The 71,426-nt window shown below is 45.7% G+C and overlaps 1 protein-coding gene across 1 annotated transcript; it reads left to right on the forward strand.

The window, feature by feature from the left end:
* The first annotated feature begins 20,622 nt into the window (after nucleotides 1–20,622).
* On the forward strand, nucleotides 20,623–54,143 carry BARX2 (BARX homeobox 2). The gene is made up of 4 exons (XM_027655431.1): nucleotides 20,623–20,851; nucleotides 48,718–49,015; nucleotides 52,016–52,100; nucleotides 52,854–54,143. The coding sequence occupies exons 1-4, from the start codon at nucleotides 20,623–20,625 to the stop codon at nucleotides 53,106–53,108; spliced, it is 867 nt and encodes a 288-aa protein (XP_027511232.1). The 3' UTR covers nucleotides 53,109–54,143.
* Nucleotides 54,144–71,426: the final 17,283 nt, after the last annotated feature.

The following is a 71,426-nucleotide window of genomic DNA, read 5'->3' on the forward strand; positions in this document are numbered from 1 at the left end:
TGTTTGTTGCTGGGGGGGGGAGGAGAACTGCCCTGTTCCTGCTCAGGAATTCTGTGCAGTACATCTGAACACCTGAGTCACTCTGCATATGCACACTGGCTGTGAGCTGCATGGTTAATGGCTCCAGAGTTCCCTGCCAGGCTCAGTCCTGCTCTGCAGGCGCTGTAGGGATGAGCTTAATATACCCAATGGATAAGTTCAGGAGTCCTGGACACAGAGCTGCCTCATCAAAGCTGCTGCAGGATACCCAGAAACCTGGGAAAGTGTATGTGTTCTTCATTCCTGCTCGGATAAAATCTGCTGGAAGGAAAAACAACAGCAAAACCAACAAAAAATCCTGTGTATCTGACAACCCTACAAAAAACCAAGTTGGTTTGGGGGTTTTGTTTGACTTTTTTGGGGTTGGTTTCTTATTTTCTTCATCACTGTTAAGCACTGAAGTGTGGCATCCAAATGACAGGGGTTTTAAGCTACATGAAAGATTGTCTGAAAGGTTCTCCCCAGTTAACTGGCACTATCCTCTGGAAAGTTTTCACCAGTTGTAATGGACCTAAACCGTTTTCTGTTATCATTGAGCAAAGATCTAGGTCTGTTTTCCAGCTCGATGGTTTAGGGGGGCTTATTTTCATATGAACTGGCTTTATTTCCAGAGAATGAAGATAATTGTAAGGGGAAATGCCTTCCTGAAGGTGTAGGAATGTGTATGGGACACCAGGAGGACTCAGCACCTGAACACATAAACTTCCTTGGGAAGAGCCTGTTGCTGTTTTCCTGCATATGTCCAGCAACTGGTACTGCTGGACCACAACTGGGGCTCTGAGATGCTCCTGAGGATGATAAAAATCTCCCACACATCATTGAATGAGTCAAGGAAAACTCCAACAAATATACTGTTCAAACTTTTCTATTCTGTTGGTGCAGGTTGGGATTTCTGGCTTCGACAGCAGGACAGGGGAGGAAGTCAGGGCAAATTCCATTGGAAAACCTGCTTCCCTTGAGCTGTCGTGTAGTATGAGATATTGCAAATGCTGTGGCAGGTAGAGACGTGCATTTTTCTCAGTTACTGCTACAGCCCAGAAATGCAAATGTTTTTTATGCTACAACTGTTTTGACTCAGAAGAATTATTCTCTTTCCTGGGCTCTGATCACCCCTCAACCAAGGTGTGCTGCTGGGCAGAGGCAGAGGGAGGATGGCTGGGTGCCCATCTTTGGGGGTGAGAGACTATTTTATTAAATCTTCCCGGACAGGGCGTTTCAATTTCTGGGGCTCCAGGGCTGAAACAGGCTCTGCTCCTCGAGGTGCCAGGAGGGATCTGCCAGGCTGGGAGGGGAATGGCACAGCCATTGCCAAGGGCTGAGCTCCAGGACTCAACTCACGCCGTGATTTCCCCACTGAGGTGTCAGAGACACAGAAATCCAGTGGGGAGACGCTGGTGGGTCACGGGAGGCACCGAGAGACGCGGCTGCACAGGGCAAGGCAGGAAATAAATTGGTTTTGCACAGCTGAGTTATCACACGTTGACTTACTAAAGGTGAGCTATAAAACTTGCAGAGTCTGGTTTACAATTTGCAGGATCTGGTTTACTATTTTATCCATGAAACCACTCTTTTAATATTCAGCTCCTGCTCATGGGATTGAAGGGGTGGGGAAAACCATCTGCAACATGATTAGCAGTGTCAGTACAAAAGAGATCCTTTAACAAGGTGTTATGGCAGTCTGTTGTCTTCCTCTGCATCAGCCAGCCCCTCCACCCCAGTGTCTTTATTTTCCCTGCTTAGTCAGCAGGTTCTAAAGCAGATTGAAAGCGAGGATGAAAGCAAACAGCCTAAAAATGCTGACTTCTCAAAGTGCTGCACCCTGTCATTCAGGCACCCAGGGACAGAAGTACTACCAACATCTTCCTCACAGCAGGCTTTAATCTCCCTCTGTGGAGAGGGAAAATAATTTACAAGCAGTGATGCTAAAATTAAAAGCTTAGAAGAAATAATTCCTCATTCAACCTAAAGTCGGTGGTGTACAGAACAAAGAGGAAAAAAGCAAACCCAGTCTAGTTTCCCCTTTTCTGAATATATTACTTTTTTAAAGCCTGGATGAATCAGCCTGGTGTATTAAACTCTCAGGGTGGTGGAGGGAGTGCAAACTGCAACCTGGTTTTTGTGAGTCCCTCTGCTCAGCAGCCTTTGCTCACAGGTTGTATCTCTTACATTTTTATACTCCTGGGCAGAACAACCTTAGTCAGCCCTTTACAGCCAGACTGGGAACAGGTCCTGAGTGATGGCTTCTGGCACTGCTTTCTCCAAGAGTCCCATTGGCATTCCCACTGACAAGACCATACTGCTCCTACTATTTCCCTTTCCATTGGCTGCTCCAGCCCCTTTCCCTGATCCCAGAGCAGTCTGGCAGCTCAGTGGGGTGTCCAGGACTAGAGAGGGGGTCTAAGGCTGGACTGGCTTTCCAGGAGTGCTTGGAGTCTGTACCTGAACATGGGACACTCAGCTCCTGTTGATTTATTCCACGTGAAACTCTTTCCAACTGCAGAGAAAGTAAAAGGACTTGGTTAATGTTGATTTAACGCCCAAATTTTTCATGCCTTTAAACAGGCACTTTCTATATAACACAGCTCCCTCATTTTCCCAGAGTTATTTAATTTTAATTGAAAACTCAAGGCCTCTGCACAGGTAATACAATACTATTCAACAAAGGAGCTTTATCAAAGCAAAACAGAACAATATTGTGGGTTTTTTTGTTTTATTGGCTTTTGTTTTGCCAGCTGGCTGAGGCACCAGGTAGTTGTGATTCTGCCTTTCCTTGCCCTTCACCCTGTGGGTCAGCACTGTCTGTGAGCCACTGAAGGATGTGTAAAGAATACTCTCTCACCTCTCTGCCTTCTGTCCAAGCTTGTCTTTGATCCATCCTACCTGAACAGGATAAAAGAATCCATATTCAGTGTGTAACCTACAGCTGAAGCCAGAAAAAGAGCCCAGTAAAAACCCAAAGAGAAACAAACCCCTCCTGCTTTGGAATTCAGTGATGTTTCTTACCTTCACCACTGTTTGAAGGACTGAAGCTTTTAAAACCTTGATTAGAGAAGACACTAATGGCATCTGATTCATCCAATAATGTGTCTTTAAACTGCTTTGCTCTTTTCAACACAAAATGTTGGGGGTCCTATACAAAGGAAGGTCAGAATTCTTCCCTGCTTCAAAGGAAACTGAGACACAGGCAGGATGGATGACTGAATCAAGATCACATTGTGAGTTCTCAGACACCTACAAGAAGGCGTCTGAGCTAATTCTGAGCTAATTGATGCAATCTAAAATTCACATTGTTTTCCATAATTGTCCTGTTCTGGGAAGTCCAGCCTACATGACTTTATAGGAGGAGAGTGTTTGATTTTTTCCCCTTTCCGTGGGGAAGATGAGTCTGAGAGATCCTGTGGATCTTTGGAGATGTCAGAGAACACTTTTTTTGTAAGAGTAAAGACTTGTCTCACTGCTTCCCCTCTGTTTGACTGTGACCTGTGAGAGACTCTGCTTGGGAGCTCCAGAGGAAGGAGGACATGAGACCCTGACACATGGCCCAGGGTGCTGTAAATCATTGTTCTGGGCCTCTGGAAAAGCACAGGGAAACTGTCAGGAGTGGAGAGAGGGCCGGTGTGCAAGGAAGGGAAGAGGGAGCTAAAATGGTGGGGGAGAATGAGAAGGAAGAGGGCAACAAAAATATGTGAACACAAGAGGTTCAAAGACATTCTTTGGCTTCTTCTGCCTCTGGGCCTGCACTGGCTCAGCCGGGGCTGGGGCCAGGAAGGCCCCTCTTAATCTGCATTTCCTTTTCCTCTTTTGCTGGGAATGGGAGTCCTGTGTAAGTGACCCTGCTCTCCTCCTCTCCCTCTCCATTTCCTTTCCCAGCAGTGTCTCTCTGGGATACGTGGCCATCTGGCTGTTTATTGCAGCATGAGCTGAACCCTTAGATGTATCCTTTGGAATGTGATCCTGGTTTAGTGATTTCCCTGCTATCCCTTTGCATTTTCTGTAGGTCTCACTCCCACCCCCGGAGCCACTGCTGTGTGAGTGCAGTCCTGCTGTATCCCACAGACTTCCATGGCTCCTCTTTTCCCCAGAACTTCTCAACATTCTTGTTTGGTTTCTATTATTTTTATTCCATTTTTTCTCACATTTCACTGCTTCCTGTCAGTCCAGGGAGCACCATTCCGCTCTGAAACAGTGACTGGCTGCAGGCATCAGCCTCCCTCCTGCTCTAATCCCATCCATCCTGGGTCAAGACTCTGACCTCAGAGGCATTGCTGGAGGTGGAAAGGGAAGATGCAAACATGATTCCAGAGGAAGTTCAGCTTTAAAAGCTTTTACAGTTCAGCACTGGGATAATCAGCAAGAATCCTCACCCTCTGTGCTCTGAGTAGAACGCACAGTCCAGTCTACTTAACTCCTTCAGTGCCAGGAGCAAGCAAAGGTGTTGGCAGAGAGACAGGGGAACAAAAAGGAGCATCTTCCATGACAAATCCAGCTATTCTGTGTTGGTAAGAGAGCACAAGGTACCAAGAATATAAAGGTGAAATAGAAGTCTGTCCTGGGTACTTTCGTACTGCTTTCTTCTTCCAGGATATATCACAAGAGAATGTTAAATATACAGCTGCTGCAAAGAGATTTCTGAATGGATTTCTCATGAAAAAATGGATTGATTTTAAAGTTTGGCACAGGGATAATCAGCAAGAATCTATTGGAAAGAAATCTTCTGGATCTATTGGAATGGAATCTTCCCTTGTGCCTGGTGGTGAGATAAACTGTGACTGAACCTTTCTCTCCTCTTGCAGATTTGTTCTCTCAGGCACATGTGTGACCTTTGGGGTGTCCTGTGCAGGGCTAAGAGTTGGACTTGGTGATCCTTGTGGGTCCCTTCCAACTCAGAATATTCTATGACTCTATTAGAGGGTTGTTGTTTCAGGCTCTTTGAGTATTCAAAGCTTTTCCTTTTCATGCCTCTTGCTGTTACAGTGAACTTGCCATAGTTGTTTCCTCGTGCTGGACACATCAGGGCAGGGCTGAAGATGCTGATGCTTCCTGTGCCATCCCAAGTGTTACATGTGACAAGCAGCATCCAGGGCTGTGTGCAGGGATCTGTGCCGAGGATCTGGAGGGCCACTGACAGCTCCCTAGTGCCAAAGGATATGGACTCAGGAGAATTAAACAACTGTGTATCATTGCAGCTCCTGACAGCTTCCAGCTGCTGCTGGAAGTGATTCCAGATGTGTTCTTTGGAACCTTTGGGTGTTGAGAGCATCCCTGCTTTGGGAGGGGGAGAGCTGTGTCCTCTTCCCGGGGGGCAGGTGGCAGCGCTGTCCTTGTCCTTTAGCCCTGAGAGGGGACATCAGCAGCACTCAGAAATGCCCCCAAAGGCATTTCCCTGTCCCCACAGTGGCTCTGTCCTCTCAAGAGCTCCCAGCTGTGCCCAAGGACCGTGTGTCTATCCCCTGTAAACCCTTTTCATTCCTCATGCACAGTGACCTTTGGGGTCCGCTGTCCCCGCAGGTGTCAGCGGGAGCCCCAAAGGGACCCTGGTGGTCGCCTCGTCTGACAGCCCAGGGCAGGGAACTTCCCTTGCTTTGCCCCCTCTCCTTGGTTATCCCGGCCTGACACCTCCCCCTGCTGTTCCCGGGCTGTTCTGCACTCCAGCGGCATCCCGGCACTCCAGGGGTGTCCCGGCTCTCCCTCACCGCGGGACATCTGGGACCTCCAGAGCTGAGCTCACACCCTCGGAGGTGGCAGGGGAGCAGAGGTGGCACAGTGGGTGACACTCCATGGAACAGGAGGGTTGATTTAAACGGGGATCGTGGGCTTGGCATCCTGGATGAGCTCTCTGTGGAAGGCAGAGGGATTCAGGTCTGGGAACGCCAGGCTCAGGAGCTGAAGGCCATGCTGGTGCTGCCTGCAGGCACTTCTCTCCATTTGCCCACCTCCCACCTCCCTCCCAGGGCTGGAGTTGAAGTAATTTGCTAAGCTTGGCGTGTTTGGTTTTTTTAGTGATAGTTTCAGCACTTAGTCCCAGTTTCATTAAAGTCCTTCTTTTGTCCTTCCCAACTTGAACACTTCTAGGCTGGACTGGTTTATATTTTAGTGTTCTTAAAGTAACAAATGTAATGATATGATTATGGAAGAATACAAGGAGGAAGATGCCCCATCCCTGGAAGTGTCCAAGGCCAGGCTGGACAGGGCTTGGAGCAACCTGGGCTAGTGGAAGGTGTCCTTGCCCGTGGCAGGGGGTGGAATGAGATGGAACATTTTAAAATATCTCTCCAATGACTAATGTATGCTTTTACAGATAATTAATCCTGCTCTCCGTAAAAGTTCGCAAACTAATTACTTTTTTTTAAAAAAAATCACTTTTATAAATGCACTAAAAAAGCAAAATAATTAGTAAAAGTTGTAACATTAGAAATCAAATGCCAAACAGTCTTATTAAATCTGCAGTGAGATGCTAAAGCTGAATGCATTCAAATGAGATGCAAATTTACAGTAGCACATCTGAGCATACTGCTGAATTCTCTGTTTCAGGTGCCATCAAATGAAGGCTCTGGAGTTGCTTTTCTGAAGATGCTGTTTCACCCCAAAATAACTGACCAGGGCTGTCCAAGGACACCTGCACTGAGCCATTGGATAACTTTGTGACGTGCTTTGACTGTAGGAATGTGCTGCTGTTGCTTGGTAGGAGGGTGACTGGAATAGTGGGATGAGAAGGCTGGGCTGGGGTTCGGGTTCTATGGGTTATCCTTCTGTCCATGGGAGGAAGTGGGTGGTAGTGGTTAAGAGGAGACTGGGCAGCCCTGTCTACAGACATTTGTCCAGGAACACAGTTATACTGGTGTAACATGAGGGTGCCAGTTCAGTTCCAGTGAAGTTGGCTCTGATAGCTTCATTTTTGGCTGGAAACTGCCCCATCCACCCAAACCCTAAATCAGCCTGTGCCCATCCAAGGCTTGACAGTGCTTTGGGGAAAATCCTACTTAGGCTGAAGGAAATCAAACAGAGCTGAGGGACACTGTGTGGACTGAGTTGGAATGAAGACTTCTAGTGTCTTCCCTTCTTCCTGGGACATGTGGATGTGGTTCATGGGGCTGTTCCTGTCTGTGGGGAAGAATTATCCAGAAATATGGATATGCAGGATAGTTCTGATATTCCTGATAGGCAGGAACCGAATATAAGGCTGGTAGTGACTTAGGAACAGAATAAGAGAGGCACCTAGATTTAGGCAAGATGGTTTCTATAACAAGCATAAAAGACTCATCCCAGGCTCATTCCCTAATCTTGTGTTCCCCATTTTCTGTGGCCTGTAACAGGTCTATATCCAACACTTACTGTGGCCTGTTGCACCTCAAGAGTTTCCATAACTTCTGTGAGCAGAAGGATGAGACTTTGGCTATGATTGTACTTGGTCCAGCTGGTGAACCTGTCCTTGGCTTGCCAGGAGACAAGGAAAGTGCTCTATTTGGATGAGCAGAGATCCTGCAGGGAAGAACTATGACACAAGACATCTGGTTGCATTTGGAGTGCTGCCCTGAAAATCACTCTTATTTCCCTGGACAAATCTCATCCTTCATCTTTGCCTCCAATTCCCCACGTGTGAAGAAAAGGATAGTGTTGCCTGGTCTGTGGATGTTGGAAGAATGAATCCAGAAGTACTTGCAGGGCACTCAAATTCTGTGGTAACAAGCTCAGGGAAAAAACAACCAATAATGAAAATGATGAATAACACAGGCCAAGCTAAACCATTCCTTGGCCGCAGTCCAGCTCAGTTTGAATGACTCATGGTCTCGTGCAGAGTAAAACAACACCCCAATTTCTGACAGAACAATAGTTTGATGTTGCATCATGCACTGAGTGCTCACAGACATGCACAAGAGAGGCAGTTTTGTGTTTTATACACATATGCTTTGCAGCCTTTGGAAAGATTTAAGGGGAGTTTGTTCCACCTCTGCAGCAAAGCCAGTGTTTCTTCCTGGAGATTAGTAATTAGATCCTGTGGCAGCACTTAAATATTTTGATGATGGGTCCTTTAAGAGCATCTTAGATTAGATAGTCAGATAGGAATGCAGGATAATAAACTGAGCAGACAAGGCCATGTGCTGAGTTACTCGTTATCTCTTCAATCCACTCTGAATTGTGTGAATATGCCAGACTAAAGAGGGTGAAAAGCAAAGTGGGCTTCTTGAAAATAATCCTACTTTTTGCTCCCCATAATTGATTATATAAATGTGTTACTGTAGAATGATCCAGAAGAAAGGACAAAGTCATTTTACCCTGTCTTTTGCTGGCTTCCCTAAAAACCTGCAGCTTTGAATAGATCCAACGATACCCTGAAAGTCTGAGTGATGTTCAATTCAAATCTTTATTAATGGGCCCTCCATGAAATACCAGCTCCGACAGGCTGCGTTTCAGTGGATTTTAGCTGGAGCTCTGCTGCCTCCAAACCCAGGATTGGGCACTTGGAGAGGGGAACCTGATCCCAGAAAGGCCCTGCGGGATGCCATTCACAGTTATGATTAGAAATGTCCCAGGAATGTGTGGGGAAGGAGGAGTGCACAGACAGTGCCAGCGTGGTCTCCAGCTCTCTCCAGAGGAGCCAGATGGCACTGTCTCTTTTTCCCAGTGATTCTGATTCGATAAGGTCTCTTTTTCCATGTGCTCAGGGGTAACAGCTCCCTCAGTCTGGCTGCAGACCTGGGAGAGGGGGAACATCTGACTCAGATCTTTGCTGGGGATTCTTTCAGGATTTGCTGCCGACCCCATTCCCCAGCCCTGGCATTCCAGCCTCCTGCAGTGCTCCAGCAGGCAGGGAACAACACGGGGACACCACCCAGGACCTACTGAGGACCTTTCAGCCTCAGAGCCAAATTTCCACTCCCATCTATTTCCAGGCTCTGTAACTGGCCTCTGGCAACTACTGAGTCTCTACAAGAGGTTTCCTCTTCTCTTGCCAGTGCAATAAATGTAAAGCTTTGAGATCATTGTACAAAAACCTAACACCACTGCAGCACTAGTATATGTCATTCCTGGCTAAGTCAGCCAAAAGTTACCGGCTGAGTATTATTTCTTTGACTATTTGTCATTATCTCCAAATAGGCTTTGATTAGTTTTTTCCTTGACATACAGACTTTGTGATTTGTCTGACATACTTAGCTCTGAGCTCACAAGGAACCCTATCTCAGCCTTGGATTAATTGAATATATATATATATATATATATATATTTAGTTTAAATCTCGTTCTTAAAAGGCGCTTGCAACAGCAAATTCTGCCAGAAGGTGGAACTGAAGCTCCATCTCCCAGCAGCTGCTCCGGCACAACTGGCAGGAATGCACTTAAAAGCTTTGGATTCAGTTATCCTTTCCCTCTTTCTCTCGAGGCAGCTGCGGAAAGAGCTCTTGCTAGCATTCCGAGTGGATTAATTATTCTATTAGATCAGTTTTACCGAAACCCAATGATATAAAAATCCCATCGGGTCTGAAGAGACTTTAAGCACTCATTTAAAATCATGAAGTTTTTATTATTATAGACACTGCTTGAAAGAAGCATCTGGTGCTTTTTTTTTAGTTTAATCTTTTGGTCATTTAGTTTCTCAGCCATCAGAGTTTATCTGACAGAGATGTGATCCTATTTCTAGTACCATAACTCAGGAAACTGGTACTTTTAGAAGTATCAGCACATTTTGCAATGAATTATTGCGTCAAACACTCACTGGCACCTTAAGTGAGGGCCCATTCCAGAGGCATGGATCAAGATGCAGGCCCTGCGTGAAAGTTATTCCTCTCCAGTGCACTCACACTTCTCCAGAGAGCTGTCAAAGCAGACAACAGCAACAAAAAAAAGGTGTGTTGCAATTTTTCTGGGATCACAGTGCTGGCAAGTGGCAGAGCAGGAATTGCATCTGTCCCTTGAAACAGAGTTGTTTGCAGACAGCACTGTGCCTTCCCAGGGCACAGCAATTATCAGTTATTAATTGTTCACAGAGCAACAGCTCCATTATCTGTCCCTCCTGGTTTTCGCTTCTCCATCCCCTCCCTTCACCCACAATCTCAAACCACAACCAATTCTGTACTTCTTTTTTGGGGCAGAGAAGTGCTCAGAGACTCCCAGCCTTAAATGTAATGGAAACATTTGCTAATGAATGAGCCCTCGTTATGCACATTACAAGGAAACACTTAATTGACAGTGGCCACCGGATAACAGGGTTTAATTAATAAATCTATGTGGCGTCATACACACCACAGGAAGGGATTACAGGGGTTAAAGTGTCTGTCTGGTGGACTTTTATGGAAGAGTTGTGTTGCCTGTCTTTTAACACGAATCACCCGCATGTCTGTGACCCAGCACTTGCCCAGGGGACAGGCTCTTGGTTCTGAGAACACAGCAGCCCTGTCTGGGGCTTTGGGCATGGCTGGGATGGCATCTGAGGCCGAGGCAGACCAAAGGCACACTTGTTTTCCTGCCCCTCCAGCCAGCATCTGGGTTTCTGTGGTGCCGTCTGTCCCAACACACCCACCCCCCTGTGTTGGACTCACAGGCTGCTCAAACTCAGCATTTCAGGTCATTAATGCCTCAGACAGGCTGTGAGCACCCACCTCCCCAGCGTGGGCAGGCCCCATGCAGGGTGTGCAAACCAGGGACCTGATGGATATGGATAACTGTGAAAAACTAGGGAAGCTCTGCTGACCTTCCTCTGCTAATACAGGGACTCCAGACCCAGCGGGAGACAAGGCTCTGTAGGTCCCCCTGCGGTCTGTCATGGAAGACAGATTGCTGTCACTCTGACCTGGAAGCTGCTCTCCAAGTTTGCAGTGTGGTGTGAAAAGGTCAGAAGAGTCCAGGACTTCTGATCAGTCTGGGTTTTGACACTGGAAGGTGTCCCTGCCCATGGCAGGGCATGAAACGAGATGAGCTTTAAGCTCCCTTCCAACCCAAACCATCCTGGGATTCCATGATTGTCATTCTCTTCTGTTTGCATGTACTTAGAACAGTTATAAAATCTTATTCTAGAGCTGAAAGTGTTTGTAACACACAGTGGGGTAACATTCCCGAACACCCCCAGCCCAGCCCTTTGCCCACTCTGCAGATTGCTTGGGTGCAAGTCACCAAGACCTCAAACCCCCCCTCAGAGGAGAAAGAAAGCAGCAGCTGCCGTGCATCTTCACTCAAGAGACCTGGATCTCCCATGTAAAGTTGGCTGAGCCCTGTGGAAGCAAACAGAACCAGCCCAGTTTATCCCAGCCCACAATCCTCTGGTACTGATGTGTGCAAAGTGACAGCTGGGCACGAGATGAACAAACCTGCTCATTGCCTGAAGTGGGGCCTCAGATCCAGAGAGCCCTTTGGAACATGACAGAGTTGTTTGTTCTCCTGTACACAGGAGCATCTTGGAGAAATGTGGCCATACCAGTTCTGCTTAAAACAATTAGGAACAGAGAAAACCCTTTAACCTGTTCTTTGCCTTTCCCAGCAATCATTTCTGTCTTGCCAGTACGTCTCCAGTCACTGTCCTTTGCCTGACTCAGGATGTCATTGTCATGCTTTTAGTATATATATGAAATAAAAATGTAAAACTCACTGTAAGTTTAAAGGGTCAACTTTTCTCACGGATGCTTCTCTAACTCAGAGCAGGTCTTTATTGTTAACCAGTTACTTATTCAACCAAGAAAACAGTTGGACCATGGAGACCTAATTAGCTGGTAATTATTCTCAAGCTTTGCCTCATCTGGATCACAAGACAGATCCTTATCCTGTATCAGTGGAGCCCCATTGCAGGCAATGGAAGAGGGTTCATCTGTTAAACTGGATCCTGTCCACAATCCCGATATTCTGGAAGACCTTGGGAGTTTTCCCACTCAGGCCTGCAGAAACATAGCAGCTAAAGGCAAGGGCTGAGTGGAAGACTGAAGTGCAGGCAGCGCCACAGACGGCTGGGAATTGCAGGTCAAAGCAGCAGCACAAAAAAGAATGGGACTGGAGACTCCAGACCAGAGACTGGAGTGAGACCCCTCCACGCAGGGACAGTCATTCCTCCTCTCCTTCCTGCTAAGAGCTCCATTTGCTTCTTTTTTCTCCCCCGATGGCCAAGTGCCCTCACTCCCCCTCACTGTCCTACAGCTCCCCCAGCTGCTCTGGTGATGGGCAAAGCCCGGGCTGGAAAACATCCCTCTGGAATGGGCCAGCAGCTGCTCTCAGCTGGTTGATATCCATGAAGTTGGTCCCTTGCTTTCCTCTGCCCAGATCATCAAGGCCAGCTCTGCTTGCTGCTAAACCATGCCCTTGGCTTTGGGGTGGTTTCACATCCAACATACCAGGATCCAGCCTTACCCAGACCAAGCTCTGCCACCTCCCTGCCAGGCCCTCAGCCAGTGCTGCTCCTGCCAGGGATTGTCAGCCCCAACCTCCTCACCCCAACTGCCCATCCATGTCTACCCAGAAGTTTTTCCTGAAATAATTGCAGCAGAGATGTTCTATATCTCCTTTATACATTATTCATTATTCTACTCTAAAACATAAGGGAATAAATCCTATTTCTGTTAATCCAGGAGCAAACATGTCACTGCAATTACTTTATTACTATTAATCACTAACAGGCTATGAAGGAGTCGTAATAAGTGGAAATGTATTTTACTGTGAAAAATTTTATTATTAAAATCTTTTTATTTATTCTCTAGCTACTTCTGACTAATTTCTTTCTGGTTTCTTAACAGGAGACTTTCTATAAGCCTTGACTCTTCTTCCATGTCTTACTGTATATACCTATTTTAATATTAGTATTCTCCTAGACTTTAGAGCTACAATTGTGGTAAACAATATTTTTTTTTTAATACACAAAGCACAGGGTAAGATACAGAGAAGAATTAAGACTAAAAAGACCTGACCCTTCAAAGCTCATAAGGAGCTTTCCTACCTACAACAAGGATCCATGGCTGATGAAAATAAAATTTCATGTGAGTTAGTAAGACTTCAGAAACTAAGTCTTAGAACATTCTTCTTTCTATGCTTAGGCTCTCTTCCTTTCTTAGAAAAGGGGGAAGATGAGCTCCCCTTCTGTTTATTTAGCAGAGATCTCATTTTCTTCTTCTCCTTGTAGCAGAGAGACTTCCACAGTAAAGCAGGAAGCGCTGACTAAGTAAGGAAAATGTTGCCTCAACTCTGGTAAAGTAATAAGAAGAAAACAATAGGAAATGAGAGCGTAAAATAGAGCAGAGCTATGAAGAATTAAAATGTAAAATATTAGTGTAGTAAGTAGGAGCATCTCTGGAGTACGAAGAAACATTGATGGAAGTTGGAGACAGACAGGGAGCAGGGACAGACTCTCGGGCTGAGTCTGTGTTAAAGATGCTCTGCAATTGCTGCTGTTCTGTCCAGCAAGATGGAGAGTGGAACTTTATCTGCCCCAACAAAACTTTGAAACAGGTGGAAGGCAAATGAGAACAGTTCTTTCTTGCAAACAGACATGATCAGGATCTGTGCAGTGAGTTAAGCCCTGAATGAAGGACACTGCACCTCTGACCAGGGAGCAGCTGAGACCAGCCTTGAGGCTCCTGAGCTCCCTGGCAGCAGGGATTAAAACCTTCCAGAAATGCCAGTGGAAAAGGGCTGGAGAGAGCAGGCAAGGAAATAGGTAATGGTGAGAAGACAAACAGCTCAGGGTCAAGCATAAAGCTGAGACTGTGGGCAGAAAAATGGGACAACTGAGTTAAGGAATTTGGAGGTGCTCCTTAAATGCAAGGGGACTGGACTCACTGGACACATGCATTAGTTGTTTGATGTCCTGCCTCCCCTTGCACTGATAAAACAGTGAAAAATCTGGGGCTTAACTGTTGGCACCAGGGTCTTAACAGCTCTGTGTGTTTGAATGTCCTAATTACACTGGATGGCAGCGGAATTAGAGCCGATTCCCCCCGTTCCTCACGGGAACCAGCTGGTCTGTCTGATCCCTGGGCTGGGCTCAAGGCCTGTCCCTGCCTGGCGCTGGGAGCACCCAAAAAGCTCTGTCTGAGAACACACTGCAGCCCAGAGAGGGGAAGGGAGGCAGAGCTGTGGGGCGAGCAGTGGCACAGCCTGAAGGATTGCAGGTTCCTGTGGTGCCTTGGCTGGTGTTGAGCAATCAGAATTTGACAGATTTGCTTCCAGAACGTGTGGTGCAGTCAGGTCATTCTGCAGGACCAAATCTTTTAGTCCAAGGCTGCTCTGAGAGTTTCAGTGCTACAAGTAGTTTTGGGTGATGAACCTGAGCGCTCCCCAAGCATCCCAGAGTCTCCCATGCAGAGCTCCTGAACCCCTGGAGCTCTGGGCTGGTTCCCAGCTGATGTTGAAATACCCAAGAGGCAACAAATCCTTCTGGGAATGGCACTGCTCTTCAGCTCTGGCCATGGAATGGATTCCAGAGCTGTTCCACAGGTAGGAACTTCATGTGAAATTGTGCAGGTCGAGGAAGGACACTGAGCATCACGGGCAGCCAAATTAGGCACTTTTAATAGGAGGGAGACTCTCCTGTGTCTCAAGCCCCAGCCCCTCTCTTGGCTGGCTCCATGCACACAGCAGCCCTTTGTGTGAGCAGCCTCCTCAGGAGAGTAAATTTGCCCAGGACCTCTGAGAGGGACTTTTCACTGTAGCTGAGGTTTTGATCTTTCCTTGTTTAGAAGGAATTAATCTATTTATGGGCATGATCAGGCTCTGCCTCTGTCCTTCCCTCAGCATTAGGCAATGAAAGTTCTGGCCTTACCTGTGAACCCCAGAGACCCAGGAATGCTACAGCTAATTCTGGTATGTTTTGTTATTTATTGACTCCCAGAACTCCTGTCTCTCCTTGTTTGTCCTTGTATTAATCAAGTACAAGTCTATCTATAGCAGGGAACTGCACAGCACAGCCCCTGAGTAAATGAAGAGCAAGTCCTGTTCCAGCATACTGGGGTAACTGGGCTTCTGGTTGGCAGATCCTGACTCTCTGCAGCCTTTTGGGAGGGGATCCTGTAGGACACACAGTTCCTGGGCTCTCTCTGGGACTGGTGGTCTTGGTTTCTCTTGAATGGCTGTGCAAAGATCTATCTACAGGTTTGGATTTGGGTCCTGCAGAGCCCAGAGTGATGAAGGCTGTCTAGAAACCATTAATAAAGCTCAGTCCTTGATGGCATCAATAAGCCCTCTGGGCTTCTTGCAGGCTGAGATAGTGGCAGATTGTCAAAATTACTTCAGGTCCTGGAACACCACCCATTCCAGGATGAATAGGTTTCTTGTGTACAACTCACATGATCCTGGTGTTTTTCTGGTGTCTCTATGGAGACTGGAGACATTCTTCTGATCTGTTGGTTTGGGATCTTTGCTGCTTGCAGGTAAATTGTCTTGTAGCAAAAACGAAAGTAGAGATAATCCCCTGAATAATGAATAAAGCATCAGTCACAGAACACCAAAACATCCTGGCTGTTTTATAGAAGGAGTTAGAAATATTTTGATTTTTCCTTTTTAACATGCTACCATCCAGCTTGGCAGAGATTTAGCAAGACTTGTGCAAAAAATAATTTGCCTTAGGCAAAGCTGGATGAAGCAGTGAGCATTCACATGTGGATCCTCACCCAAATGAGGCTGGAGCAGGGATGAAAGAGTGAAGCAGTGTTAGATTTGGGAAGTCTTCCCTGCCAATAATTGGGGGTGCTTTTTGAAAGATGTTCCAGTTCCAAACACTTTTTCTCATGAGATCAGAAACTTCCCCTCACTGTTGGCTCCAGTTCCTCTAGGAAAGTGGGTTAAATGAGATTTTTGTTACCTTGGCCATATTAAAATAGTTGTCTCTGTTTTCATTGGCATCCTGAGGACAGCACTGTGGGGAGGATGAGGATGGTTTGGTGCTTCCTTGCCCTTAGGGGTGGGTTGTCACAACAGTGTGGAATTCACTGGAGAAATGGATGCATGGGGAAAATACTATTTATTGTCCCATGGATATTTGGGAGGAATAGTAGGGGACCAGGTGATTCTGTCTTGCCCAGACTGGCCTCTCAGGTGGTGTGATTAGGACAGGAGCAGAAACAGTTGCCTTCTGGGATGTTCTGCAGGATTTTTTTTTTCCTCCTCAGCAGTGGCCTGGCCATGACTGGTACAATCTGCCACCTCTGCTCCACAGCGAGTGCCCCTGTTGTGTTTTACTGTTCAGGGTGACATAAAATGCTCTTTGCATTCCTGGTTGCCACTCCCAAACTCCTTAGCCCTAGTTTATGAGCCCAGATCCTACCAGCCATAGCCTGGAAAAACAAATCCCACTTGCTGAAGGATGGCAAAACCTCAGGTGTGCATGGTGTCTGTGCAACACCCAGAGAACCAGAGCACCCCATAAATATCTCCTGCTTTTCCAGAGGCTTTCCAGGAGATGGGGAGGAGACCCTGCTCAGAGGTGTCTTTGAAAAAGCATTCCTGTCAGGGGAACAGAGAGGACCAAGGGCTCATTAAACCCACATAAAGTGGGTTTACCTTCTATGTGGGATGTTTTACACTCTTACAGGCTTCAAAACAGTCTTCCTGGCATGGGGCAGATACTACAAATTCACTTTATTTATGTGAGGCAGATGCTGAGATCTTTTACTCAAAGGGATTTTTATGCACTGAGACCTTTCACACTGAGAGGACAAAGCCTCTGGATCCCCTGTAGCGAAACACTGGCCCAAATTGTGCCTCCCTCTTTCTAGCCACACATTGGATTTTTCTATTCTGGATCAAGTATCCAACCCAATATCACGCCGAAAAAGGCATACACTGGAGATCAGAGCACTGGTCTTTAGCAGGATTGGTTATGTCTGTACATATCTGTTTCCAGAGGTGGTTGGATTTCACTGGAAAAGGGACTTTTCTAGTGATTAAACCTGGTAATGTCAGGGGCTTGGAAAGGTATCTTTGCCCTTTTGATATGGAAAAAGGAATTCAGAACAAGAGCCAATGCACTTTAAGGCTTTGGCACTTTAGTTTGTCCTGCCCATTCTGTCAAAAAGGGTTTGCATTTTAAATTCGTGTTTGAATGTGGAAACCAGTGAGCTGAAAACCTACTACACAGAATTCCTTTCCTTAGGGAAACGATCCCAGGGTACTTGGCAATGTATAAATACAGAAGCAAGAAATCACAACCAGCTAACTCTGCCCTGAGCAGAGCCAGGTACTTGGGTACTACCTAAATAACAACTTCAGTAATACAGGAGCAGCTTAATTCCCCTTGCCTTAATCACTGTCTTACGATACTGTTTGTGCTGGGACTAAACAAGACAGCTCTAAGGTTCTTAATCCTTTTGCCGGGGTGCCCTGCGCTGGGGCTCCAGCGCTGCTCACAAAGGGCCTGGGAGCACCAACTGTCACAGAATTAAATCGTCTCCAGAAGCGCAAGTTCAGAGCGTCTCCTGCCGTGCCTTTCCCGACTGAACACGACTGCCCTCCTGGAGGACCTGCTTCCAACCCTGGTGCCGGGCTGCCCTCCCTGCTCCTCTTCAGGAACAGCCCTTGTTGACTGCAAGCACAGTTCTATTTTCCTCTTCAATTCTGGTTGAAAAACCGCTTCAGTCAGTGAATTGCGGGATCTTGTCCCCTGGGGTAATTCCCCGGTGGAAAAGGCAGCGATCCCGGTCTCTGCTGTCCCCCCGCACTGGCGCCGTGCAGGTGCCGGGCTCACGCACCCAAACTGCGCCAGGGCTCTGCCCTCAAACCTCCCCGAACGCGTCTTTCCCTTCCCAGCCTCCCGGCCGGCCCCATTCCCCGACCCCAGAGACACCTCCGGGAGAAGCACTTCCCAGCAGGGCTGTCCTGCCTGGGAAGAGTCCTGGGGCTCCAACAGCTGCTCGGGGTTTGAGTCCCCTTGGCAGATGTTCGCTATTCCAGCCACTTCATTAATTTTGGAAACAAAACCCCTGATTATTCACGACCAAAGCACCCCCTTTTTGATTGACAGCCAGCGTGTGTTTCAGACAACATAACCCACGTATTGCTCTGGCCACTTGCTTTTTAAAAAATCATAAAAGAAATCAAGTTTCGCGCTGATCCCACCTGCCAGTTCACCCCCCTGGCTCAGGTGAGGGCACTGCGTGCCCGGGGCACGGCAGAGGTGCCAGCCCCTCGTCTCTGGATATTCAGCTCTTCAGATGGGAGAAGGAAACGTTTAAAGACAAGCAGAGACTCTTGTCCTGGGATCAGTTTGTGTGTGAGATCAACGAGCCCACATTTTGCTTCCCTTCTTGATTTCTGATCTAGTCAGGATCTTGGGATACTCTCGGATTCCCGGTGTTGTGCTCTCAGTTCAGGAAACATTGCTGTGCTGTCGAGTTTTGCACAGGCAGTGAATGCAGGATGGATTTGGGAGGGGGTGGAGGGGCTGCAGCTCCTTCCCGGACACTGAGGGAAAGCTTTGCTGCAGCTCCGGGGTTTAAATCAATGGCTTGCTCAGGATGTTGCTTCCGAAATATTCTTTGCAATAATGTGCAGGAAGCACTAATTGCTGAAGGTAACGTTGCTGGTAATTATTTTGTCTCCTAAAAGAAATAATAAAGTGTCTGGAAAAGGCAAAGAAAGCAGCTCTTAAAATGGTTTACGTGTGAACGAAGAGGTGAGTTTTCATAAAGTACATTCATAACAAAGTCAGTTCATCTCCTTAAATATCCATAGTTGGTTTAGGAATTAAAGCAACTGTTTAAGTAATTTAAAAAGAATTATACCATCAGGGAGGGAAGAAGTCCTTGAACCCTTTAGTTATTATCATACTAGTGAAATTCCTGGTACCAAGATGGCTTTAGTTTCTCAAAATAAAAAGAAACAAAACCATTTCCAGCCAATTTATTTTAAATCGGAATGTCCTCCCAGTGATTTAATGAGCAAAATATTTTTCTTTAGCTTTGTTTTATTATCATTTACTGTGCCGTGGTTTTTGTTTTTGTTTTTTAAGTAATAAAGTTTTAAGAAAATAAGTTCAACAGACATATCAAAAGTCTGATATTTCCTTGCATTTGCCTTCCAGTTTTGACAGCGTGTGGACAACACAAATATCTTATTTTGATTTTGGGGCTCTCCAACTCAGCAAATGTATCTTTGAAATGAAAGGCAAATGGTACTTTCAATTGAAAGAGAAATATTGCTTTCACAAAAGAGGTCAAAGATAGTTTTGTAGTTTTTTGAGGGCTTTTAAAAAATACAGTTGAAAAAACAGAAGTTGCCCAAATCGTTGAGGAGAGTTTGAGATGGTTGTTGCCTTCTGCAAAGACAGGTTGAGTTTTCTACGAGTAAAATAGGGGTTTGCTGCCATTTGGATCACCGGAGCGTGAGAGCTGAGGGTGGCTGATGACTTTTTGCAGATTATATTTAAATCCTTGTATGAAGCCTACAAATAATAATTTTTTGGGGGGTGACAGATCTCCATAATGAGCCTCTCTTTTCCCATGTAAAGCCTGCGAGCCGGCTGTGGCTTCTGAAAAACCTGCAGTTCATCGGGAGGATTCCACCGATTCCCCGGTACAGGGTGTCCTGGTGATTCCTGGGCTCAACCAGGTGTCCGAGGCCACGGAACTGAGAAATAAAACTCAGAGCTCAGCCTGGGAGGGAAATTTTCAGTGGGGAAACCTCTGCCCTCAGAGGAAGGGGCTCAAAGCTCAGCTTGGCGAAAAATCCAGCTGAACTAAGCAGGGATCCGCCAGAATATCCTCTCGGACTCGGGGACCGAGTAACGCCACTTCGGAGAAAAACATCTTCTATATATTAGGTATATATTATATATATACCTATAGGTGCAAGGCACCTACAAACAGGATTTTTTTTCTCTCTCTGCCGCTCTCCAGCACTTCGCGGCCGGGGAATGGGTTTGATGCCGGTCCGGGGAAGTTGTCGGGGCCGTGGATGCGGCATTTTAGGTTTTTTTAAGTAATTACAGTCTAGAGGACGGGGAGCGGAGGAAGAAGAAAGGAGGAAAAAAAAATCCAGCCCCAATCTGGAACCTTTCCAGGTTTTGCAGTAAGAAGAAAAAAAAAAAAAAAAAAAAGAAAAAAAAAGCCAAGCCAAGCCACACACCCCGGTATCTTAAAATAGCGAGCAGGGAGGGGAGAGGAGCGGCGGATCCTCCCAGCCCGGCGCGGGGTGACAATGGGGCTCGGCGGGGAGCAGCGGGAGCCCTGATTGACAGCCCGAGCCTCCTAAAAAGGCCGCGCGGCCATGGCAGAGATGCTTCTCGGAGCCTTTATATAGCGGGGAGAGCGCGGAGCGGCCGCGGAGGGACCGGCGGGGACACCGCGGGGACACACCGCGGGGAGACACCGCGGGGAGACAGGGGACACAGCGAGAACACCGAGGGGACAGAGAGGAGACACAGAGGGAGACAGAGGGGACAGAGCGGGGACACAGAGGGGACAGAGCGGGGAGACAGAGTGGACGGAGTGGGGACACAGAGGGGACAGAGCGGGGAGACAGAGGGGACACAGAGGGAGACAGAGTGGACGGAGTGGGGACACAGCGGGGACAGAGCGGGGGCACAGAGGGGACACAGGGGGACACCGCGGGGTCCGCTCGGGCCGCCGGCCGCCCATGCGAGCCGGGCGCGGCCCCGACAGCCCCGCGCAGGGGTCCCGCCATGCACGGCCACCCCCAGCCCCATTCCCAGCCCCCTCCCGAATCCCAGCCGCATCCCCAGCCGCGGCTCCCCGCGCCCGGCCGGCCCAAGGCAGGCAGGAGGCGCTACAAGACCTTCATGATCGACGAGATCCTCTCCAAGGAGACCTGCGACTACTTCGAGAAACTTTCGCTCTACTCCGTGTGCCCGTCGCTGCTGGTCCGGCCCAAGCCGCTGCACTCCTGCGCCGGTAAGCCCGACCCCGGGGGGCCGGGGGGTCCCCGAGCGATGCCCGGGGCTCGGAGCGGTCGGGGGGGGCTCGAGCGAGCGGCTCCTGAATCTCCCACCGCATCCCAGCGCTGCCCTGGATGAACCCCGGCTTTCCCATCCCAACCCCACAGAAGGGATTGCTCCCACTCCCGCTGTTTGCCAGCGCGGGATAGTTCTTAGTTACCATCTCCTACTACCGTTGGTTACTATCGGTTGTTAGTTACCATCTTGTACAAACAGTCACCCGTTAGTTACTCTCCGTGGGCAGCGGTGGGTTCAGCCGAATCGCCCTCGGGGTGGTCACAAATCGACAAACAGCTAAAGACCAGGAGTTAAAGAGCTCCACAGGAGAAGAAATCGCCCTTCACCTCGTGCTCATTGAAACCTCCGGTGATTATTTCATTGCGTCTATGGGAGTGCAAAGAAATTAAGAGAAATACTGGGAAAAGGAGGAAAAAAATGCTCTAGAGGTACAGCTTTTCTACCCTAAATTCTCATGTCTTTGAAAGAGCTTAAGCTGTTTTTAACAGCAAAGATAGGAAAATAATTCTGATGATTTTGCAAACAGAGACACCACAAATAAATACACCAAGTGGGTCTGCCCTGTACAGACAACACAAGGAGTGACTGGGTCTTGACCATGCACGTTATAAAATTTCCCAAGCAGACTGGTCTAATGTGAGCCTTTAAAAATCCACATTAAAAGTAAAAATAGCAGTCTTAGAATGCATTTCAGATTCTAATAAATAAATAAATAAATAAAATAAATAGATAGATAGATAAATAATAATAATAATAATAATAATAATAATAAAATCCCTCTGTCTGGTGAAGCAGGAAGTTTTACAGGTTTCTGTCCTTCTCATAAGGCCACTCTTCCAGTGGTGACACCTGATGTGTTCAGAGAAATGAGACGATGAAACTGCAATCTAAAAATACAGTCTTCAAAAAATCTTATCTATTGACAAATATTCGTAAAGGACTAATTGCCAGTAAAAATAATATCTATTTCAAGGTCATAGAATTCTAGTTTTCCTTTTTCTCTTTCCTGGGAAAGCTCATTTTGTATCTGTATTAAGTTCTGTTCAAAAGCTCAATGCCTGCACTTTGACTTAGGTTTGTTGGTTTGGTTTGTGGGTTTTTATTGCTTGGCTGAATATAAATAAGAAGGATCTTTTCAGCTCTTAGCAGAGCTGTGCTAATAGAAAACTTGCTGTTGGGGTGTATTAAGAGTTTGACGAGTAGAGTAAATCCTTGGTCCAAGCACAAATCTTCCTCCAACCACAATATTTATTTTGTAAATACAAGTTATTAAAGATCCAGAAGGGATTAGGGGGCTGGATCAGAATTAAGGCTCATGATGACCAGCTTTGGGGAAGAAGAAGTTACCTGAATAGTGTGATCCTCACTCAACATTTCCTTCTCCTGATGGGTTTGCCCGTGAGGTCCCTTCCCTTCCCGAACGAATCGCTGACATGTTTTTATATAGGAACTGGTTGTTAATCAAGATATTGCTGACAAGGGAATTTTTCAGAGCTGATCCCTTGCTACTGCACAGACAGGGAAATTCAGAGCTTGGCCAAAATAGGCATGAAGGTCCCAAAGGGGTTCAGTGTGTAACACGCAGAGACCCTGATTCCGCCCACAGACCTCAATCCACCAGGATAAGGAAAGAGGTTTTCCTCTCCTTCTCTACAGAAGGACAGAGAATTAGACAATAAAGTCTCTTTAGCACCCAAAAGGAATATTATCAATGTCCAGAAGCTGTATGAATAACTCAGCATCAAAAAATACAGCCTGGGTGTCACCTAAGGGCTCCTCGGGATTTTGGATGGGTGAGGTGCTTCCCAGCAGCTGGTTTGACTCTCACCAGCCCCATGGGAAAAAAAGAGAAAAATTTTAAATACATTGTTCTGGGTCAAGTATATCAAGTGTTGTCTGTGCAAGAGGAGTTTATATTAATGAAATAATCATTAATATCCTCGGATGATTCGGCAGTGGATTCGGAGTGATGCTGCTGTGCCTCCTGTGCTTACTCTTCAATTAAAGCCCTATTTCTCTTTGTGCCTGGGATCTTTAATGAATTTGCCTCAAGGTTGTGTTTCTGGCCCAAGCTCTGGCCTGTCCCTGTGTCAGCCTGGTTGTGAGTATCTTGCTTTTAATGGAATAAGCTTCATGGACTTGCAGTGCTCGGGAAGTGAAATACAGAGAGAGACTGGAGGATTAAAACTAAAGAATAAACTGTTACAAAAGTCCATGGTTCCAAACTGTCAGATCCTAAGGTTTATAGGCACAATTAAAGGATTATGTGTATTAGGTAATGGGAATTTTTTTGAATTATAGAAGACAGGAAATTATTGACTAAGAAACGGACAGTACCACAAAGGAGAACTAAATGTGAAAGACCTTGAACAATATCCAATACAAATCTGTAAATAAAATTTAAAAAACAAACGAACACAAAAAATAACCCAAAGACACACACACAGAGAAAATAAACAAAACAACCCCAAACCACCTGGGGACTAAAGGCTGCAGAAATACAGCACTATGGCATTTAACTTACTGCCCGCCTTTGCTTTGCCTCTGGAGTTAATCAGGACGGAGTGAGCACTTAGCCTCTTCAAGATATAAAAAACTTAATCTTAACCCAAACCTAAACCACAGAAATTTGCCTTACTGTAAGGTAAGCTGAGACCTGGGAGGGTTTGAAGCAGTGATGAGTAACAAGTTTCTCCAGCTGAACCCCTTTTCAGCGGCTTTTTGTTGAGTCGGGAGTCAGGTTTTGTAGCTGTTTTCATGGGCTAAAGAGTTAATATTTCTTTCATCTTGGGTGAAGTCAGGGAAGGCTGATCTGCCTTTATAATTTATTTGGAGCTGAAAGATAGAAGCTGTTGTACGTATGCAGTCTGTGTGTTCAACAACAGCCCTCATTAAGTGACGAGAGATCGGAAAACTTCGGTGACCCGGTGGAAAATGGGGCTCCTTCAGTTGTGACGGAATGTTGGATATTTGAGCGAGTGCAGCTGAATTGGGAAAAAACAGATCGGCCAAGTAGAGGGAGAAGGGGGGTGGAAGGAGCGTTTGGGACTTTTTCTGGGCATGGTGAGGTCACAGATTGACAGTTTAGTTGTAAGGAGCATTCGGGAGGTCTAATGTGAAGCCATCAATGTCACTGGGGAGATTCCTATTGCAGAGAGCCTGGAATAACCCCCAACACAAATTTTTCTTTGGAAAGAAAACTTTTTCCCTGTGAAAGGGTTCCATCATCATCTTAAAATTTGGTGTTTGAAATTGTGGCATTTACTGAGCAAATAAACAAGGCTGTACCCACACCAAATCTGCACCAAAATGCTGGTCTGTGTTCAGAGCCACTAAAAAAATTTAAAATAAATATTAGAAATATTTTTGGATGGTGGGTAATACTACTTTCACTTGTGACTTTTTGAGTTGTGAGAACTGAGGGAAAATACAATTTTGTTTCATGGTATTTATATTTTTATTGGCTTTTCATATTCTGTCATAGCTAATTAATTTGTATAAGTAATGACACAGAGTTAATATACTTGGTTTGTTACACTGATTGCTGAAGGTTTAGCAGACTTCTATAAGAACCACTTTTCAAATTGTCTTTATATAATTTTTCAATTTTGCATTTTAAAATATCCACTGTAGAGTCTGTTCCAATTCTGGTTTGTCTCCTGTATTTTTCATAATCTTGGGTAAACCATACATTTAAAATCCAGTTGCCATATTTGTAGTTTTGTGCATGACAAAGAATTCAAGGACTTTGTCATCATGTGATGTTACAAGGTAAAATTGGAAATGCTCCCTATTTATAAAAGGAACTAAAATAGTTTAAAAATTAAATCCAAGGTGGTCGTGGCTGTGGTGTGGAGGGGAATTGCGTGAGATCCCTGGTCAGGGTGGAATTTGTGACACTGTGTATTAATAATCAACAATATTGCTCTTGGATGGTGTTTTTTAAGCTCTCCAAACAAACTGATATATCTGGATTGCAAAGCCTTGCATTGCTCTCAGTTACAGACTCTGCAGTTATTTCAGCAAAGTCAGTCGTACAAATTATTCATTGTCTGCTGGGTGTTCATTTGTACCAGACCCTATTCTACAGCTCATAAAAAAACCCCAAATTTGAATGTATCTTAGTGGTTATAATTTAAATCCTAATGAGCGTCAGTGTAATTTATGTCTGTCCTAAGCCAAGGTTTTTCCTGGTGCCTGTCTCAGATGGGGCTGTGCTGGTTTCTCTTTAATTGCTATACCTGAACACCACCTTGGAAGGCACAAATACCTCAGTATATTGTGAGAGAATTAGCTACTGAACATAAAGATATTTACCCCTGTGGAAGGGGAGTTGTGTCCAAGGGGATTCTACTGCTCCATGTACATTTAAAAGCACCACAACTCTGGAAGTGGAACTTTCATCTTCTCCTCTTGTTTACGTAGTTTTGAAAATTTACTACTCTTCTTGCTGTGCAACAAGTTGCCTTTAAAGAACACTAATAATTATTACCACTTGCTTTCCCTGAAATTATTATTGGGATTTTTGGCTTGGTGGATTTTTTTGTTTGGGGCTTTTTTTGAGGCCAAGACGTTGCTCGGTGTTTGTGCGATTGGGGTTTCAATGTCGGCAGGTGTCTAAAATTGTTCAAAACTTGAATTCTTCACTTCCAGTTCTGTGTCTGTCTTATGCTGTTTTATATTAGGATGATATTAGGAACTGCTTTTCTTTTTTTTTTTGAACTGTCATTTTCCTTGTGTCCATGGTATTTTCTGGATTAAACTGAACGATACGCGCCAGGGCCTGCAGGGACTCATTGTTCGGGAGACAAAGTGTGACCTTTGATGTTTCTGGTTCCTCACTCAGCCTTTTTAGGGAACCACAGTGAGAAAGTAGATTTACTTTACATTCCCTCAGCCTGGAATCTTGAACTAGGGCTGGATTGTTGTCCCCCAATACACAGTGGCATCCCAGTCAATATTACAAGGTGTTGGAAAGAGTTTTGCTCTTACCCGATGTGAAGTGGGTGCTCAGGAGACCTAAATGTGTGCCTGTGATGTCTCATTAATCCATGGAAAATCTCTATCCTAAAATGTTGAGGGAAGCAGGTCAAAATGAATATGTGTTTTTATACAGGATTGGTAGGGGCAGACTTAAATTGCAAAGCTGGAAGTGTCTCCCTTTGGAAATCTGCTCTGCTGCAGGGCTGCCTGGGGTTTTTGCTGATTATTTGTGCAGACATATGAGGAAAAACAAGATATTTTGAAAACTGCCTGCATTTATTTGGTTTAGCTTACAAAGATCTGTATAGTTCTGTAGTTGATAGCAAAAAATAATGGCAAAATGAGAAAGGAAATCTGTTAATCCTGGAAAATACAAAGTGCTGCTTGTGTAGATGTCTGGGATTCCATATTAGTGAAGCTATTGAGTATTTTTAATAAATGTAAGAGAGTTCAGAGATGATATTGCTGCAGAGAGATTACAGAAGATGCCATCACATTCATGCTGGTGTCTTGGAGCGCTCTTGGAAAACTCAGAAAAGTCAGGATTCGCTGTCAGGAAAAAGCCCATGTGAGGAGCAAATGGAACAAGCATATGGAGTGAAGGGGGATTTCTCTGTAACTGCTGCAGATTGGGAATAAAATGAAATTTTAAAGAGCTCAGTGTTTTTCAGGGTGGCCACAGTGGTTTTTGCATGTTTTGCTGTCTTCAGCAGAAAACATAGTTCAGAAATGCCCAAAAGTGGCATGTGGGGGAGAATAATGGGCTTGATGATGCTAAATAGATACTTGGAGAAATCTCTGCTAATTTTCTCTGTTGGATTATATCCAATATTAGAGGTGGTATTTCAGAAGCAAAGCCAGATCAGAGTCTGCAAACTGAGCAGGGAAATCTGGCTCTAAAGAGGTTTCAATGCTAAATATTAAGAAAATTGGAATCAAGACTGATTTTGCTGTCTGTATCTCAGCACGCTTAATAGAGAATATTATAGCGAATAAAAGAAATCAGTGAAAGGCAAAGCTACAGAGAATAAAACAAAGTTCACACCCCAGTGATTGCAATAAAACCTCCTGTGGCAAATAATCAACGTTGTGGTTGTGGTTGGGCACGAACAGCATTGTGGAGGAATGTTCTAATAGGGGGTATTAATGAACGTGGGATTCTACTGGGAAAATTGACACCTACACCTCATTTTCTAAAGCCTCTGGAGCACAATTTGAATCCATCTGCTCAGTGAGGGAGGTTTTCTAAAAGGTATCCTTGGTTTGGCCACTGCTCGTGGAGTCTGTGCAATGCAGATTAGTGCCTTTATTATTATTTTGATGACTTTGATTCAACTTGCTGCTGTAAAATGAAGGAAAAGACAGTCTCATCCGGTAGAACCAGTGACCTCCAGCATTGCTGCCCTCAGGACAAACTGGGTATGAACAAGGCTAAAAATCCTCCCTGGAGAAGGTGGGGAAGGAATTGAGACTGTTCAGAGCTGATGTGTTGTGTGAAGCTTCCAGTCCTCCCCAGGCTCAGGGAACAGATCCATCAGAGCAGTAGCTAAGGAGACTTGTTGTTTTTCCTTCTGTTTACTTGTGCTGAGCAGTATCTTCGTTTTACACGGGGAAGGACAGCTCCCTGGATCCCAGCCTTGGCAGTGTGAGATCAGCATTGATCCACCCTCAGAGAGGATTTGCTGCTGACAGGGCTGTTGGGAGCAGGTCTGGGAGGTGGAGGGGAATTTCTGCCTTCCAAACTCTCACTTCCATGCTCTTGGTTCGGGTTCGTAGGGAAGGACTGCACCAGTGGATGGCAGAGCTGATCCCCGGGAACTGATCTTCCCATCAGGAGCTGATCTCTGGAGGCACTTGCTCAGTGCTCTCACGAGACTTGTTTCTCAATCCACTGTTGGCAGTTCCTGGGCTTAGAGAGGCTCTGCTGCTCCGATAATCCTCATTTCTCCATTCTGATGATCATTCCTCCCGCTCGCTCCCTTGGTCCCTTGTCTGGTCAGAAGTAACTGTGCAGCCCTGCTGGGAGGAACTGGAAACTTAGGATTTGCATCTGCAGACCCTGCACAAAATCTCATCCCATCCAGGTGAAAATAGGAGTAGTCAGAAAAATGGATGTTTTGGTTTGTTGGTAGATTGAAAAAATAGTCATCACTTGTCCATTTTAGTTGAGAGTAAAGGAAAAAGTTACAGATTTTGTTTGGCAAGGTAAAGGTTTAAAAAGTGTGTGTGTGTAAAACCAGATCAGAGAATACTTGATCTGGAATAAAATATTGAAAAATTATCTTCTAAAGGCTGAAACAAAACTGTATATCTCCTGCCTTTTTATGAGACATTTGGCAAAGCAATGAAGTTAGTTTTGGTATTGCTAAATTTTCTTTCTTTTTATTTTTATTTTTCTTTTTTGAGGAAAGAAAACCATTTTCAGTTAGTTCTGTGTAAGCATTCTGGATGGCAGAACCCAGGACATGTTAACATGAGCTTCATTTGCTAGGAAGTAACAGTTCCTTGGAAAATCTGGAACCTATTTTGTGATCTCAGCTGTATTTGTGTAAGTCAAGTCAAGACAAGGCCTGTAACAGGATGGGATCACAAGGACAAGCTCATGAGAGCTGGGCAGTAGAATTCCAATGTTATCCATTATTTCTTGAGTTCGCAGGACTGTGGGAGAATCCATCTGAAAGGCCCAGTGAGTGATGTGAAATTCCCAAAACTGCATTTTAATGACACCTTAAAAAATAGAACCCTCTGGTGTTAGGACCTGGCTAATACAGTAAATACTTAACATTTTCCATTTTCCAATATTTTCCCACCTTTATGTTTTGACTGATTCTTGGCCAGAAGTCAGCTCAGAACACGGAGTCACCAGTTGCAGGTACTTTGAACAGGTGTTTGGGAACAACTGAGACCCATTTGAGTGGCTGAAGGGAAGGGTAAAAAACACCCTTTCTGCAAAATATTCTCCATCTGCCCCAACGTGGACTCCTGCACTGATAGTCAAACCTCACTGGACTGCAGTGAACACATCCCGAATATTTAAGCTCTAAAACCAAAACCTGTAAGAACCCTGCCCTTGATAGACAAAACCTCTGCTTTGCTGTTCTTTTTTCTGTTTAAAAAAATCACACTTTTTTTTCTGTTTTCTGACAGAAGGAGAAAACCAGTTTTCCTCAATTTCCTATATAACAAAATTACAACTCTGTTTGGAGATGTGATGACAGAAAATTTGTGCATATATGGTCTTTTTGCCAGAGCAACAACTTTCAGTGATCTTAAAATGTGCTTGGATGTGCATGTTCAGGTCTTATCCTGTAAATTCTTTGACAGGCCAGTGGTTTTTATTCATGTAGTTGATTTTCTGACTCCAACAGGACTGCTTATGCAGAGAAGGGCTTGAACTGGATTTATATTTGCCCTGTATCTTGGATCATCTTACTACTCATTTTGTGGATTTTCTCCAAAATCAGAGAGTTTTCCATGTAGTTACCAACTCGTCTTTAAACACTTGGCCACCATTTGGCTTTGGACATTCTGTTCTTTGGATATTCTAATAATAATTTTGCAAGTCCCTGGGTAGTTAATGCTACTTTTCCTGCAGTGCAAACTATTATTATTTTTTTTAAGCTGAGTTTCACCTTACAGGGATTGAATTTCATCTGAATTCAATTTTAATAGACATCTTGAAAACTAATGTTGAAGCAACGAGTAGCTTGGAGTGTACAGGTACCTCTTGCCACATCTTGTGTAGAGCTGCCTACGTTGATCCATTAAAAGCCAGAACACTCTTGTGTAAGCATGGAGGGTTGAAGCCTTAATAAAAGCATCTCCTTTTCTTTTAGAAGACAGAGAAGTGTGTGTGATGCTTAAGTAGGGTATTCTATGACAGATTAGCTTGTCATCTTTATAGCAAAATTAGCAGTGGTGTACTTTATTATGGAAAACATCTCCTTCCATGTCGTGCTTAACATGATCCATCTTATGGAAGGCCCAGTGCTCTGGGTGGGGTTTATTCCTGGGGCTCAAAGAGCAAAAAGATGAAAAGTTCCCCTGAAATAGAAACCAGTAATATAATCATTGAAACAGTAAAATGGGGTTTTTTTGGCCACAAAACAATTGTGTAAGTTTTGAATACATTTCACTTCATCCTTCTGCCTGTTTTGTTCCAAACCTCCTCCTGACAGCTTTGCTAACAGTTAATTTTGTTCCTGTGGTGACTAAAGGCTGGAGGAGCTGATATTTGGAGGTTGCTGTGACAGCAGAGGACGGTACCACTTTGGGGCTCTCTGTGTTCTTTGCTTCCCTCAAGCAGAGCTGCTTTAGGTGGCTGCTCACAGGCAAGTTCTCCACTGAGGGACAGGAGGCTGTGCCAGAAGTTAAAAGGGTTCGTTTCACCTTGTTGCAATAAATTATAGAGCAATCATAAATGATAGGAAGGAGCTTGATGAAGTGGGTGAGGAACAATTGATGGATTATTTTAGTTAAAATTACTTAAAGCCCAGTCCAACTCCCACTGAAGTCAATTAAATCACAGCTGGATCAGGGCCAAAATGAGTCAAATTCAATTATGCCTTAACTGTAAACATTTGAAAGCACATTACTGTAAGGTAGTTCAGCACTTAAATTACATTAAAACAAAAGCATTTCTGAAACCCCAGTTGATTTTGTTGTATTTGTACAGCTCTGGTGAAACCCTTTTTCTGGGGGCTGGGACACAGGGACCTTTTTGAGTGGTGCCTGATCCCCACAGCACCTGCCTGTGGTGGAGAGATGGCTCAGACATTGATACTGGAGACGGATTTCTGTCCCGCACTGACTCGCTGGGGGAGCGACTGCATCACAAGAGGCAGCAAAGATGACTGAGAGGAGCTTGTAGAAATCCTGGTGCTGTTTCATCTAATTGTCAGGATTTAGGGAGCTTACTTGTGTAAGTATCAGCTCATAAATTAATGGAACTCTCACACGAGCTAATCTCAAAGCTCTGCTGCTGATGGGTGTTCATCTGTGTCTCAGCTGAGCAAAGTACCGCATCCAAAATACTAGTTACAAAGAAAGAACCTACATGATAAAAAAATGGAATTATAAATAATTCAATTTGTCAAGTTCAACCACATATGGTGGTGTTTTCACAAAACTGAGCAGATTATCTTTTAAATAGTGATTCACAAGCCTCATTAAAGACAATTTCTATATTTTTTAATAAATTTGGGATTGATCCTTTTTGTTCTGTCCTCAGGATTTCTCTCCCTGTTCCTTTTCCAGCAGGGCCAAGGCTCCGAGTTGCAGGTTTAGGATTTCCTGGCTGGCATTTGTCTCCTGGGGTTTAACTCCACATCCCAAGTGTCATCCCATCAAAACCTTGGGATGTGGGAGCCTATGTGGACAGCAGGGAATAGCTGTTCACTGGGGTCATTCCCATCTCCGAGTGAACTAAATTCATCCCCACAGATAGACGAGCTCCCAGTCCATGCCAAGCTCTTCTGGAGGGTTGGGATCAGTCTGGTTTCATTTCTGCCTTTGTAGCAGTTGTGTTAAAGTAATCGTTTTTTTCTGAATAAATTTGAAATCAGGCTACTGCTTAATTTTGAATGGCCTCATCAGGGGGAACTACACACAAAATGGATGAAGACCATAATGTAAGGCAGAGGATAGAAATGTAGGTGCCACAAAAACCCTGTGGCTTTACTGGCTTGCCCAGGAACTGGTTCTCCAACATGAAAGAAGCTACTCCATGTCTGGATAGTTATATTTGTGTCCTTAAGAGAAATTTCTGAACTTTACAATTAAAGTCTTCAAAAACCCTAACTGAAGTATCTCCCACATGACAGTCCAATAGTGCTTGCTGTGGTAATTCAGAGAAGAATTTATACACCGCCTACATGTGTTAAAATGACAGATAGGCCTGATCCTGGTTTTAATGATAGGACATCTCTCTGACTCTGTGAGAGGTCTTTGTGGGGGATGGAAGTGCTGGACATTTGCAGAGCAGTGAGAGGACAGAAAATGGGACACGAGTGGGAATTAAAAAACTCAGTTTGGCTGCTCGCCCAGCTGCACAGGAGTGCTGGGGTGTCTTAGAGCTGTACCTGGCTCAGTGGACTGGGTTTTAGTCTCAAAATTCAGTTTGGTAAATTATTTCCTTTCCTTTTTTTTCTGTTTTTGCAGGCATTTGGCTTTTTTTTTTTTTTTAATCCTTTTCTCTTTTCCATGTTTTTCTATTAATAGCAGGATCAATTAATAGCTTCCACTGACACATTCTAAAGAGCTTGCAACTATGAAATAGCAATTTGTCCTTTGGAGAAGAGGAAAAGTGATACCCACCCAGCAGCTTGAATCAGGAAAAAGGGACAGAACCATGATAAACATTGGTACAGGATTTCCATGGCACATTCTCAACTCAGAAAAAATACTGCCCATTTTCTTCCCTGTCAGTGAACAAGAACACCACCAATGAGACTCTTTGATAGCAATAGGTGACTGTGGCTTTAATATGTTTGAAAAAGCTGATTTCTGTGATCCATGCCTTATGTCTCCCTTCTTAATATTAAGATTAGTCATGTTACAACTTGCAAAAATGCATTAAAGTGGGTTGACAGCTATTTAAAACCCCAGCTTTGCTGTTCTCTGCTTCCAGATACTGCCCAGCACAGCTTTGGCATGAGGGCTTTGACTCATCAACTCCCCAGTGAGCTCCAATTTGGTATTGCCTTTCACAAACCAAACCCAGTCATAATGCGCTTTCCTGCTGTATTTATCTCTGAGTGTATACCTGCAAAGTGAAAATGGTACTTTCCTGGAGTAAATTATGGGATAGAAAATCCTTTTGGCAGTGAAGGTTGCCCAGAACACTTTCATACATCACAGCGCCTTGACAGCAACTTCACTGGAAGAAAAACATCTCCTTCAGGGGAATTACCTTGGGAAAACTCCCAGTATTTCCTAGGAAGCAGAGCTGGTGGTGAATTTCTGAGTACCTCTGGTGTGGTTTTCAAGGCATCCTGTGCAGTTGGACTCTGTGACCCTTGTGGGTCCTTTTTAAGTCAGAATATTGTGTGATTTTGACTCCTTGCTGAGCATTTGCTGGGGCACATCCCACTTGCCTATGAGATATTCACTGAGCATTTCTTACATATGGAGTAAGTTATCATAGAATTGCTGCTGCCAGCCAGTGCTGCTTTGTTAATTAACTGAAAAATCCCTCCAGAAACGAAGTGTTCATTTCCACTACCTGGTGCATGGCTTTAGTGTAACTTAAAAATGCAGCGGACTCTTAATCTGTCTTCTCAAAATGTTTGTTTTCCCCAAAGCCAATCATGGCTCATTTGCCTCCAGTAATTGATACCAACATTGGAAATATTTGTCCAGTTGTCAAGAAACTTAATTGAAGTGTTTGACAAATTACTGTGTCTGGTTAAACTGGGGTCAGTTTTCACACTGGGAGAAAATTCAAGTGCACACCTTATCTAGTTTGTCTCCATAAGAATTGTCTTCATTCAGAAGTCTCATTTGTTACAACTCTCAGTAAATAGCAAGGCTTTGGTATTTTCATGTTGCACATGATGGCAAAACGTTGCTTTTCTCAGCACCTCTTGATTTCCCTCCTGTCCCCACTCATTTACTCCTTGAAGTCAACAGAAGTTTTGGGTGTGTAGAAAAAGAAAAGGAATTGCATCAGACTGCAAATATATCAGCATTTTCTGCTGAACATTCATTTACTGGCAACCTGGGACATGCCGTGGATCTCTGACTGGAGCCGGGATTCTGCAGAGCCCATTGAAGAGCTGGGAGCTTTGCAGGTGTTTTGGCCATCCCTACTTGGTTTTGTCCTTGACTTAATGTATGCCACGAAACTGTTACATGCTCACTGAATTCCTCATCCTTCCCATTTTTTAAAGAAAAGAAGTGTTTCATTACACACTTACATGAAAATCCTTTGCTAAGAAATACAAGAGAAGCCCAAAGTAATGTGGGCGTGGGGACTCTGCATGTTTAACATGAGGATTAATTAAGTACAAATAAAATTCTTCAGCTTATTCCCAGCACAGTGAAGTCTGTAGGAGGGAAAAGACTTCCCCACAAATCACATAAACTAAGTGTTAAGACAAAGCTGTTTTGATTACTTTGTAGGGATTTCAACTCATTCATCACCAAATTTTATGCATACTTTGACTCTTTACTGTATTTTTACACTCTGTCCATGCCCTGTGGGGTTTTCAGATTTGCTCTTTCACTGCCTTCCTCCCTTTGAGCTTCTTCTCCCTCAGCACAAACTGCACCTGAGAACGTTTGAGTTCAGGCCGAACTTTCGAACCCGTGACGTCAAGTTGGTTTGGAATTAGGCAGAACCAGTTTGCCCATCCCTTGCTGTAGAAGGGTTAAGCCTCTAAACTATTGAGAGCCAGGGCAGGGAATTATGAAAGGAGCCCCTGTTTTATAAGCATTTGTGTTGCCAGTGCTTGAATGCCGTAATAATTGGTTTGTGCAGTGATTAATGACTGTGTTTTACACGCTGACGATGGATGATGTGTCTCATTGGAGGAGCCATTTATTTTTATTCAGACTCCTCACCCAAGCAGTGTTGGAAATGAGATGTTAATGTCTTGATGGGAGTGTGTTTTGTTCTCAACAATTGCATGGAAGGTGACCCACAGAGAGGAGAAAATAATTAATACGATGCCTTTTTCTTGCCTCTTTTTAATGTGTGCAAAGACAACTCACATAATTATTTTTTTACATGGGACTTTTCCTTTCGAGATTCTTGTTTTGTTCCCTCCAAACTGGGAACAAGTAGGAAGGTGCTGACATTCCGAAACTATAAATTTCAAAGGGGTAAAATACTCAAGTGACTTAAATTCCATTGGTCTTTGTTTTCTTTTTGTATTTTTAATAAAGGACTAAAATAATTTGAAATCTTTAGGTATTTTGAGCCAATTCTTGTATTGGATTATAAGTTTCTGATCTTGCTTTAGTTTCAGCTGCACATTTCCCTGCACTATGTCATTGTGTACATGTAAAGGAGGTGGTGGTTGAGTGGTTTTTTTTAGAAATGGTTGGAATGCACAGACCAGACACAGAATTCATCATTTAATTAACAAACAATACATTTATATCTGTATGGATTCAACATTGCACCCATCTAATGTCAAGATTGTCAGTTCTGTAAAATGGCTTAAAGAAAGGAGGAAAAGGATTTAAAAAGCACTTTTTAATTAATTTGAGTAAATCTAGTTCAAGACAGTGAAATGAGTTGCAGTGTCCAAGAAAATCTTTCTTAAGTTCTGCATAAACTGAAAATCCTTCTCAGTAGATCTCCTGGGATGGAATCAGAGCCAGCTCTGGGCATGGCATCAATACTTCAACAGAGAGTAAAACATGAGGAGGATGTTCACAAAAATGTTCAAATTGAAACTGTTTTTTTCATATGGGCTTCACCAAACCTGAATTAAAGGTTCTCAGAATTTGAAAGATCCCTCCAAATTATCACACCATTGTTGAGCAAAGCAAGCCAATTCAGGGAGATGGGTCAGAAGTGTTGGTTGTTTTGCATCATAGAGCAGTAAATGCCAATAATTGCCTAAATTCTCTGGACAGCTTAATATTACAGGTGGGGTACAGCCCCTCTTTCAAAGCTTAATGAAAATACTGGGAATGTACAGATTCTGTCTGCTAGAGTTTCATCCCAACAGCGCCCCATAAGAGTCTGGGAATGGTGATATTTGGGAAACATAAAAAAATATTCCCTGCAGACTCATTTAGAGCAGCAGTATCATGTTAAAATTGGCGGCCACAGCCGATCTTGGGCATAATATTTTTCTTGGGTCTGGAGAAATTGAGTTGAAAAAGAGCTATTTTGGTTTGAAAAACCAGGCGCTGCATCTGTGCCTGGTATTGGAGGGGTTCCCGTGGAAACATTGAGGGTTGCACAAGAATAGGACACAGGCATGGCTTCCAAATTAGCATATATATTAATGGCACATTAAGCGATTTCGTAATCCTGTGACACAAAGGAGAGTTCTCAACACAGGCCTCATGCAATCTATTAATGGGCAATGTCTGCAGCATGACAAAAACACCTCTGCCCCCTTCGTGGCTGCTCTTGGAGTCCTTTCCAGCCCAGACAAAGTGCTTTGCTGAGTGTTATCTCCCTCATTTTGTATGTGGGGAGAACAGAAATCCAGTGGGATTCAGGGATTTGGCTGAGATGGAACATTAAGGCAGTGACAGGGTTGGAAACACTGTGCCCAATGTCCACTTTCCCCAAAATCTACACCAAGCGAGCAAATCTTTGTTCTTTTGGTGCTTTAAGGGACAGGGTAAAGTTGGTGGGAATGTGACAATATTCCCATCAGCCTGGAGCTGTTTCTAGCGCAAGTGGGAGCTGCACACCCACTCACTGGGGGAGGTCAGAAAGGGCTGCATTGTTTTTTTGCCTGTTGACTTCTCTGATTGGTATTTAAATGAGATTATGGAGGCCCAACATACCTGTGGAACAATGGTGACTCTGCATTCCACAGTGACAGGGCCATGGAGATTTACAGGGAAATAGATGTGCTGATGGGTGAGAACCAAGGCTTGGACTCCAAACCCTCCAAATCTTAGATTGAGGGAGGTGTTCCCACCTGGATCCCTAAATCAGAGTGTTTCTATGGCACGTTTCCAGTTCTAGATTGGAGCTGTCAGGAACAGTTGCACTTTAACATTTCTGCCCATAATGGCATTACTTCACAGTTAAAGCTGGCAGAATTTGGGCACTGTTGAAACCTAATTCCATCCCTTATGATTAATTAGGGCCTGATGTTGGACATGAGCGGGGGCTTGTATTTGGAGCTTGTATTTGGAATCTCAGAATGTTTTGGGTTGGAAGGGACCTTAAGGCTTATCCAGTCCTACCTGCTGCCACGGGCAGGGACACCTTCCACTAGCCCAGGTTGCTCCAAGCCCTGTCCAACCTTGCCTTGGACACTTCCAGGGATGGGGCAGCCACAGCTTCTCTGGGCAAGAGGAGCTAAGGACACCTAGAGCTCACCAGCTGGAAATTCTGGCTCATCCTTCTCTCAGAGCTGTGGTGACTGGGAGAACTTCGTCATTGCTTTGCTGACACCGACGTGGTTTTACACCTCCAAAGCACTTTGCAACTCCCAGATGGACATTTTTCTCATAGAACTGCTGATTTTGGATGTGTCCTTTTAGGGACTGCCCATTCTTGATACATTTTCCCAGCCTGCTTTTTGAGATTGGATGAATTTCAGTAAGAGTGAAACTTGCCTTGTGTTTCAGCTGAAAAAGACCAAAACACCACCAACGCTGAAATGAATGACCTGAGCCTTGGCTACTACAAATCAAGCTGGAACAGACAGTGCACCCTGACTTAGAGTGGGCTGAGTGGCTGTTTGGAGTCCTCTAGGTCCTTCTCCACCAAGAAATGGGTTGTTCTGGTTGTTGAGCTTTCACCCTGTGCTCTGTTCACAGTGACAGGACCCGTGTGATGTGCTGCCTGACAGGCTCTTTCCACAGTGTCTATAGGACTGAGCACAGCTTTCCTTGTCCTCACTCACTCACTCCTGGGCCATAGGGCAGGCTAATTAAACACAGTTTGCCTGGAGATGGGGGTGTAACACTTGGGAGTATCCAGTTCCCGGTGTCCATATGGAGCAGTTACGGCTACAGGTGTGTGTGTGGGGGTGAAACCATGACTGAGGGGTCTTGCAACATCTCCAGCTCATGACTGACTGTACACAATATAAGTAGACCTGAAGTCAAGGATGCTGCTTCGGGGTTGAAGTTGCCAACACCGATTTTTATGTTCCAGAATAGTTGGCAGAAAAGCTTCTATAAGCTGGAAATTCAGCTGTATTTTTTCCTCCATCCAAAAATTGAAAGCTTAGCTGTCCTTTTTGGGTTAAGGTTGAATAGAGGGGGTGACATGGGTGTGCTGTTACTTGATGTGAAGGGAGTAAAAATAGCCATGCCCTGTGCTGGTGGAAGCTGTGACATAGTCTTTGTCGGCTTATTCAACCGAAGAGATCAGGTTTTGAAGGAAATGCTGTTCCAAGGTGCTCTAGATTCTGATAATGGGGCTTGAGCTTCCTGGAATAACTCTGTGATGTGCTTTATGCTCAGCTTTGTTCCCCGTCTCTCCTCCTTACCCAGTCACAAGCGCTGGGTTATGATCACTGATCTAATTGGCAACCACAAAGGACGGGCAGGCTGTGAACAAAACCTGCTCATATATCATTTGCATCCTTCTAAATTGCATTGTTTGTGCAGCTGTTTGGCCAAATTGGCCACAGAGTTTATTTTTGTCCATAGAGAAAACAGAGATGAGTTTTCTCTCTGCTAGGGCAGATGCAAGATCAAAGAATCATATATGCAGCTCAGAGACACCAACCTCTCTGCTAAATGTGTCCTGATGGGGGCAAGATTATTAATAAAGGAACCCTTGAGATGATAAGCCACAGTTATTAGAAGCAGAGGCTTTGCCAAGATGTGACAGGTCCCTTTCAGGTTAACCGTGGGACTTGCTGAAGCCTCCCTTTCATTTCAGCCAGGAGGAAAAGAGGGGGATGTCTGTGTATTTTAAACACTGATCTACTATTCTCCTGAGAAGAAAAAAGCATTTTCCAAAAGATCCATCAGGCAAAATTTACACAGTGTTGGGAAACAATTGCACTTTCTTCCTTCCCATGTGTCACTCAGCAGCGTGTTTTAGAGCTCAGAGAAGGAAGAGGTGGTGATATTTATGGGCAGCTCTCTGCTGGAGCCACACAAGGGTGGGCTTGAGAAACCTGAAGAGTGCTTTTGTGTGCACAGCCAGTCAGCTGGCCATGGCTGGTGTTTGCTTATGGATGTTGTGATAATAATTAACAGAGCAGGAAGTGAGGGGCTGATTGATTTATGTGCTCATGGCATTGTGCCTTTGAACTTGGACAGAAACTGTGAAATCCTGAGAGGAGGCAGATTTATTTCTCAGATGTGTGAGGATGCAAGAATGGCCATAATGTGTGAGCCCCAAGCCCATATAGACTCGGAGCTTGGGTGGTGGCCAGGCAGGGATGGTCAGGGAGCCACAGAAAGCACAGAACGTGACTTACCCTTCCATTAGACTCCACCCTCTCAGTTCTGATGAGCTGTTTCTTGATCCAAGTCCAAATCTTGCTCCTTGACCAGTGACACCTTCTGGACAGAGGATTGGATTTGGCCTCCTGTGTTGCTCCCCAGTGCCCCTGATGTCTGGTCATGTATGTCATCAGGGAAGACAGAACCTTGCTTCACCGTAAGCTGAGACACCCTGAGAGTTGTGTCATCCCAGCGCCGTGTTCCTCCTCCCCCCCAGGAGCCAAGACCAGACTCCCTGTAAAGCCATTCTGTAATCCTTTGGCTACTCTGCTTGTTCAGTGTGGGTCCAACTGGTGATGAGCTTTAGAGCTGAGCCTTATCCTTGGGAATGGAAGGAACTCTTGGCTGACGTGTTTTAATGTGACTCAATCCAACAGAAGGAGCTTCAGGCTAATGGAGTCCAAGTGTTCCTTGGTACAGATCTGGTGGCTCCTGTCCCAGGAACTCCCCTGCCCTCCTGAGTGCTGTCATTTATGGGGATGTCCTGGTGGTTATTTCCCTGGGACTGGTGTGGTCTTGTCTTAGAACTCCCTTGGAGTCCCACTAGTGAGGGTCTGGAATGGAGATTCATTTCCAAACACACCATCCCTTGGGAGATGTTTTCAGCTCTGATGGCCTTGGGCCCATATATCCCAGTAGGAGATATTAGGGCAGATCTGCTTGTGTTCAGTGCACCTCCTTTCCCACTGAGTAGGATTTAAAGGAATCATCAGCTAAAGAGGAGGAATCCCAGACAGATTCCCTCTGTGTAGCCTCAGACAAAGAACAGGACCTCTGTGACCCACCCTTAGTTTGGCTGGAGGGTGTGGGTTTGAGTCAAAGGGGGCACCCACCCAAAAGGCAGGTTGTTATTTGAGTACATGGAGCAGAATAATTCAGAATAGAGCAGTGGTGTGTGTTCTGATTCATTCTGCACTGATGAAGCCACATTTGCTGCAAAGGATTTCTGGAGTGCTGGCCAAATAGATTCTTTAAATGCTTCTTTAAAACAAAATAAATCTTCTTTATGTATACATTTTCCTCTTCACTGAGGATCTGACAAGGTCCTGGCACACTCCCCTGTTTGACAGACAGCCTGGAAGAAAGGCTGTGTGTGCAAGGAGAGCAACCCATGGCACCCAGGTGGAGCTGGCTTATCTCCTTCCGGAAACTGGGAAGAAACTCGGCAGCTGAGCATTGCTGGGATACCAGGGAACTATGGCACAGTGACAGCCCCAGGACAGCAGCGCAGCCAGGCCTTCTCATCTCCTCCCCCTCTGACGACCCTGAACAAAGGCAGCTGGTCAGAACGGTGATCACCAGCCCTGCCAGGAGAGCCCTAGTGCCATCTCTCAGGGATCTGCCAGCCCTGGAGGCACTGATGCTGTAGCAGAGTTTTGGAGTGTGGTTTTAGCATAGATGCTTGCCCCCTATGCAGCCCTGTGTAAGGCAGGGTGTTCCACATCTGCCCTGGCAGCAGGGAATGGGATGAGTCTGAGTCAGGGAGGCTCTCGGGCTCCTCAGTTGTTCAAGGCCAATTACTTACTGTGGTACAGGGCCTTAAACATATAAAAACCCCCAATATGAATATTAAATGTCATTATTAAGTCAGGATAATTACATTACTAGTTGGGTTTTGTGGAGGCCTGTGGCACACACACCTCACACCCTCCAAACTTACTCATTACTGTTAGGTGGAAGTTGATACATTGCTAATGGGGACAAGCTTGAAGAGGAAAACCTGGATCTCACAGCTCCAAGGCCTGAGGAAATTTCCTTTGTGGTTTTGAAATTGGGCTGAACTCAACCACAGCTCAAAGTGCTCTAGAGCCTGGAGAAGGGCAGCTGGAGCTGTGTCCAGCTCCATCATCCCCAGGGAGCTGTTCTGGAAGTTGCATGGGGAGAGATGCTTTGGGGAAGAGCATCTTTTAATTTAATTTTTGCAGATACCAGTGGTTTTGTTTGAAACTGAATGAGCTGAAAACCTACTCTCTCAAAAAACTGATTGGAGAAGGGATTGTTCTCTTAGGGAAGGTAAAACAGGACTCCTGGATGAGTCCAAATTTTCTCCCACCTGAGAAGCTTATGTCAAAATGTACCATTTGATCAGATGTCACTTATTTCTGCCACTCACACTTGGCTCATACAGAAGGTGCAGGTCCTGAAAGAACTGGCCTTCAGTCAGAATGCCTGTAGAAAGGATTGTTTTAGCTGTGCTAAAATTAGCTGCACTCATTTTCTTTTTTTTGTTTGTTTTCTGTGTTCCCTCTGTGGACACAAACAGGTGAAATCCTGGCTCCACAGCAGCTCATGGGCATTTTGCCGTGGCCACCAGTTGGGTCTGGATTCTTCCACGATGGGGAGAAACCAGTTGCTACCCAGCAGACTTTTTGCTGCGTTGTAGATTTGCATTTAATTTTTGCAAGACTCTTGGTCCTTGTCAGGCTAATGGGGTTCATTGCAGTGCAAATAGAACGTGGTGTGAACTGTACCTGCAGTCTTTGGTTGAGGAGCAATTAAACTTTCCTCCAAGGAACCTCTCTGATGCTATTTTGGAGCCCCAACAGCGTCTGTTTGTGTTCCAGCTCTGCACTTAAGATTTCAGGGTTGAGAGCTCTGCTTTCCTGTGGCCTCCGTGACATGATTCCCATGGAAATTTTTTCTCTGTGCATTTGGACTGAGTCTTGAGACTATTTTTGGAAGCTCTCAAAATGTCCCAGAAGTGCCCTTCACCTCTGCTCTTGTGTAAAGACTGGTTCCAGCTTAGCTACAACTGTTTTTCACGTGTAACCAAAGAAAAAGAGAACAAGTAGAAAAAGAAACAAACCCAAAGACAATTCTCCTTTCTCAAAACAGGGTTAATTCTCAGTGACTGAGCTCTGAGTGCTGGAGAAGAGGAATTGCAATAAAGAGCATTTTCAAGCACTCCCAGTTCCAAGATTCCTATTTAATATGCAATAATCACAGAAAAATCTGATTATAGAGTTGAGAAATTGGCACCTGTAAAGCCTCTCAGGATCTCCTGCAGGTTTTCCAGCTATTCCAATATTAAAAGAGGTGTAGGAAGTGTAAAAGAGTATCTGAGGGTTGTCTTACAGTAAGACTGGAAAGAATGAGAAGACAATCAATGTCTGTACTGGTCAATACAAGGGTTCCTTACAAATTACCTGCCACCACATCTCTGGCCAAGCTTTTTTTGCAAGGGTACTGAAAACATTGAAGTCCATACATAGGTATCACCCCTGGGCTGGAGGCTCAGTTGCCTTGTGGTGACAACTTTAGGAAGACTTTGTGACTGTGCCTGGACCTCCAGCCCATTCCAAGATGACACGAGGCGTGTCCAGTCCTGGAAGTCGCTCTGTGTCTGTGTGTTCCCAGGGCAAACACCCAGGCCCATGTGTAGTGTATGGAAGCTGTGGAGCTGCCAACACAGTGCTCACAGCCTCTCTGGCCCACCCCTGCCCAGAAATCCTGGACTCAGGTCCCATTCTGGAGACAGCTGAGAGATCTGTGTTCCCACCACACACAGGGCAGACATCACCCTTCAAACCTGGCATTCAAGTGTTAATGGCAGTGCTCCAGACTGGATCTTGGGTTGTTCACAAGGAGTCTGGTAGATCTGGTTATTACCCTCCTAAGCACTTGTTCCTAAGGGGATATGAATTTACCTGGTATATGCACAGCCCTCTGCTGTTCTCGTTCCTTGTACCTCTCTGTCCTTACCAGGGTGCTTGGTGGAGCACAGCATTGGTCCTGGGAGGAACGTGATGCAAACTGATTCTAATAGTTAATAGAGAAGAGACCCTCATGTCTGGGAACTGTTCAGTGCCTGAGCCTGGTGCAGATGGAGCAGAGAAGGTTTAAATCCAATGTCACCACAAACAGATGGGCTGGGGTCACACCTGAGCACAGCAAGGGCTTTGCTGCCCTCAGTGTGGTTTCTGATGGACGAGAGAGGTGCTGCAGGTCCATGTGGTGCCTGCTGGCTGAGGAAGCTCAGCAGAGGAGCACAGCCCTTGTGCAAGAGTCCTGTCAGGTCCCTGGTCAGCCTTTGGCAGCTCTGGCAACCCCCAGTGAAGGCCAAGGAGCCCACTCTGACCCAGAGAATGTCCCATGTCCTGGGCACACAGTGGGCACCTGGCTGTTGTCTTCAGCCACTTGGCTCCTGGGCCACATTGAGTTTCTGGGCTGTACCGGTTCCCTGCTCAGCCCTGGCTCCGCTGGTAAAATCCAGCCAAGATCCATGAGAGTGGTATGGCTGGCAAATCCAAGCTTTTGGGGCTCTGTGGTGGAAAAAGGAGATGTAACACCCTCCCCACTAAAGAAACTGTGTGTGGTTCAACTAATTCTCAACATTTCCTTGCTTCCTTTGCTTTCTTTGCTTCACTCAGGGCTTGCTCCTCCCTGTCAGGAGGCTGCCCGTTCCTTCAGCAAAACGCAGCTCTTTGCTAAATGAACTCAACTCCTTCTTGGTTTCCTTTTGTTTGACACTCAGGAGATGATGGATTTATAGACCTTCCTGAGTCGTAAGTTCATTTTCTTTTATTATTTGCCTTTCAGTGCAGCCCATTCTGACTGAGATTTCATTCTGCCTCCAAGCAGGGTTGACCTGCCAAGAGGAGCTGATCCATAAATCTTTCCTTCCTTTTGCTTCCTTTCTTTCCAAAACAGCATTAGCTGAGTTTGCCTGGGAGGAAAACTGTTCTGCCATTGCCGGCAGTCAAACAGTGCAACTAATTAGTGCTTTCCCTTTTCCCTTCCCTTTAGTCTGTGTCTGCTGGGGTTGAAATTAATCCAGGGAGGAGGAGGAGGAGGGAGGGAAAAAGAAGGGGAGAAGATTTGTTTGAAGTACTTATTTTTAATTAAAACTTTTGCAAGGTGATTTGATGTAGTGGTGGTGATACACACTGTGTCATATCTAGTGGTGAGAAGGAATTTAAAGAAAGCAGGTGAGTAGAGATGGCTTCAGGTTGGTCATCTGGTCTAGCACCTTCTGGATGCTGCTGCTGAAAAGTAAAACAAGTGAGAAAAAAAATCTTTGGATACATTAAATCCCAATATATTTATAGGACAAATATTTTAAATATAATTAGGAAACAGGAGTCCAGAGTTCTCCCAGACCTGTGTGGTTTGGGTGAGTCAATTCATTTCAAGGTGGTGTGTCAGTGCTTAGTTAGATCTATTATTCACTGCCCAGGGGCTGCCAACAGAGATCAATTTAAACAGCAGAATGTTTTCAGATGGTAAAAAACACTCTGCAGATCCGATGTCCTTTTTGTTTTTAGCTCTTGATTGGTTTAAGCAGCAGACCGACCAGATGTTGACTTTACGGAATGGACAAGAGCTTTCTTGCCACTTGGAACTGAGGTTATTCAAATCCTTAAAAAAAGAACTCCAGGAAAAATTCTGTTGTTGAGGCAGCACTGCCTCAGTTGTGAGCGGTGTGAAGTGTGGATTACACTAATACTTCCCAAGCATTTAGCAGCAAAGTGAGCCCAAGACTACCCCAGGCTTTGGGGTGATTAAGACTATTCCAATAGATAAAACCGGGACTTTTCTGTATGAAGCCCCTGCCCCTGTGAAGAGCACTGAGACCTCCTGAGTCCTAAACCACTCGTGAATTCAGTGTTGCACTGGGGGTCTCTTGGTTGTTTTTGATGGAAACAGTAACCCACAGGAAGTGTGTTCCTAGGGTAGCAAATTCCTCACTTTCTGGCTTTTGTGGGAAGTTTTTTGGTTTTCATGTGCAAAAGACTAATGGGGCAGGCCTGGAAAAGGTGCTCAGACAACAGTGCGTGTGAGTACACATTGAAACAACAGCTGGAACTGCTGGGAAAGGCAGGGATGAAAAGGAAAGAGCCCTTCACTTCCATTCATCCCACCCTGGGAGACAGAGCATGTCCCAACAGTGCTGAGCAGACAATAGCTCCTTGCCAGCATTTAATTTGTTGAAGATTAGGGAATTATTCCATTCTTATAATACCATGTCAGTCTTGAAATACCTTTGAACTCTGGGGGATGTGAAGTTTAGATCCAGCTCAGATTTCACAGTGTTTGGAAGGCATGGCTCGACCAGGGTGAGAACGGTATGGACGGTTTAAGGGGAGTCATGTTCATGGAGACAATGGGCTGGCTCAACTTCAGCGGCCTCTGAACTGTGGGATAACTAGATCCAGAGCAGGACACTAAACCTGGGCTTTTTTCTTTGGGATCTAAAAGCTGGCTAGTGCAAAGCAGGGGTCAGGGAGCTCTGGTTTGCTCTGTCTGCAAGGAGAGTTGGCTGCTAAAGCATTGCCCCCTTTCTGACCTGGAGCTTCCCCCCCGAAAACATCTGCAGCCTTGAAGCCCCATGTTTCTCTAGATATCATCCTTACTCCACGCCCCAACCACGCTGTGTCCTCTTCAGGTTGAGGGCAGAACACAGAGCTTGGATAAGATGGGCTGAACCTCAGCAGGCGATTTCATTTTTTATGATGGTTTCTAAGAGATCTGTCACAACTGTTGGTGTCAAACCATAAGCAAAGGCTTCTCTTAGGGACATGGATGATGAACAAATACATGACACTTGGTGTCAACAGCCTCCCAGATCTGTTCCCTCCTGGAGCTCAAAGCAACTCAGCAGTTACAAACCACAACTCGTGCACGAGTCGCACAGAAGTTTCAGAAGTTCCTGACGTGTGCTGAGCCTTTCTGAGCCTTGGGCCAGGGCACAGCTGCTGCTGAATGTTTGGGAAAATGAATCCCCTCATTCAGGTGCTCAACACTTGAAAACATGGATCTGAACAAGTGCAGTGTCATCTGCTGCTCTAATAACCGAGCACTGTCGGACCCTGCAAAAACAGCCAAGTCCTTGCTGCTGAGCAGGCAAGGAGCAAGGCAGTTTTTTCATCCTCATCCTACTGGTTATTAGAAAAACAGTCTGAAGAGACTTTTCTCTTTGGTTAAGGTAGATCATAAGCTCTGGGACTACTGTAACTATCCTCCCCTCACTCCAAGCAGTCCCATGTGCTGCTGCCATGGCTTACAGGAAAGCAAATATCCCTGGTTGCTCTGATATCAAATAGCTTTTGCTGACCTCCCTTGAAGAAAGTTCCTTGTAAAAATCCTTTTGTCCAGAGGTTTCAGTCATTTGGACCCTTACAGGGCTTTCTGAGCTCTGGTGATTTATTACTCCTCAGTAATTTTGTGTTTTATGGAGAGCCCTGCTGGAAGTATAGGGGGCTACAAGGGTAAAAGTATCAATTAGCCAGTGCCAAAAGCCACCCATGAGCAAGGAGAGGAATGGGACAGGCTATGGGATACAGCTTGGAGGATGAACTCGTAGAGGAGCAGGAGCTCTGTGATGGGTAAGTTTGAACCAGGACCCCATAACAGCAGGATAAAGGAGTGTAGTAAGGCTGGATCCACTCCTTCAGGAAGTAAAGTAGGGCATCAGTTTTCAGTCTCCTTACTCAGAGCAGGGTGGAACTGAGATCTGTGAAGCCTCTTCTCTTAGATCCTCTGTGAACAGGAGCAGTGGTGCAGGGCTGAGCCCCAGCTGAAGATGCCAACGCAGCTCACGGCTCCCCCAGGAACATCGTGGTGGAGGTGGCTTCAGGATTCCTGCAGGGCACTCTGGCAATGGAGGAGCCCTAAAAGAAGGGAAGAGGGGATGGTTATTTTTGGCATATTTGGCTGAAAGAGAGGAAATGGTCTGTTCCATTGGTGGGTCGGCATATTTTTGTTATCCCAGGTGTCAGTGGGTGCTGACGAAGAGGACACAGGATATGGGAGCAGGCTCTGGTTTACCTTTGTGTAACTGGCTGGTGTCAGAGGGTGCAGAAGTATCAGAGAGCACAGGATTAGTAGTGTAAAACAAAGGACAGCGTGTTCTGTCCTTATTTATGGTCTTTGAACAGCCACAGAGGTTGTAAATCAAGGCAGAGTTTCTGCCAGGTCCCTCAGTGATGCTATAGATCAGCACAAATCCACAGAAAGAAAAGGTAGGTAAAGCTTTACACAAGCTAAATGTTGGCTGGGCAATTCTGATCTCATCTCTCAAGTACTTCCTTGGCGGTTTAAGTGGAAGACTTTCAATTCAATGGAAATATTTTGAATTTTGGCATTGCAGAGATGTGGAAGAGAAAGGATGATTTAAGCTGCAGTCTGTCTAAACCCCAGTCTGTAGTCACGGTCGTGCTCACATCCCAGTCTGTTGGGATTCACAGTGCTTTGGCAATAGTTTCCCAAACTTGCTCTGTAAGTGCCTGGATTTTGCACAACTTGCCATGGTTGTGAAGAGAAGCAATGACCAACACTCTGTGGGATTCTTTGATGTCTCCTGAGCACCACAGCTTTCCTGGGACCTGGTTTCTGGGATCACAGCCCTTTACTCAGGGAGGAGAGTAAGGAATACAGGTCACCAGCAGGCCAGGCTGGGAACTCCTCTCTTCCACAGTGAGGAGCTGCTCACCACTACAGACTCATGAGGTCTGTAGATCATTATTTTCATTAGTGGTGATTCATGGTGAGGGTTTCCCAATCAGGCCTGCTGGTGTAACACGTTCCTTTCCACAGCACCATTTATCTAAAGATCTCCAAATACTTTATGTACATTAAACTTTAATCCATGTTTTACCACCAGTGAAGTAGGTGAGGAGGATCATTTCCATTTGGCAAATGAGTGCAAGAAAGTGCCTTGCCCAAGACTCTGCAGGATGGTTGCAAAGTTGTGGATCTGACAGTGAGTGTTTGTTTCCCGTATGCGGCCCTATTTCCCTGCCCAGATTTTAAAGGAACATTTGATTTCCTGGGGCGAAGGCTGAGCAGGAATCGGCTACAGCTGTAAATCAGAATGCCTGATATGAATCAGAACTTCCTCTAGAGCTTGGGATTTGGATTTGTCATCCCAGAACGGCCCTGACCTGAAAGGATTGGAGCAGAACTGGTTCATTTATGGGGATGGTATCAACTAGTTGGTGCAAGTTGTGGAGTCAAGAGTCAGTGAAGAACTTTTGGGACCTATTCATCCTCATCTTCCTACATGGTCAGTGTGGACAATGGAGGCTGCAAGTGTGATTCATGTGATGCAGGGAATGAGCTGTGACTTGAACTGTGTTGTCTCTTGGCTGGAAGGGGAGATGAGGTGACTGTCTCAAGTGAACCCTGCCCTGGTGTCCACAGGGAAGCAAAGTTGGGAACTGAATGGGGACAGATTTCAACATTTGCTTGAAGTTTCATCTCTTGTGGTAATTAGACGTGACTTCATTGGGGTGTGTTATAACAGCCCCTTCAAAGAGAAAAACTAGTCAGTGGAAAGGCAATCCTTCCTTCCCTGGGCTGACCTGGCAAGACCCCCCTGCCCAAGGAAAGCTGTGCAGCTTGGGAGAATCACAGCATAGGGGAGGTTGGAAGGGACCTCTGGAGATCATCCAGTCCAACCCCCTTGCCAAAGCAGAGTGACCTAGAGCAGGTGACATAGGAATTCATCCATGTGGGAAGGAAGAGGCCAGAGAGGGGAACTGAGTTGCTTGTGGTCATTTGGGGATGGTCCCATGCAGGGCTGAGGGTTGGACTTCATGATCGTGGTGGGACCCTTCCAACTCAGCATGTTCTGTGATCCTGTGATTTAACAAGCGAATGACAGAGCCAGGACAGCTATTCCTGTCTCCCTCCTGTCCCCAAGTGCTCCCACCACTTGAACACGTTGCCACTGGAGTGACCTTTCTCCCCCTCTGCTTCCCTCCCTGCCAGGTTCCCCCTCTCTGCGGGCGTATCCCCTCATCTCCGTCATCACCAGGCAGCCCTCCGTGGTCCCCCCCCTGCTCCCCGCTGCCACCAGCTCCCGGGTGCTGCCAGCCCAGCCTTGCCCAGGCCCTGGGGGCTCAGAACCCGTGGCCAGCGAGGCCCAGGGCAGCAGCGAGTCGGAGGCAGAGCAGCCCACGCCCAGGATCAAGAAGCCGCGCCGCAGTAGGACCATCTTCACCGAGATCCAGCTCATGGGCCTGGAGAAGAAATTCCAGAAGCAAAAGTATCTCTCTACCCCTGACAGGTAGGTCAGTGGCTCACAACAGGATCAAGGATGAACAGAAGGGCTGCTCCAGCCCTGCTTAGCTGTCCCCACACTGAACACTCCCTGTGGATGTGCTGCCTTCTGGCTCCACAGAGAGGTCTCTGTATACCATATGGGCAGACCATAAAATCACAAAATGGGCTGTGTTGGAAGGGACACTCAAGGACAATCAGTCCAACTCCTGGCCCTGCCCAGACACCCCAACAATCCCACCCTGTGCTCAGAGTGTTGGCCAAACACTCCTGCAGCTCTGGCACCTCAGAGCACAGGGGGATGGCACCAAAGGAAAAAAAACTTTGGAGCTGGTGAGTTTTTGATGAAGATTGAAGTATAACAACCTCATTCCTCCCTGTCTTACCTTTCATGATGCAGATCTCCCCAAATCATTCAAAGGTGGACAGCACTAAGTTTAACTTACAGCTCTGCTGGGACTTGAGATCAGATCAAACCCCTCCCCACTGCCAGCCCTGGGTGGGCAGGGCTGGGGAACACTCACCACGTCCTCATGGGGATGGACCTGGCAGGAATTCAGCCCTCTGCAGTCAGGAGCCTCCTGGACCAGCTCAGACCCACGGCAGCTGCACGTTAGAGACTGGCTGCTGGGTGGCCAGATTCAAGTTCAAGGCTAACTTCTCCTGGGATCAAAGGTGACAGGAATAGAGCACATCAGTGGAAATGCCAGCTGTGGTGTATGTGCTTGGAGCAGGTCTCCAGGCTCAGAGGTACAAAGCAAGAGCTCTCTGTCTTTCCCACTCCTGCTGCACACTTGAAAAAAGATGGAGCCTGTCTTGCCCTGAGCTCTGGTGGGGGATGGTGTGTGTCCATGGCACCTGAGGGGTTAGATCTCCAGCTGGCTGCTGATCTGGCTCCATCCAGCACCTTGGGTAGCAATTCAGTGGGAAGGTGGTGTGTCCTGTCCATCAGCTTGGAAAACAGAGCCAGGGTTGCCTGGAGCTGACTTCTGCCTGCAAAGGCACAGGCAAGTTCCTTGTCATTTGAAGGAAAAGGTGAGTTCTTAGGGACTACTTGGCACCACATGGGCAAACCAAACTAAGAGAGGCTTTAGCTTTTTTAAAGCCTTTCAGTTCTACTCTTCAAATTCAAGTTATAGGGAAAAGACCCATCCAATTTCTACAAAGTTTGTAAACCTAGAGAAGGTACAGGAAAAAGACCCATCCAATTCCTATGAAGTTTGTAAATCTAGAGAGGGTTTGAAAGGTACCCCAGCCCTGGATTTAAATTTAAACTGAAGATGGCATTCTCTGCTGCCCGTCACCAAAGCCAAGGGTCACAGCAAGACCAGATTTCCTAGCCATGGCCACCCTCACAGCAGAGTTCCTAATGCACTGACTCCTCACAGCTTCATTTCACAAGGTGGTTGACACTTGCTGAAGCCCTTCAGGCTGCTAATTAACATTAGCATGTGACTGTTCCTTGGCTTTGTACACGTTTGGGGCTGACGAGCAATTCCTGTCCGTGTACCACGTCCCCTGTGTTTGTTTCCTTGGGTTTCCAGGCAGTGCTGGTGACAGAGGTGTGTGGCAAGAGGTGGCACCCTGCTTGCAGGTAGTCAAAGAGTTACAGGACATGTGAACTAAGTCACCAAGAGTTGGCCAAGCTGTGGTTCTCTCTGTCAGCTCCTGGCTGGAAATGTGATGGCAAAGCAGTGGATTGCGATCCATGTTCACTCCTGCAGCTTTTGACCTGGAGAGAAGGTTGTACCCCTGAGAGAGCACCTGGAGCACCTGGTTTATTGGTAGTGAGGGAGTGTGGTGTGACAGGGCAACAACTGTCAGATTCTGCTCTTAAATATCAGCAATGGCATCTTAAATCAATGCGGTACAGACATTATGTGGTGGCATAATAAACCTGCAGGTCCAGAGTGATTCCAAAGCGGGGGAGAAGCAGGAATCCATGAGAGTGAGTTGGAGCCCAGGAAGGTGGTGTGGGGGATGTGGGTGCTTGCAAATACAAGTCTCGTTGCCCCAGGAGCCCAACTGAAACATGAGTTTTATTATGAAAAACTCAGCCTTGACAAATGTGCTCCCCCATCCAAAGGCGAGGAGATATTTGCCAAGAAGTCACAGAATCCAGAACACTTTAGAATGTGGCTCTGAGTTGGAGCTGTCCCACCTGCAGGACTCATGTGACTCCGTGGGGCACTTTCCTGGCATTGCTGAGGATTTCCAACCCCATCCCTTGTGGAATTCCATTACAAAACTGCCACATTCATGTGCTGTCACCTGTGGGGAACACAGGGTAACCTCAGGAGTTACCCTGAGCTGCATTTGCCTCATATCCTGGAGTTTAATATAGAAATAATGAATGGCTTCACATGAACTTGCCTGGGTTAGAAATTTGTGGAGGATGAATGAGGATTACGGGTTGTCTGCCACTCAGACCCTGAAGCAAAACACACAAATAATGAATTCCCTTATAAACCCAAATTGCCTACAATGGCAGAGTGCTGATGAAATGAATAGATTAAGATGTACTCCTGTTCCATTAGAAATGGGAAAGGATTATGATTTATGTAGGTAGTGAAGAAGAAATGTGATACAAAGAGTAGCACTTTCAAAGGCAGACTGATGCTGGTGTCTGTTCCTATGTGTTTGCTTCAAACAGCAGAGGCCTGTTTTTCAGGGATGAGATGTCCCTAAGTCATGGGCAAACACGGAGTGTCAGCGGTTGGAGTGCAGCAGGTCTGTGTTTCCAAGAGGGCAGGCAAACACTGTGACTTCTAGGAGGAGAAAAGGGAACAGAGAGTCTCAAAACACCTAAATATTCCCATTTCTTCCATAGCAACCTCTGTCTTTACATCCTAAATTCATGGTATTTACTGCTTTTGTGGGACTGTTCTCAAAACAACAGATCAGAGGACATTGTTGAATGCTCTTACAGTGTTGGATTGACTGTATCTGGCATCTGAGCTCTTCTTGTCCTCTGTAAACTCATTTCAGTGTCTGTTTTGTCTCCCAGGCTTGACTTAGCCCAGTCCTTGGGGTTGACTCAGCTCCAGGTGAAGACATGGTACCAGAACCGTAGGATGAAGTGGAAGAAAATGGTGAGTGGTTCCTTGTCATGTCCCCACGGTCCTTAAAAACTAGTTGCAAAAGAACAGATTTGAAAGCTGAGCATCCTGTCAGTAATTTGAGTCTATTTATACCAAGTTTGGTTTTATTCTTGATCGTTTTTCCTAGAGATGGTCTCTTTTTTTAATGTGTTCATACTCTAGCATGTGTGGTGGGCAAGGGGGGACCACAGGCAGGAGGAAGGATACAAAGCAAAGGGGTGAAAGAAATGAGAGTAGAACAGAGGGAAGAACCAAAATATCTCCCTCTGCATTTTTGGCACTCCTGTGATCTCAGTGCTTTGGGATTGGTTCTGCACACAGAAAAAAGGTTGTGTTGCTCTGCAGAAAACAGTGCAGTTTGGAGAGCTGATATCGCTAATTCCTGCCTTTCATCTCTTCTTTTCTCCTCTTTCACTTATTCTCAGCTTTGTGGCCCTTTCCCAGTTAAAACCTTTTTAGAAAGGAGACCCATGCAATAAGTCCTGGTTGGGAACCACAATGCTGTGACATTCTCCAGTGGAGGTGTTTGTGAATTCTGATCTGGGAGAGGACATGCAGTTCTAGGCTGTTCCTTGGAATGTATGTGACAGTTACTGCCACTTCAAACCAGTCTGGGATTAGCTTGGATACAGATCTTTGGCTGGAAGTCTTGCTGCTGCAGTGATGGTGTAAAGGGAGAGGGAATTAGACACAGGAACACGATGGAGTTCAAGTTGATCCTGATGGTTCATCTCTTTGCTCCAGGTGCTGAAGGGAGGCCAGGAAGCTCCAACAAAGCCCAAAGGCCGCCCCAAGAAAAACTCCATTCCCACCTCGGAGGAGATTGAAGCAGAGGAGAAAATGAACAGCCAGCCCCAGAGTCAGGAGCCAGAGGGATCTCAAGCTCCTGAGGAGCCTAAACTGACAGAGGAGAAGCCAGAAGAAGCCTCGTTGGAGACACAGAAGTCTCCAGAACATACACCAGAGTCCTCCTCAGAGGAGACTACACCACTAAGTTAAAAGGGAAAGAAAGGAGGGAAAAAGAAAAGCAAAAAAGAGATAAAAGAGAAAAACCAACCCCAAATATATATATATGTATATATATATATTTAAATATGTATGTAATGGTGAGTGTGTACATATATATATAAATATATATATATGTAGACCTTGTGCATAAGTCTAAAGATTGGTCACTTTGTGCCTTTGGGAATCAGCCATTGTGGGCCAGGTGGAACAAAGACATCCCGTGGGAGTGGTGCCAACCTGTCCCTCTGGTGAGGGAGCTTTGGGATGGGGGCCTGAACATGATTCCAGGGAGAGCACATCTGGAACCCCAAGACAGCTCCTGGAGAGGTCCAGGAGAAGGTGGGAGGCAGAGGTGTGTGGTGTGGCTGGGCTGGAGGGCTCAGGGTGTTCTCTTGGCTTTATCCTTTCCCTGGAGTTGTGCAAAAGAACAAAGAGCTTGGCCTGGTCTCGGACCAGCGGCAGACAAGGAACGGGAGCACCAACGACACCATTTCCTCCTGTAGCCAGCACTGATTTCTGTCAGGGATGGGCCCGACTTCAAACAACTCTAGGAAGGGGCTCAGCCCCGCAGATTTGCTTTGGCCCAGGGTGAGCTCAAAGCTTCCAAAGGGAGATCCTCTCCCAGGTCAGGATTCCAATTGTATCTCTCTGTGTTGTTTGGGTGCTGTGCCTGTGAATTTGCAGTGATCCAGGATTAAACTTGGAATGAGATGAGGGTTTGGATTTCAGTCTGCTCCAAAAGCTTTGGGATGCTTGGATCTGGGATTTTTGCTTTGGGCCCACTACTAATTTTTGTAGGTTTGTTTTTTTTTTTAAATGAACTTTTCAATGTTTTCAGGGTTTAGGCAGGATGATGAATTTCAGAAGTTGCTGCAGAAAGTTGGTGTTTGTTTAACATGTGTGCCAAGAATTGATGTGCATCATGTTTCATAAAGTCTTGGTAAGGGTGCATTTTGCCCAAAGGCTGCAAGAGATGTATTAAGATAACCTTTATTTTTTAATTAAAAATTAAATATATAAATCAAACCGCTGTGGTGGTTGTTTCTCTTTCAGAGATTCTCACTTCAGAGTGTTAGACAGGGACTTTTTTGGGCTTGTTTTTTCTATTCTAACAAAACCTGGAGAAAGGGGAGTCATCAGACTTTCCTGCACAGAAAGCTCTGTATAAACTACTTGTAGCACCTTGCTAAGGTGAGAGTGTAAATGCCACTTGTCACTGGGTGAATGTGTCAGACCCAGGGCACTATTTTCTGTCACCTCCCCTGCTCCAGTTTTGGACACTCAAATAATGTCTCTTTGTGACAATGTGAAGATGATTTCTGAATATCCCTTTTTTGGAGTGGTGGCAAGGATTACACCCAGAGATCTCCAGTGCCTTATCCAAGGAGAGCTGAGTGGGGAGAAAGGATTTCTTTTCTCCCCAGTTTCTTGCTCAGAGGTGTTTGGAAGTGTCTAATTACAGCTCTGCATCAGCTCTGGGATGGGATTACCTGAATCCAGTAATACTCAGGTGGTGAAACTCCAGCTGCCTTCAACCAAGCCAGGGTGGGACACGCTCCACTCACCGTGTGTTTAACACACAATAATCCACCCGGGAAAAGGCAACTACTGCTTGAAGTGCATTTACAGGTTTGCACCTAAACCTAATCCAGACCTACCACAGCAAGGCTCATTTACAAAGAACTTGGAAACCCCCAGGTATTTGATGGCTTTTATGCTCCTTTTTCCTATGTGAGATGGAAATGGGATAAAACATTTCCCTCTTGCCAGTTGTGTTGAAAACAGCTAGGAGCTGCAAAGTCTTTCCTCTGCCATTAAAATGCATCAAAATTTGGTTGTCTTTGGACATTTTTTCTTTCCACAGAGCCCTGACAGGCTCATGACAGGCACAGTGAGAGGCAAAGGTGGTGGGGCAGGATTTTGGCACTTGCCTGGAGTGTGTTGTTTGCACATTTTTATCCGTGCATGTTTTTTTTCCCCTTTTCTTTCCAGAACTGTGCTTCAGTTCAACCGTATCTATTGGCCTTGAAATGGTATTTAATTTAAAAAAGGCCTATAGCCTGTTTATACAGGAATTAGATTAGATGGTCTCTGAGATCCATAATCATCCTCTATTGTTCTTGGATAGTGGCATCAGCACTCTTATCTCAAAATAAAATGTTTGCACAAGTCTGAAATGCCACAGTACTCGGGGAGGGTGAAGAGAGCAATTTACTGGAAATAATTTGTCTAATAGTGAGTTTCACCATCAGATTACAAAAAAACCCTGTGCAAGAATCTCTACTCCATTGATTTATAAACCTGAATAATTGATTAAATCAAATTTTACATGCAGAACATTCTAGAAACAAAAAGCTGACTGTCAGGGAAGGCATCAAAGATATTTTAACTTGTCTGGGTTCAAAGTGAAATATAGTGAATCTGTTCTCAATGCCAGGCTAGACAAGGCTTGGAGCAACCTGGTCTATGGAAGGTGTTCCTTCCCATGGCAGGGGCTGGAATGGGATGAGCTCTAAGGTCCCTTCCAGCCCAAACCATTCTGGGATGCTATTAATTTTTCAAGATAAATTTCAGAGGTGTGTTTTAAACACAGCATTTTGGGAATTTCAGTGTTTAGCCTTTCATTCAACCCAAGCATATTCCATACAATAATAATGAGTGTGGGTTTGGTAGTTTTTTTGCTTTTTGTCCCAATGGATTTGTCTAAATTACTGAAGAATTTTGATAGATTATGTAAGAAGAATCAGGGGGGGAAAATCATTTTATTGCCCAGAACTAGGAAGTGGTGTGTGGGGTTTCTGCACTATCCAATGAAATGGATAAGAATGAAAATAAAAATTTCCAAAAATTTTAAGGATATGTGTCTAAACCCCAAGCAAAGCAAAGTTGGCCATTTTCCAGCCAAGGGTAAAGTGAGTTTTACAAAATGACATTTCCCACTTCACAGATGAAAATAATTGCTTCTGACTCAGCCCCATTTTGCAGTGGGAACAGTTCCAGTGATGTTTTAATTATTTTTTTTCCTTGTTAATCCCATTCTAATCACTTATGAGTCAATCTGGGTGAAAATGCAATACTCCAACTGCCTGGGCTAGTTTTTAATGGGTCCATAAGACACTGAAGATGTTTTTGTTCCTCCTTTGTCAGAGTAGCAATCTCAGTATCTGATTTTTCAATGTGATTGTTTAAGTGCAAAATGAGCCCTCAGAACACCCTCTGCTCTGCTCACACTGAATGACTTTCACTGACTCTCCTGATAATCTCTGGAGTGTCCATGGAAAGCACAATCAGAACGTGTGTTTGGATGGAGAGGAAACAGCTGGGGAGAAATGGGGGAACCACTGAATTATTTCTTGCCTAAATCTTTTCATCCTTCTTGTCTGCTCCATGTTGGAGTAAAACATCTACAAATTCTGGTGGAACTAAACATACTGATCCCATCCATTGCTGGGAGGCAAGTGCTGCTTTTCCTTTTCTTTTAAGATTTTTCCTCCTTTGGGCTGATTTTTGGTGAAATGCCAAGAATTGAGCAACTCTTCCATTTGCCTTGGGCTGAGCTGAGCTGGGCTGGAGGAAGTTTAGCTTTGGAGTTTAGCCCCTAACAAGGGCTGTGGTGCTGCCCAGCTCTTGTGGCTGTGAGTTGAGTTTGTTCCCAGCTCCTGAGACCCAGAAAGAACAGCACTGGTCTCTGTGCTGTCCCTGTGCTGGCTCTGCCTCTTGGCCTTAATTCAGATGTGAAGCCAAACTGCTGCTCCCTGGGCTGGGGACTGAGGGAATGTGCGCAAAGAGGCTTCACCTGCACTCCCAGAGTGACAGCCAAGGCCTGTCCAAGGGCCTTTAGTGGGTCCTGAAGGTGCTTTTATTTCTATAAAAGGCTGGTGAGTGTTGTGCCTCCCAGGAGCTGCTGTCCCAGGAGTGTTGGTCAGTCATCCCAGGAGCCTGACCAGAGACATGAGCCCTTGGGGGCTGAACCTCCTGAAGTTCAGGGGTGTTTGGCTTCCAGTTCCAGTCCTGACAGTGAGGAACAAGCCCTGGTGTCGAAATCCAAACTCCCCTGCAGGGATGGAAACTGCTCATATCCGGAGTTCTGGCTGGGACCCACCTCTGATTATACCCACTGCCGAGATAATTCTGCAAAGCTCTGAGCTCATCCCACAGGCTGGTTCCCCCAGGTCCCAGTAAGGATGAACAAGGAAAAAAAAGTCTAGATTCATTTAACTTCAGGCCAGTACAATGAAATTTGGTGTTTGGGTGGGTTTAGCATTCCCCCCTCTTTCCATCATCTTTCTTCAGCAGCAAAATGGAAAAGGATAGTAAGAGAGGAATGAGTGAAAAAAGAGGAGCTAAAGAAGAGGTGAAAGAAAAGGCAAAAGGGAAAAGCTTAACTGCATCAAACTACACAATGAAACTACATAAATATAAAAATTAGGGGGAAAATAATTGTGGTGAAAAGTCAACTATTTTTTTGGACAGATAAAGCTCTATTTCTGTAAAGTGAGATTTTTCTAGGGTTTAGCTACATGTGCAAGGATGATGACTGACAGGTTTTTTCATAAGTTTATTTTTATATAATAGAAGTTAAAGCATAGCTGGGTAAGGAACAGTTGGATTAGACTTAGGCTACAATACTGGATTTGAGCCCAAATTTGTGACTTGACAAAGGGAGAGATTTGGTGAAACCTAGATCCTACAGAATCTTACATGTTGGGCATGGATACCCCATGAGAACCCAGCTCCTCTTTCTTCCCAGGGTCTGGTACTGCCAGGGAGGATTTATCAGGTTTTATTGTAAACTGAAGAAGAGGTGGTCTGGGGACATCAATCTTTGGAGCACAGTAGCTTTTTGTTTTTACACTGAAGTTGCCATTTAAATCTCCTAAATTAGAGCTATTTGGTTAAAATATAATAAAAAACCCCCACCAAAACAGAAAAGCCCCACTCAACCTATCACTTGTCTTGTATCTAGGAATCTATAACTGGATACAAGCTTTAGACCTTGAAGTCTTGCAGTTTGAGTTCATGAGGGTGATTTTCAATGCAGGGCTTTGAACCCTAAAATTTAAATATATTTTCCCCCAGCAGAAATAGAATTATTTTGGTTGTTGGGTTTTTTTAAACCAGTTACCCAGTTTCTAGGCTTTGCCGCCCAATTCCAGACCCTTCTCATATTGTGAACCTCCCGTAATGTACTGTCCCAATGCAAGGGAATGATTACAGACACTGCTGGGAAGGGAACCTCTTATCACTGCTGGGATCTCTCCCAAAGGGGGAGGTGGCTCCAAACGGAGAAAGAGGCGGCTCCAAATGGAGAGGGGCTGCTCCAAATGGAGAGGGGCTGCTCCAAGGGCAGAGGGGCTGCTCGGCTGCCAATGGACAGGGAACCCCCCTCCCGGCTGCTCTGACAGGTCCGCTCACTCCTGGAAACACATGAGCTCCTGTTTTGTCAAACAGCTGAGAGTAATAGAAAGTGTTACTCACTAAGAGAGTTTCCTGAAATCATCTGCTCCTGGATAACCTTCCTGCAGGCAGCTGGGAGGAGGGGCTTTCCCTCCAGAGCTCAGTGAGAAACGAATTTATCAAGGAGGAATTTCAGAACTCAGAGTTTCCTAGGGAAGGAGGGGGCTGAACGCGCTGAAGCACTAACAAAAGGGGAGGAAGTGCTGGTTACCCCTTGGGCAAATGCTTCTGGTATTTGCATAAACCAAAGGAACCAAACCCTTGTAGATAAAACAACAGTGAAATATTTCAGGCCTTTTGCGATTCCCACACAAGGGCCATTAATGTCCTTCCCAAACAGGCCTTGTCAGGTGGTAAAGGTTGAGTTCCTGGACACTTCACCATTCTCACAACACCCAGAGCCCAGCTCTTACTTAAACTGAAGCAAAACCTTTATTAGTTATATCAGAGCTGCAAAACCCAATTCTGATGCTGATTCTTACAGACCCCAATGAGCTCAGGCAGGTTTGACCTATGAAGAAGAGACCCTGCAGTCCTGTGAGATGTCAGAGAGGCTGTTGCAGAATGGTAATTAAGTTGGAGCAGGTCTGAGAGCTGCCTGAAGTCAGTCAGGTCCTGGTATTTATGCAAGAAGGAACCCAGTGGGGAAAGCTTTCAGCAGCATCCTTTCCTGTCACAGCTTGGGCAGTTGCTCCAGCAGTGTCACCTCGTAATTCTGATATTACAGTCCCGCTCTTACTTATTTACTCTTAGGAAAGAAAAGCAGTGTCAACTGTCATGAAAACAGCAGGGCTTTGTCCTTGAGGCTGTCAGATACAAACCCTGCAGATTTTTGGGGCTCTCAAGAACTTTTTAGCAAGCCAACATTTAGAGGAGAAAATTATCTGTAAAGCCAGAACACACAGTTCTCTGTGGAGCTTTCCTGGTGCCTCTGCAGAACACAGATTCTCCTAAACATTTAGTAGCTAAATGAAGAGCAAAAAATTTGGAAGTGGTGGATTATAAGAGATAAATACACAAGCAGTTCACAGGCTGGGGGTTCTTGCTCACAGTGAATCTGTTTGGAGCTGGTGGCACCAGCTCAGTGAGGAGAAACTTCTCCTCCATCCTCCATCCCTGACCTTTATTGCACATGCAAGCCTTGGTGTTCTGGGTCCAAGGTCCTGCCAGGAGGGGAGTCTCCCCTTCCTTACTGGAAGTTTGGATTGCCCACAATTCCAGCTCTCTTCCAAACCTTCCTGTCTCTGCCCCTTCCTGGTCAGAGTTGTTCCCATGGCAGGTCTGGGGAGTTGCACCTCCTGGGATTCCCGGAGCTGTGATCCGCCCCCGCTGATGGGATCAGAACAGCTGACGCCTGCCTGAGGCTGCTCCCAAGCCACAAGCTCCATACCAGGACAATTTCTGTATCCAGAACAATCTCGGCCTTTTTCCTGTGCCCGTGCCCATCCCTGGATTGGTGTGGGAGGACTGGAGGAGCACAGCTTCAGTCTGAGAGGCCTGATCCCTTGCAAACAAGGGATGCAGAGCATCAGCTCTCTGCAAACCTCAAAGAGAGCAAAGATCTGGGCCACCTCCCTTTCCATGTTGGGATTTGCACCCAGGAGCTGTTTCATGGTGAAAATTAACAGCAGCTAATCCATAACGTCATCTGCTCCTCCACACAGAGATATTTTTATTATTTGGGTGGGGAACATGACTCAGAGAAATTATTTCCTCTCCTGTCCATGCTTCTCATTACTGGAAAGACAGTGGTATTTTCCCCCCGTGTTTCATTTTGTAGTATTTAGGATAATGATGCTGAGGAGGTGTCTGATAATGGGATTAGAAGCCCAGACTGGGAGTTACCTCCCTTATTCTCTGTGTGCCTCGGTGAATATTTACCCCTGAGGTAATAATTAGATCCATTCATGCAGTGAAAAGTCACCCATGGTGCAGTGAGATGAAGATGTCAGAGAGCAGAGCATGGCTTGGCATTTGTTCCAAGTTCGAGGAGAGAGGGAATAAGTCATTCCTGAAGCATCAGCCAGTCATTTCCCTGCTCAGTCTGAGGTTCATTGTTCCCTTTCCCCAGGACCTGCCCCTCTGCTCCTGCCATGTCACCACCAGGGATGAGCAGCAGACCATGAACTTGCTCTTCCCCTTCACGGCACTGTTGGAAAGCTGTGGAACACTCTCCCTGAACCCCTGCCCAGGGAATGCTCTGCTCCCTGGCTCCCAGCCCTGGGCTGGATTAGGCCGAGCACGTTGACCTTTTGGACACAGCCCATCTGCTCAGGCAGCGATCTGTGGGGAGCCCGAGGCAGCAGAGAGGGAGCTTTCCCTGATTTCCTCAGTGCTGTGGGCAGTTTGTGTGGGACAAGGGCCAAGATGAGCCCTTGTCTCACTTTGACTTTGAGACTCTGAGACACCCAGAACAAATTCTGACTTCCAAGCAGCTCTCTGGAGGTGCAGAACCCTTTGGAGGGTGTCACACAAGTCTCCCCCAGCTGTGGTTCCCCTAAGTCAGGACTTACTGCACATCCAGTCTTGCTTTTAGCAAAGAAACTGAATTCTAGTTGTGGGCAATAAACCTGGAGCAGGTAAACAGGGGAGTGTTGCCAAACCACTGATGTTCCAAGTGCTCCTCAGAGCTGTGTGTCCTCTTCGGGGGATCCTATTTTTATCAGTTTTATTTCCTGCTTGTTCTTTTTTATTGCTCACTTTGATTAAACTCAGAGTTTACAACATCATCAGACTGGGAAAAGGATACCTGTGAAATATAACACAAATATTCCCCTTTTCCCTGTGCAAAAAGGTTCTGTGTGTTAGTGCTGGAGGGGGGCTTCCAAGCTGGAATCCTGTACCATGGCAGGAGATAAAAGTCAGGATTAGCAGGATCTGTTGGGATAATACGGCCAGGTTGTTGCAATTCCATGTGCTTGTTCATCCTTTCTCTTTCACAAATATTTCAGTCTCTGTTTAAAAAAAAATTGAGGGGTTTTTCAGGTTTCTACTCCTCTTGGAAAGCTGTTGCAGAGCCCAATTCCTGTGGCAGCCCTTCATTACATTTTCTATCTACGCTTCTCTATGTTCCATTTCACTGCATTTTATTTTTTCCCTGGCATTGTCCACTAGCACAAGCAGTTCTCCCTCTCTGCTGCTTCTCTGCCTGGGTATTTAAAGCTGGGGATCAGATCTCAGAGCAGCCTTTATCCTGCCAGGCTCCTGGAGGCTTGTCCCATGAGATAAACTCCTTCCCAGGATCACTCCCATATCCTCCTGCTGCTTCTGTTCCAGGCTGGATTTATCTTTCTTGAACACAGGTGATGAAAATTACACACGTTGCTGCAGCAAAGGTCTCACAGCAGTGTAGCCTCCACCCCGGATATCTTATCTGGCTCATTTTGGAGTTCAAATTGCTGGTTTTTTGAAGGTGGGCCACCTGATTTTGGTAGCCAGAGACCTCATTTAATCATTCAGTGATTACCACCTTGTGGTCTGCTCCTTCCATGTCCTCCCTCGTTCCTGTGCTCCCGTCCTCCATCTCCTGTTTTCCTGCAGATGGTTCAATTCCTTTGGGGAATGGCAATCTGACTCAGCTTTTTGTCATCAGCAAACTTTGATGGCTCAATGCTGCTTTTACTGCCTGTGGTTTTAATTAAATACTTATATAAAATTAGTCTCAGTCAGGATCCTGACCAACTCTGTTAATAAACTTCCTTGAGCCCGCTTGTCTCTCTCTGAACATGTTTTCCTGAGATCTCTGGACCCTCTCACACAACCCCCTGCTTTTGTCAGTGAATTAGAGAGTCTACACAAATTGCTGGTGGACGGCCCTTGCTTTGTCCAGAAAATCCATCATCCTATTGAACAGAGAGATTATCCACAGCAAACATCTTCCCACATTATCCCATTTCCCTGTATCTCCTCTGTGTTTGGGGTTGCTTTATTTTCTGAGGCTATTCAAGTCTGTTATGTCAAATTTTCTTCCCAGTTCTTAAATACAGGTGGCATTTTTTCAGTGCTGGGTTGGTTTATTAAAACTTTTGCTCTTGGGGTTTGTGGTTCTGTGATAAGGATCTTGTTTGTGACATGAGATTTGTTTCTTACTGGATTGTAGTAGTTCCAGATTTTCTGTTCTAATTTCCCTCCTCAGTCTGGTTCTTGCTTTCATCAATTTGAGGATTTGCCTTCATTTTTCCTGTATGGAATCAGGGTTACCATTTCATAAATGCAAATTTTGCTTTCCACGAGTCCTTTGGCTACTTCAGGAGGTGCCAGTGGATGAGGAACCTGCCCAGAGACAGGGACACATGGCTCTGCAGTGCCCACAGCACATTTGTCTGACCAAAACCAGAGTTCCCAGACATCAGCCCAGCCCTTCTTCTTCTGAGAATTCAAAGGTCAGGCAAACAGGAGGGGGAAATGGGAGCAATGCTGCTCAATACACTCCAAACACTTTTAATGACAATGTCCTTTCATACCTGCCAGCGATTTTTTTTAAATTTTCCTTTTTAGCTCCCTGCCATTGTTAATCTTTTTTTCCCTCTCGCCCTCTATGTTTATTTTTGTTGTAGATTTATTGGGTGCACAGTTAAGTGCCATTTAGCTTTGCAGAACTGTCATCGCCAGCACTTTATGAATGGGATCATTCACTGACAAACTATTTAAACACTAAAAGGGGGGAAAATTTACTGCTCCAGGTCAATGAAGAAGCCAAGATCAACTGAAACTCAGCTGTGTTTCTCCTTGAACACAGGAATGTGATGAAGGAGTTTTCTTTAATGAATTCTCATCCTTAATTTATCCTCACACGTCAAACTGAATGTCACTGGTTTGCAGTGCTATTTTTCCTAAAATAATGCCTTTTTTTTTTTCCCAACAGCTTGAAAGAGCCCAGAGATCTAAAAATGTGGCTGTACAGGCACTCACACACCTGCTAATTAAGGCTATGAATAACCTGTGACCAGTCATGCAGCCACTGACAACCAGGCCCAGGCCGGGAGGATTTTTAGGAAGAAAGCAGGGAGAGTTCTGGGGATCAAATGCAATCCTGGGTATGGGAGCCTAGGAGCAGGTCTGACCTTTTCTCCTTGATAACCTTGAAAAAATCTTGCTGTCCTTTAATCTTCCTGCCCCACAGCTGCCAGAAGGGTAGAGTGGTGCATGCTGTCTTTTGCTGACAGATTCAAGGGAATTCCTCTCTGTGAGGGTGGTGAGGCCCTGGCACAGGTTGCCCAGAGAAGCTGTGGCTGCCCCATCCCTGGCAGTGTCCAAGGCCAGGCTGGACGGGGCTTGGAGCAACCTGGGCTAGTGGAAGGTGTCCGTGCCCATGGCAGGGGGTGGAATGGGATGATCTTTAATGTCTCCTCCAACCCAAACCATTCTGAGATTTTGTGATTCTATGTCAAAGCTGATTTTTCCCTTGGAAACTTCTTCCATCCATGGAGCCTGGTAGCAACTTTTACAGGTCAGTGCCTAGACCAGTACAACTATTACAAGTGGTTTTGTCTGCCTTCTTTCAGCTGAACCATCTCATAAGCCAGGGAAGTGCTTCAGGAAGCTGCACCTGCTTTATTTTTGATGTTCTTCTTGCAAGGGAATTGTCTCCCCCTTTTTTTAGCATCATAATGTGTATAACCTTCAAACCAGGGAGCAAGGTTGTCTGTTTGTTCATGTTATTTCATATGTTTAATCACGTCCTTCACATCCTAATCTTTCATAGTTGTCTTTAATACCTTGGGAGTGTGTAAACATATATGTGTGTGTGTGACTGTAGGTTTGCAGCAGGACTGGACGAGCTCCAGGAGCGCAGCCGGTGGGGACTGTGGGGTGTTGAGTGAGGGAGTAAGGTGGCCTCAGGTTTCCCATCTCTCATGTCTCTGATGCTCTGACCCTCTGAATTCCTCTGTTTTTTTCCCAAGTGAAAGTTTTCTCTTCACCTGATCCTGGGATATTGCCAGGCTTACAGCTCATTATACATGGGGGATCAAATTGTATTGTGAAGTTGACAAAAACAAAAATTTTATATATTTTCCTCCAGCAGTTCCATGTTACTGTGGAATCTTTTTGACTAATCCACTCAGATTCAGACTTAATCCTTGTGCACTTGGTATATTTGCGTGTAGGTATTTGAGAGATTTAAATGGACACCACTAACCCCTCTGGGGTCTCGGTTCTTAACATACCTTAGAAACTCAATCTCATGGAGGAAGATGAGACACAAAGGCTTCTCTTCTGTAGCAATGAACTTTGATTTTACTCTCCTCACAGGGTGAAATCAAGACAACAAGAACTCCATGACCATGATTTTAATGCTTTAGCAACATTAGTTAATGCAGAACTTCTAAGTTAAGTGCCCATTTTACAGATGTGGAAATTAAAAGCACAAAGAGCTAAAGCACAAATCCCAATATAACAAAGACGAGTGGCAGGAGTGCAGAGCCCAGGGGTCCTGTCTGACAGCAGTGAGCATGGACGTGAGTTCAGCTGCTCATAAGAAGTCTATTGCAATGCCTTCAAAAGGCTTTGGCCAGAGTTCTTCATAAATTCTCCTAAATTTACATGCTTTTGGTGCATGGGGAAATATTATAACAGACTTTCTGGTAATATTTTATCACCTGTAATTCTAGTCCAGTCAGCAGGTGCAGGAGGAGGTGAGAGGTAGGAATGGGAGCAATTCAGGTCTGGAGTTGTGTATCAGGGCTTAATGTTATCAACAAAGATGTTGATACTTTTGGTCTGTGTTTGGCCCAGCCACTTGGGAAAGTTTGTTCTTTTCCTGCCAAGTTATGAGAAAACAAGCACTGATAAATGAGAACTCGTATAAACTGAAATTAATTGCTGTCTTATGATCACCTTTCAAGGGCATTTGAAGGAGAAAGTGAAGAGGAGGAGGATGAAGTAAGCCCCCAGACTCATTTAGAAAAGACCCCTGAGGTATAACGCGCAAGCGTGGGGGGAATTCCAAGGTACCCCCACATGTGCCGAGGAGATACCACTTGCATAACAGGGGGAGGGACCGAAGGCCTCTGGCTGGGTGGTGCTGGCCACACTTGCCCAGGTAGACGTCCCCAAAGAATTGCATCAAAAGCAGATGGCTCGTGCTGGGAGCGGAACTCAAGCTTCACATCGAAGGCCAGTGTTGTCCTTTGCAGGGGTGCCGCCATCCTGTGAGCTGCCAACACTCCGAGGATGCAGCTCCTGCTCTGGGGAATTCTGAGCATTCTGGGGCAGTGAGATAAATTTGTAAGCAACACCTGTTGAGAGGGAGAGTCGTACTGAGGGCTTATTTTCCTACCCCTTTCTCTTGGGTTTTCGTTTTGTTGGCCACCTCTTGGTAATAAATATTGATTTTGTTGAGCTTTCAACAGTGTTTTGGTTTCAATCTCAGCATCCTTCCGAACTCTCGCTGATACAAGTTGGATCACGAAACCCCACAGTCGTGTGGAACTTGCTGTTGGGGGTGAGTTGGTGAAGACACCCAAAGCTGGACATCAATAAACTGGGTGTGCAAACCCCCCAAGAGCTCCTGTGAGCCTTAGAGAGGGTCAGGTTGAAGCCACCAGCCCTTACTGTCTGAAATTGGATCTTCACAGCCATCTCCACGGAAGCCATGATCAGCTTTGCTGCCTAGTTTGGGTCTGACAATGTATTTTGGGCTCCACTTGTGTTGCTGTAACTCTTATGACCACATCACCATATCAGTCATGTTCTGGAGCCAAAGGAGCCAATAGCAGTGGATTTCACCTGGATTTCATGGAAATGCTGCCATGATTTCTTGGTGGAAGTTATTATGATTTACACAATTTTGCTGCTTGTTCTCTAACATTCTCCTCCAGTTTCAGTTGACAGCTGGATCAATTTGTCAAAGTTTTGTAGATTTTATGGTATGTAAAAAATGAGCCCTTTCAGGACTGACAATTCAGAGGTGAGGAAATCAACTTTGTTACCACTTATATTTTCTTAAATTAAGGTAAGATATTTTTATTCTCATTTTGAGAATCTGTCAGGCAAAGCTACACAACAGCAGATGGAAACACTTCTCCCTTTGGATGGGCTTCATCTCACCTGACTTAGACCATCTAGAAGTTTGCTGCTCAGTCTGAGCTGACTATCTCCTTCCACCTGGCCAGTGCAGAGAAAGACTCAATTTATCCTGTCTCCCTCAGAGGTGGAAAACTCTCTGGAAACACCTCTGACTGTACCAAGAGGTTAAGATCCTTTCCTCAATTTAGGTTGCTGCAGTCTCAGTAACATCTGAAGCCACCAGGGCTTGATTTGCATGGAAATTAATGATCTCTGAATATTTTTAGCAAAATCAAATGTCTTAGGGTTTGACTACCTTGTTTCTAGCTGAAGAACACCCACAACAGAGAGCAGTCTTGGGGAAGGTGTCCCTGCCCATGGCAGGGGTTGGAACGAGATGAGGTTTAAGGTCTCTTCCAACCCAAACCAGTCTGGGATTCCATGGAAGTAGAGAATATGGAGTAAATTAGAAAACTGGGTGTCCAAAGAGAAGAGTCCAATTTGTCCAGCCCACGTCAGCAGTGGGTGCCAAGGGCTCAGACAGATGCAGAGCAATCTTTCTTCCTTTTCCTGCCCTCTGCCAGCTGGGTCAACCCCGGGATGTGACATTGGATCTGCCTTCCCAACACTCCTTACTCCTGGCTGTCATGACCCAAGGGATCGTTATCCACATAATTACACTTTGGCTCTTGGATTTCCGGAGCATCGTGTGGCAGGAGTCCTGCAGCCTCATCAGGCTCTCAAGCACATCCTTCCTCCTCCCTTCTGCGCTGATCCACCCCTTGCCCATGGAGGATGGGGGCAAGGACATGCCCTGGGCACCCTCATGTGCCTTTGGGTCACAGTCCTGCCCTCCTTCTCTCACTTGGTCCTCGTGCTGTCAGCAGGTAAGAGCAGAATCAAACCCATCATCTCTGTAATTGCTGGTGTTTATAATTAACAAAAATCTATTTTTATCCAGATTTTTTTTCAGGAGTTCTGGGTGCTTTGGTGTATTAACAGATGTTGCAGTAAAAATAGGTGCTCTCTGAACAGGCTGTGAGTGGGGATTGTTATGTTGAGCCTTTGGTTTTAACCTGGGGAACGAGCAGAGAAAATGCTGCAATTGCTTAACGCTTAATAACTGTTACAATCCCCTTTGGAAATATTCCCTCATGTCAGGCTCAGGGTTTTTGAATGGACACAGCATTAATGTGGCTGGGGCAGTACAGAACCTTCTATTCATAGGGCTGGGCTGTGCCAAGTCCCTCCATGCAGGGCTCTACACTGGCAGCGAGTTCAGCAGCTCTTGGACTTCAGTCGGAAGCAAAGAGCTGCAATTTCAGCTTCTGGAGAATCAAATCCTCGGGGAAGGTTTTGTGTAATTAACATTTTTTCTTTCCTGCGTTAAAAACTGATATAGAAGCTGAAATGACACAGGTTCATTTCTAAATCTGCTGGATTTTCCCTAATGGAGAGGATGGATGGAGGAGACAGCGGGGGAGACGTTTTACCAGCGCGAATAATCGAGCACGGAACAGTGCCCAGGCTATGGGGGATTTGCCATTACTGGAAACACTTGATATCCAGGGTAAATTTCTCTTCTTAAGAGACTTCCTCTAGTTAAAATTAATTCTGTGCTTGTGTTCTAAGGGGGATGAAAAGAGGGGATCACACTGGTTACCCCTTATGGGTGTTACGTTACCTCCCAGCCCGGCACTGCTGGATCACCACGACTCTTTAGGAAAAGGATGGAATAACCCCCAAGAGCTGATGGATGCTCTGGGCTGGGTCTGTGGTCACTCAGTACACACAGTGGGGGCTCCAGGATTCCTCTTTCCTGCGGAATTGCTCGCTGGGCAGTGCCTGGAATCCTGCAGTGTAGCGAGGCTTAATCCTGCCTTGGCAGCGCCCGTGTTCCCACAGGCCTGGCCTGACCACCTTGCTTTATAGAGAGAGGGAGCAGGGGGGAAATCCCAGGAGAGGAGCATTTGGGGTCGGTGACATCATGTCACCGCACAGGGATCGGTGGTGGCTGAGGTGTGGAGAGCACAGACCTGCAGGGTCCTGCAGCTCCAGCCCCGTCCCAGGCACTGGGCATCAGCCTCCAGGGAGGCAGAGGGGTGGCAGGAGGGAAAGAGGGAATGGACAGACATCTGTAGGTGGGACAGACTGGAATGATGGAAAATGCAGAGAACAGGGCATCTTGTTAGATTGGGTTTTGTATCTCCCCTAGGCTGTTTCTGTTGATGTTTCCTGAAAAAAACCCAGAGATTAATTTATCATCAGATAAGTACCTGAAAGGTAATCATATCAGGGGGAGTTTTTTTGTTTGTTTTCTGGTTTGTTTGTTGGGGTTTTTTTAATTAAATAATTTGGTGATTTGTATTCCATTGGGGCAGGAGAAGGGAACAGCCTGTTGCAGTAGTCTGAAATTTTTGCTTATCTACAATTCTTGGGTTCAAGTGCAGCACAGTGAGATGTTATACAGATATCATACAGAAACTCAGGGACGTAGTTGAGTTGTATTTCCATCTGACATAAATCAGAGGGGAGCCATTTCTACCCTCTGAGCATCTGGCTGGGGATTAGGTGTGTCATAATCTGCCCTCCCTGCCAGGCGCTCATCCCATGAACAAGGAACAGCTTTGACCCAGAGATATGAGCAAAAAAGGTCAGGGTCACACACAGAGCAGCTCCTGAAAATCCACTGAGGGTGGGAATTTGCAGCTCTTAATGTCACATCGATGGGAAGTTCATTACCTCTCCATTTTGGAGAGGAAGAAGAAGTGATGCTCCAGTGGTGGAGGCAGCGATGCCAAGGGTTTCCCAGGCTGGGATCATCGTATGGAGAACACAGCCTATAAGAAAGTCCAGTGCTGGGGAACGATGGGAACTGTAATTGCAGATAAACACTGGGAAAGCCACATGAATCATGAGGCCATGTATTGAAATGTTTTGGAGAGGAGAAAGAAGAGTCTCAGCCAGTGAAGCCTGGCCTTGGCAGGAGAAGCTGTTTCCACCTATTATCTTTTGAGGGAGACAAAGGGTGAAAAAAAAAGGAAAGAGAAGGTAGAAACCACATATAAACATTAATTAATGCTCTTCAGGCTTCTTCTTCTTCTTGGTCATGTTAAACCTTTAATCCCTGGGATTTAAAACGGTGGCTTTTTATTTGTCTCCAGATAACAAGTGAGGAAAGGGAGTGCTGGGGGAAAACCTTGGCATCCAGCTTCTCATTGCACCCTGTTTGCACAGCCTGGATCCCATGGGAATGATGATGCTCCAAAGTCTGCTCCACTTGGGCTCACCTTCCCCATGCTTTGCATTAACCCCTCTCCTTTTCCATTTGCAGCTGGTTAAGGGAGTGTCTATGGTCAGTCATGGAAAGGTGGTAATTTTGGGGAACATGTGATGCCCCTTCATTCTCAAATACAAAATCATGGAACCAGTGAGGCTGGAAAAGACCTTTAAGCCTATCAAGACCAACCACCCTGGTGCTCTTCCAAAGTGCATTGGTACCCTGGAGATAACATAGCTCCTGGAGGGAACAAGGTGCCTTGGATGTGTCCCTGCCATGTGGGTGAAGCACTGGGTGGCTGCTGGCAGGGAGGGGAGGGCTGGGATGGATTTCTTCTCCAGGGATTACTGCTGCTCCTTGGCAAGGGGAAATGCTCCCTTGCTTGAACTCTTGAGGTTAAGCCACATCATTCCTGAGTGTCACTCAGCGCTTAAAGGTGCTGTCAAGAGGATGACACAAGAATTTGTTAAGAAACTGACGTTTCCCCTTATCCCCTGCTGTCCCTCAGGGCTCACAGGCACTGGGTAAAGGAAACTATGATGAGAGGGGAGGAATTAAACCCCATTGCAGCTGCCCCAGAGCCAACACTGGGACTGGCTTCTGCCCCTACCTGGGCTCTGTGTCCCTCCTGGGCGAAACAAGGAAGACAAAAGCTCTGGGCACTTTTCCTAACTGTATCAATGTGTTTAACCCCAATTATTGTCATTTCTGGGACCCCAAGAATCTTCAGTGTTTATTCCTTAACCGCATCTTGCAAATGAGTGGCTGAGACTTGACCACCTGGCAGCGTTTCCCAACCTGACTCGCTCTTGCAAGCAACAGATAATATCAGCTTTAAGAGACAAGAAAATAGCACATTTCCATGGATATTTCTGCAAGCTGAACATGCAAGAATCTCTTATCCTTCCAACAAGTAGGAGCGAGCCCGAAATGCAGCCGGGGAGGGTGCTCAGCCCAAGAGGGTCTCCCCTTTCAGGAGCTCTGCTCTTTTTTCATGTGCAGAGCAAACCATTCATTTTCCCCAGCAAATAATGATAGTTTGAGGTTTAGATTTATGGCAGGGCTCTTAGTGTCTCGATGGTAGATATGCAAAGCTATTTAGTTGTTGCCCAAGGTGGAAATTCGTAAAGATGATGGAAGTGTCTCTCCCCAGACAGCACAAAAGATTGTTTGTTTTTTCCCTGGAGATCTCTCTGAGCCAGCAAGGCTGTTGGTTTTCCTCTCCTCCCCTTTCCCTTGGCACACGTGGTGTACGTTGCTTTGCTCCTCTGGTTTTATGGGTGAACAAGGGAGCAGGAAAAGTCTTTCTCATTTACTTTCTGTCCCTCACTACTTGTGTTTTTCCCCTGATGTCTCTCACCCAAGTTCAAAGCCTCCAGCCTGAGCACGTTTGTACCACCTTTCTCCCAGCTCCTTCCCAGGCTCTTTCCTGTCCAACTGCTCCACACCACTCTGAAATTTTAGGTGTTTTCTCCCCATGGCTTGCTTAGTTCATGAATTCCCCTCAAACATGCAGATATATTTTTTCTGTTGGGAAAACAAGGAGACGCAAAAATAAAATCCCA

The sequence above is a fragment of the Corapipo altera genome, unplaced genomic scaffold (assembly GCF_003945725.1).
Source record: "Corapipo altera isolate COAL_440 unplaced genomic scaffold, ASM394572v1 71, whole genome shotgun sequence".
Taxonomy (NCBI): Eukaryota; Metazoa; Chordata; class Aves; order Passeriformes; family Pipridae; genus Corapipo; species Corapipo altera.

Bases quoted from the DNA above. Each gene is read 5' to 3' on its own strand.
- BARX2 (XM_027655431.1), top strand. From the start codon at position 20,623: ATGCACGGCCACCCCCAGCCCCATTCCCAGCCCCCTCCCGAATCCCAG. The intron at 20,852-48,717 runs GTAAGCCCGACC...CCTCCCTGCCAG, and splicing joins GCCGCTGCACTCCTGCGCCG to GTTCCCCCTCTCTGCGGGCG. The intron at 52,101-52,853 runs GTGAGTGGTTCC...TCTTTGCTCCAG, and splicing joins GGATGAAGTGGAAGAAAATG to GTGCTGAAGGGAGGCCAGGA.